This window comes from Silene latifolia, chromosome 2 (genome assembly GCF_048544455.1).
Source record: "Silene latifolia isolate original U9 population chromosome 2, ASM4854445v1, whole genome shotgun sequence".
NCBI lineage: Eukaryota > Viridiplantae > Streptophyta > Magnoliopsida > Caryophyllales > Caryophyllaceae > Silene > Silene latifolia.
This window is the reverse complement of record NC_133527.1, coordinates 132,894,436-132,966,524: the sequence shown is the minus strand read 5'-3', so window position 1 is coordinate 132,966,524 and position 72,089 is coordinate 132,894,436. Positions and strand designations below refer to the sequence as shown.

The 72,089-nt window shown below is 36.0% G+C and overlaps 2 protein-coding genes, 2 long non-coding RNA genes and 1 pseudogene across 4 annotated transcripts; 3 read left to right on the top strand and 2 right to left on the bottom strand.

Moving 5' to 3' along the window:
* Positions 1 to 25,979: 25,979 nt before the first annotated feature.
* Positions 25,980 to 32,444, top strand: LOC141641332 (beta-galactosidase 3-like; annotated as a pseudogene).
* Positions 32,445 to 33,494: 1,050 nt separating this feature from the next.
* Positions 33,495 to 34,916, top strand: LOC141630317 (peroxidase 72-like). Its single transcript, XM_074443157.1, has 4 exons — positions 33,495 to 33,722; positions 33,893 to 34,084; positions 34,186 to 34,351; positions 34,443 to 34,916. The coding sequence occupies exons 1-4, from the start codon at positions 33,495 to 33,497 to the stop codon at positions 34,847 to 34,849; spliced, it is 993 nt and encodes a 330-aa protein (XP_074299258.1). The 3' UTR covers positions 34,850 to 34,916.
* Positions 34,917 to 35,124: 208 nt separating this feature from the next.
* On the bottom strand, positions 35,125 to 36,389 carry LOC141643006 (uncharacterized). The gene is made up of 2 exons (XR_012543578.1): positions 36,044 to 36,389; positions 35,125 to 35,632 (listed from the first exon to the last, which is right to left on the bottom strand). It is a non-coding gene; the product is annotated as an uncharacterized LOC141643006 (long non-coding RNA).
* Positions 36,390 to 41,324: 4,935 nt separating this feature from the next.
* LOC141643004 (uncharacterized) lies at positions 41,325 to 45,970 on the bottom strand. Its single transcript, XM_074452025.1, has 2 exons — positions 45,761 to 45,970; positions 41,325 to 42,536 (listed from the first exon to the last, which is right to left on the bottom strand). The coding sequence occupies exons 1-2, from the start codon at positions 45,896 to 45,898 to the stop codon at positions 41,358 to 41,360; spliced, it is 1,317 nt and encodes a 438-aa protein (XP_074308126.1). The 5' UTR covers positions 45,899 to 45,970; the 3' UTR covers positions 41,325 to 41,357.
* On the top strand, positions 43,927 to 44,802 carry LOC141630313 (uncharacterized). The gene is made up of 3 exons (XR_012537472.1): positions 43,927 to 44,146; positions 44,247 to 44,322; positions 44,433 to 44,802. It is a non-coding gene; the product is annotated as an uncharacterized LOC141630313 (long non-coding RNA).
* Positions 45,971 to 72,089: the final 26,119 nt, after the last annotated feature.

Here is a 72,089-nt window from a genome sequence, read left to right as displayed (position 1 = left end):
TGATACCTACTAGAGTTGTGACTGGTTGGCGGATGTGCATAGACTATAGACAACTGAATGTCGCCACAAAGAAGGATCACTTCCCCCTTCCTTTTATTGATCAGATGGTAGAAAGGTAGCCTCCCATAAGTTTTTCTGTTATTTAGATGGGTACTCAGGGATCTTTCAGATCCCTATTCATCCGGATGATCAGGAAAAGACTACTTTTACTTGCCCTCAAGGTGTTTTTGCTTATCGTAGAATGCCTTTTGGTTTGTGAAATGCCCCAGCTACCTTTCAAAGGTGCATGATGGGATATTTTCTGAGTATATAGAGTCTATTATGGAGGTCTTTATGGACGATTTCAGCGTCTATGGGAGTGATTTTGATAACTGTTTGTCTAACCTTGATAAAGTGTTAGTTTGCATTAAGGTTAATCTTGTGCTTAACTGGGAAAAGTGTCACTTTATGGTCAACGAGGGAGTTGTCTTAGGGCACTTAGTTTCTGATAGGGACATCGAGGTCGATAAAGCAAAAGTGCAAGTGATTAAGCAATTACCTCCTCTTGTTAATGTCAAAGGAGTGAGGAGTTTTCTTGGACAGGCTGGCTTTTATCGCTGGTTCATCATTAGACTTTTTAAAAATTGCTAAACTACTTGCAAAGTTGTTACTAAAGGATGCCCCATTTGTATTTACTGATGAGTGTCTTTCTTCTTTTAACAAGTTGAAACAGGCCTTGATTTCAGCACCGATTATCCAGCCTCCCGACTGGGAGCTTCCATTTGAGATTATGTGTGATGTTAGTGATTATGCACTAGGAGCGGTGTTGGGCAAGCGTAAATACAAAGCTTTAAGTGCAATTTACTATGCAAGCCGAACTCTGGATGAGGCTCAAGTGAAGTATACTACCACTGAGGAGTTGTTAGCAGTGGTTTATACGCTGGAGAAATTTCGTTCTTAACTGATAGGTTCACAATTTACTGTTTTAACTGACCATGCAGCGCTGAAACACCTTCTTGCTAAGAAGGAAGCTAAGCCACGATTGTTGAGGTGGATACTCCTCCTCCAAGAATTTGATGTGCAAATCAAAGACAATACGGGCGCCGAGAATATAGTAGCCGGCCACCTGCCGCGATTACCGTAGTAGGAGGGAGAGGATCCTTTACCTATTGACGATTCTTTTCCTGATGATAATTTATTTGCGATTGCTACTAACGCAAGTGTTGATCCGTGGTATGCAGATTTTACTAACTACGTTGTAGGTGGTGAGCTACCACCTAACCTGTCTTATCAGCAGAGGAAGCGATTTCTTCATTATGTGAGGCGATATTTCTGGGATGATCCTTATTTATTTAAGGTGTGTGCTGACGGTCTTTACAGAGGGTGTATTCCGCAGTGGGAGACCAGAGCAATCCTAGAGGGATGTCATTCTTCCTCTTTAAGCTTGTGATGCTTGCCAGCGCTCGGAAAATATTTCTAGAAGACATGAGATGCCCCAAAATGGCATTCTATAAGTCAAGGTTTTTGATGTCAGGGGCATTGATTTCCAAGGACCTTTTCCGTCCAGTAAAGTGAACATGTATATTCTAGTAGTTGTAGACTATGTGTCTAAGTGGGTAGAGGCTATTGCTTCACCTAACTATGATGACAAGACCGTGATTAAACTTTTTAAAAAGATTATTTTCCCCCGATTTGGTATCCCTAGAGTCATCATTAGTGATGGGGGTATGCATTTTAAAGAAAAAAAACTTACAGCTTTATTGTCTAAATTCGGTGTCCAACATCGTCGAGGTCTGGGGTATCATCCCAGAACCAGTGAGCAGGTTGAGGTCTCTAATAGGGAACTAAAGGAGATTTTGGCTAAAGTTGTTTCTAAATCACGGAAGGATTGGAGCTTAAAATTAGATGAGTCATTATGGGCATATCGTACTGCCTTTAAAACACTGATTGGTGCATCACCATATCGCTTGGTTTATGGGAAGTCTTGTCATTTACCTGTTGAACTAGAATATACGGCTTGGTGGGCCATACGTGAATTGAATTATGATTCTAAGTTATGTGGTGAGAACCGTTTATTGCAGCTAGATGAGCTAGAAGAGTTTCGGCTAAATGCCTATGACAGCTCGCGCATCTACAAGGAGAAAACGAAGAGACGGCACGACAAAAGAATCATATCGCGAGAATTCCATGTCGGACAGAAGGTGCTGCTGTATAATGCCCGACTGCGCCTATTTCCTTGTAACACCCCCATTTATTCGGGAGCCTTTAGCTAGACATTCCCAAGTAAATGAGAGCGTTACCATCTCGGTTTCCCGAGGTAGTGAATAACAAAGTACAACAAACCAAAGTACTTTAAATTAAAACTTTAGTGAATACATAATTATTACAAATTAACCAATTAAAACTTAATATAAAATATTACAACTCGCAGCGGAAATAAATAAAGTGATATAATTATCTATGTGATCTAGACTTCAACTATGGTCCAAGTTGAGCTCTCACCCAATGCTCCCGAGTCAGCTAATCTTTAGTACCTGTCAAATATGCTCCCCATAAAATGGTTCACCGCAGGTGTTCACGAATACACTGTTAACCACGTGGTTGAGTAGGAAACTAAACAATGAATGAGAATAAGAAACCTGCAATATCACTGATACACAAATAAACTCTAACACCACATTTCCGTTCACTCCACACCACCGCACACATTCACATCTAGACACACAGTCATACTCCACTTCCCACCACCGCACACACCCACTTCTAGACACACAGTCATACTCCTCTTCTAGACACACAGTCATACTCCAGGACACACAGTCCAATGGACACACAGTCCCGCCTCAGACACACAGCCTGGATAAACTGGACACACAGTCCCGCCTCAGACACACAGTCTGGATACACACAAAACTCATCTCCAAACTCCAACAACAATCAATAATAATGATAGTCCCAGTAATATAACCAAACAAACGTTATATAGAATAATGGCATAAGACAGAAAATCCAGCTCGGCAATAAAAAAATCGTTGTAACCAGTTAAACTCCTCCTTCACCAATCCTCCACAATATACAATTAATTCATCTTTTAGTGGCATAAACAAAACAAGATTGAGTAGTTTCCTACCTAATAGCAAATCTTCAAGTCACACAAGCAATCAAATCGATCCTTTACAAATCCATAACAAAATAAAAGATTCAATCCAATGGAAGCAGATGCTAAAATCTCCAAATTGATTACTACAAAATTCCTTTTTCCCTTTTTATCTTCCTTCTTATTCTCCTTATCCCTCCCTAACTTTTATGTGATGTTGTAAAAGTGAATAAGTGATTTATGAATATGCTACCATGATATATATAGTAATAAGGTAGTATTATTTTAGGAAAGTTTATTTCTTTATTATTATTATTATATTATTATTATTATTACAACTACTACGACTATTATTACTATTACATATTATATTTTAGTCTTTTCATAACTAGGATAACCATATACTCCCTTTACTAATTTATTACTAATATTACTAGGATTATTAATATTATAATTAATATTACCTTTACTTATTTTATTATTCTCCTTATTAATATTATTATTAAATCCCGAAATAATTCCCGACTACTACTCGTACTAAGCCATTAAAATCTATCCCTACAATTATAGCACACGGGCCAAGGCCCTATTATTAGCTAAGCCCAATTACCGACTTGCTTACTCATTTTATGATTAATTAACGTCTTATCCGCAACTATTATTAGAAATGCCATTAATTAACTATTTGAATTACATAAATTATTCATACAAAATATTATCAAAATACGGGGTATTACAGTCTTCTCCCCTTAAAATGAACTTCGTCCCGAAGTTCGCCCACAACTACTACCACAACACTCACCACAACACTCATAGACATTATCATAACTAAGCATCATCCAACACAGTTATCATATTACGATTATCAATCATGTCAATCTTATCACAAGGTGTCACAACAATAACCCAAAACATTCGTAGTATTACATTCATTCCCCCTAAAAATAAACTTCGTCCCGGATGTTTGAAATAACAAACAATAGGAACAACCAAATCCTTGTTGAAATTCCACAAAATCAAGAACGCACACCGTAACACAAGTCAACTATTATTTCAAACACAACTCCAAGTAATGATTCAATGAATAACAAAATCTTTGATTTTCTTCCAAATAGCAAACCACATCATATAGGATATTCGAACTAAACTTTACTAAAACTTAAACTTAAACTTCTTACTTTAGCTATTTACGAATACATTGCAAGAGTAAATAATAATCTCTAATAAAATACGTATAATTGTTTAGTTAATCTTTTCTTAATAATGACATCTAACTACAACATGGATGTAATTAATGTGAACATGTATATATACTTTAGAGAACACATTCCGCATATCACTAGACATGTTATTCTACTTTACAAAATTACAACATCAAAATGCCAAGGTGAAAGAAATAAGAAAAATTCTTTAGAAATTTTAGCACAATATATATTTTCAAAGATAAGGAAAACATGTTACAACTTCCAAAAATCATAGATAGATAATAACGTAATTACTTCTTGAGAACTTATACTTTTTAGAAAATACAGAGAGTTAGTAAACCATGAGAAAACGAATCAAGTCAAAAACTCATAAGATCAATTTATAATGCATTTTACAATTTATTTGGTCGAAACAGAAATTTCACAACAACTTGTCAGAAACTTAGGTGAAATTGTAAAAATCACCATAAATTGTCAAAAATTTAAATTGCAGCATGGCTTATTAATTTGAAAACCTAAATGAGTCTATTAAACATTAGAGTTGGAATTCTAACAAATCATTATAAAGTTTTTAAACGGCAAACTTTACAAAAACATGGCGCGAAAACACAACTGTACAGGATCATTCCGACCACTGTCCACTAAAATATTTATTTCTCCTAAACCGCATATTATTTGAATATGAGACCAGTGGCATATGAAATATAATTCACAAAGGTATTACACATAAAATTTCCATACAAGTATTTTAAAAAGGTAGTAAATGGCAGCCAAAACAATCAAGAGTAAAATTTCGAGAAATCAACCAAAATCGCATTCTTCACAATTTCACGCAATTCCTTTAACACTTCACATATTAATCATGCCCACACCTCCCACATACATGCCAACGTACTTTTCCCATATCAACATGCTCATAACAATATATAAAATAAATCATATCACATCCCTTTACCGTAAAGACAAAGTTACGTCCTCGTAACCGCAATCATTAATCAAACAACATACAAACAAGGCAACAAAACTTTCAAAACAAAATAAGCAATATTCCTTTTAAATTACCCCAACTCTCAAGTATTCTCTCAGGGTTCCCGGTTCAAAACTGGAAGGGCCAAGGTACGAATTAGGCGCGCGCTTTCCTAACGGTACTAAGAGGGGCTCCTAACAGTTTCTACGCGGGGTTCATTTTATTTAGACACGTCCTAAGTTCATTATTATTCATTAGTTAGGCTTGAGGATCGTTTTGCTCTAATACCACTTTGTAACACCCCCATTTATTCGGGAGCCTTTAGCTAGACATTCCCAAGTAAATGAGAGCGTTACCATCTCGGTTTCCCGAGGTAGTGAATAACAAAGTACAACAAACCAAAGTACTTTAAATTAAAACTTTAGTGAATACATAATTATTACAAATTAACCAACTAAAACTTAATATAAAATATTACAACTCGCAGCGGAAATAAATAAAGTGATATAATTATCTATGTGATCTAGACTTCAACTATGGTCCAAGTTGAGCTCTCACCCAATGCTCCCGAGTCAGCTAATCTTTAGTACCTGTCAAATATGCTCCCCATAAAACAGTTCACCGCAGGTGTTCACGAATACACTGTTAACCACGAGGTTGAGTAGGAAACTAAACAATGAATGAGAATAAAGCAACCTGCAATATCACTGATACACAAATAAACTCTAACACCACATTTCCGTTCACTTCACACCACCGCACACATTCACTTCTAGACACACAGTCATACTCCACTTCCCACCACCGCACACACCCACTTCTAGACACACAGTCATACTCCTCTTCTAGACACACAGTCATACTCCAGGACACACAGTCCAATGGACACACAGTCCCGCCTCAGACACACAGCCTGGATAAACTGGACACACAGTCCCGCCTCAGACACACAGTCTGGATACACACAAAACTCATTTCCAAACTCCAACAACAATCAATAATAATGATAGTCCCGGTAATATAACCAAACAAACGTTATATAGAATAATGGCATAAGACAGAAAATCCAGCTCGGCAATAAAAAAAATCGTTGTAACCAGTTAAACTCCTCCTTTACCAATCCTCCACAATATACAATTAATCCATCTTTTAGTGGCATAAACAAAACAAGATTGAGTAGTTTCCTACCTGATAGCAAATCTTCAAGTCACACAAGCAATCAAATCGATCCTTTACAACTCCATAACAAAATAAAAGATTCAATCCAATGGAAGCAGATGCTAAAATCTCCAAATTGATTACTACCAAATTCCCTTTTCCCTTTTTATCTTCCTTCTTATTCTCCTTATCCCTCCCTAACTTTTATGTGATGTTGTAAAAGTGAATAAGTGATTTATGAATATGCTACCATGATATATATAGTAATAAGGTAGTATTTTAGGAAAGTTTCTCTCTTTATTATTATTATTATATTATTATTATTATTATTACAACTACTACAACTATTATTACTATTACAAATTATATTTTAGTCTTTTCATAACTAGGATAACCATATACTCCCTTTACTAATTTATTACTAATATTACTAGGATTATTAATATTATAATTAATATTACCTTTACTTATTTTATTATTCTCCTTATTAATATTATTATTAAATCTCGAAATAATTCCCGACTACTACTCGTACTAAGCCATTAAAATCTATTCCTACAATTATAGCACACGGGCCAAGGCCCTATTATTAGCTAAGCCCAATTACCAACTTGCTTACTCATTTTATGATTAATTAACGTCTTATCCGCAACTATTATTAGAAATGCCATTAATTAACTAGTTGAATTACATAAATTATTCATACAAAATATTATCAAAATACGGGGTATTACATTCCTGGTAAGCTGAAGTCCAAGTGGAGTGGCCCTTATACAGTAACTGGTGTCACCAAGTTTGGGTCCGTTGAGTTAGAGCATCCCGAGGGCAGAAGATTTAAAGTGAATGGCCATCATGTGAAGCATTTCTATGAAGCAGATGATTTTGTTGGCAATGTTGAAGTGTTCTACTTCAACCATCTAGATGAGCAAGATAATTTAATCCAAAAGGTCGTGCGGGACCTCTTAAACCTGCGCTATCCGGGAGGCAACCCGGCTTGTAATTTATTGTGATTTGCTTAAAACATTTAGTTAGTTTCGTGTGCTTTAGTTGCTACTTTTTCAGGCGATAGACTGGAATGTTTAGACTTGTTTGTTAGTTCTGTAGGTCGTTTATTGCGTGTTCTCAGGTGCCTCGATGACGCCTAGGAGCTCGTGCATAGGGGGCTCTCGATCGAGCATTTTGCTCTCTCGATCGAGTATTTTCCTTTCTTGATCGAGCACTTTCCTTTCTCGATCGAGCACCCCTAGAAGATGACCTCTCGATTGAGTACTTCCTGTTAGAAATCTATATCTCATTACTTAACATATTCATATATGTGATGATTTAATGTAGTCATAAAATTAAATATTGATCTTATGCATGCAAACAATAATAAGAATAAGGAAGAAATCATCATCTTACATTGAAGTTTTCGGATTATTTGGGCACAAGTGAGTTCTCCTACTCACTTGTTCTTGAGCTTCCTAAAATGGATGAACAAGGATTCAAGTATAGAATCCCTCCCAAGGAATAATACCCAAGGTAACTACTTAATAAAATTAATATTATTAATATTAGAACAATATTAATTTAAATAAAATTGACCCAAAAATCTTTATTTTGTTCTCTTTATTTCGGTTAAGAGAAGGAGAACGAAGAAGAATTTTTATCTCTCTAAAAACTCTATTTTTGATGGATGAATGAATGAATAATACACTAGTATTCAAGTAGTGTATATGGTAAAAATTATAGAGAAAAACCCATGGTTTTCTCTTCATAAAACCGGGTAGGGGGAGGGGTTAAGAGGGCCAATGCATGAGCAAGGTGCTCTTCACAAGAGGCACTAGGTTTGCATGGCTAGGTTTAGGAAGAATGATTATGTTTTCCACTTAATAAATCAACATAATATTAATCCTAAATCACCCCATTATTTTGGTCCATATTAAGATAAAATGGATTCCATTTTATCTTTGTCAATTTGTCACATGTCATGTAAAATTGTTATGTATTTTTAACATATTAAAAATAAACGCATTAATAAAATACGTCATATACAAAATCGACTTAGTAATTCATAATTACTTGTACCAAAATAATTTACCAATTATAAATCACAACATCTTGTATTTATAATAAATTATTCATTCAAATGCTATTGTTTCCTTAAACAATAATTTCATCTAAGTAATAAAACAATTCGATCACTTAGACCGTATCTTATTTAATCAAATTATAATGAGACACGTAAATATTACTTCCAAAATCGTCCGTCAATTTTAAGTAATTTAATCAACCCGTATCGTCATACAATCAATTAAATAATCAATTAAGAGTGTTACCCTTTAGGTATGACCTAAGGGGATCAACTGATCACCACCGTCGCACGACAGTAATGTCAAACTCTAGTCAGCCAATCATTACCGATATGTGTGGACCAGTTGACAGTAAAATATTACTTCCCAATTGTATTCTTAGAATGAGACTTAAACATGTGATCATCATGATCGACATTTGTGATCGCATTATTGTCGGAGGACACATATTCCAACAATCTCCCACTTGTCCTCGACAAGTGTGCGTCACCAATTCTCTTGTCCTATTACTATCTCCCACTCAATGTAAGGTGTCTTTCAGGTCGTACTTGCAAGTGATCATATCGAGAGTGGTTTCCTCGATCTGGAGAATAACTGATTGACCGGATTTATCTACCATAGATATCTTCCGAGCGTGGCCACGCATTTCCAGTTCATTACTCCTCGAGTGGCCTTGAGATATTGTTATAACCCTGACTAGGGGTGGACAATTCCTATCGCACTCATTCCCTTCGACTAGCCACAGCCATCATAACACAAAATATGCCCATTTGACCCCATTTACGAAGGTCGTAGTAACACAAATCAAAGTTAATCTGAAACTGTGCCATCTTAGGTGAATAGTCTTTAGTCAAAAGAACCGACTCATTAGAATACTATAGTAGCTCTCGCCACGACCAGGCTATATAAATTTGCCAGAACACTATAAGCGATCATAAGGCCCGACAAAGTGTTCCTAACAGTCTGCCTATGTGATCGACTAGTCATTCTCATATGACTCCATGGCACTTGAACTTGCCATCAATCGCATCACATTCTAGTCACTTCGAGACGTCACCTCATGTAAGTAACTATGGGCGAATACAATGCTAATCCATGTTCACTTTAACGGGGTCCAATTGTCTCTACAACCCGTTTGGACGTAACAAAGTATAAGGTGAGTTAATAATAACTCAAACGACAAATGTCGATATCACATTCGGGTAGTCAATACCATATTACAACCTTGTGATGCATATCGTAAGTGAGTAAATACTAGTTGATTGCAATAGAAGTTTAACATACCATGTGTCCATGTGTTCAAACTTCTTTTATCGCATTTTCCTTTACATTCATGTTATCTCTTATATCATGAACCTTACCAAGTACACATATAGGTTCCCAACCTCGGTTTGGGTTCTTTATCTTGAAAGAACTTTCTGGTTGTTTATCACACAACCAACGAATTTGTGGTGGATGATATAACTTGCTCTGGTCAAGTGTTCTACCAACTCACAATGCACTAGGTATATGTTTTGTAGAGTCTTGCAACAATTGTCAAGATGATTAGCCTAGCACTTCTCACAAGTCCTATCATATTAGAAAATATTAGTTTTGAGTAACTTCTTACTTCAACTAAGTATCTTTCCTAACTTCTTATTTCTCCTTTTAGCTTGAAAAGCTTAGGATTTTCATAAATCCTTACGCGTGGTCGAACTTTAATATGTGCAACCTCTTGACACATAACAGAGTGTTCTGTCCAACACTGAAATTGCTCATCGGATTCTCCTCGAGAATTCATGACGATTCTTCTATGGCTTGCCAATGATTCATCATGCTCTTATGCATATGATTCATTATTGGACATGTGCATGATTATTCTAATGACGAAAACATTAGTAACTAATAATCATGTGATCAACCATTCTTAGGTTCAATTAACGACCATGACTGCTAATGGCAATTCCATTTTCATTGACATGAATAACCTACGTTTCTCGTTGATTCGATGTGTATATCTCAATACCTATCCAACATCTCATGATGTGATTGGATTCATCATAGTCCATTTTCATCCAGAATTGAAAACTCAAATACTTCTTTGTGAAAGAAAGTATTAGCTCATCATTCTCAATGAATAATGAGTTATAAACTTTTACAAGATTATTGCTCCCACTAAATTCCATGTCTTCACATGATAATTTCCAACTCCCACTTAATTCTACATGTTTCGCAATTGACTACTCAATCGAAACATTTCAAGAATTGAAATATATTTTTCTTTGCTAAGTTATTAAGATAAAACCATATATGTTCCCATCATATCCTTTCAAAATACCTATTTTGAAAAAGGTTTCAATCTTAACCTTATGGAAAGAGATTTTAATCTCTAACTCATTCATTTTGTAATGATGCGTAGCAATGTCATTATTTAAATGTGGATTATATTAAATACACGTCCTTCTCAAAATACCCTTTTCGGAAGGAGGTTTAACCATTTCATTTTCATAATGAGGTTAAGTAATGACATTAGCGTGGTTAATACTTAACTTAGCTCTTGTGGATATCGGTATATCAATCTTTGCAATTTTTAGTCATAAATCTCATTTATTTTCTAGGATGCAACTTTGATTTATTTAGGCTCTTAAGTAAATACCAATATTGAAACTATTGGTCAAATGTTGTTCATAAACTAGTCAAAACTCTTGTTAAGACTTTACTTTAGTCATTCTTATTCCAAAACTTTCTTTTGGTCTCCTCGTGTAGTTATCTTGAGAACATATTCTTTTGATTGCTTCACTTGGTCTCTTTTCTCATGTAGATATCATCTATTCGAGACCATAGATCTCATCTATTCGAGTATACTATCTGTATAGGTATATAAATCATTCTTTCTTGCGTAGATCTCATTTACACAAGTACACAAATTTTGCTTGGTGTTCTTTGTGTCTTCATTTTCTCCCACTCTATCTTTAGAATGAATACACTAGAGATTCAAAGATAGCATATGAGACACAAATAATGATTTTTGAAGTATAAGGAGGACTATCTCATAGGTTGACTAATTGTTTTAGATTTGATAAGTGTACTTGGTGATTGACATTCCTTTAAGAGAGTTCATCAACTCAATATCACTTTATAATTGATCATACACAAGCCTTAAACTTGTGGACATATAATGAATCCCATCATTATAGTTGTCTATTAAATCACTTTAAGTGGGTGATCATATGTTTCTATGTGCAAGCATATATAGACGAATTTTTAGAACAAGGATAAAATACGATAAAACGGGTGACTTGGGTTGCAAACCAAGCCACCATAATCCAAAATACAACAATTGTTTTTAGAAAGGATTAAACATTTCCATGTCGAACACGGAAATGAAAAGGTTCTAAAAATCCGAAACATAAATTAAAATAAGACAATAAAAAGCCAAGCTTCATGGAAGCTACTCCTAGCTTCTTGATGTTTTCTCAAGCTTGCTTTTCTTTTCCCTTGTCCTTGCTTGGTGGAGGCCCTATTTACAATTAAAAGGGGATACATTATCACAACTTTGTATCACAATACCATAGTTGAATTAGAAATATAAAAGAAAGGATAGTCATTTACCTACTGGAGTGATCTTTCCAGCTTTAATGTCACCAAGATATTTGGAACAATTTCTTTTCCAATGTCCAACACCATTACAATAATGGCATTTATCTAGAGGACCCTTCTTGATCTTGGAAGTGCTAGCTTCATAAGTCTTAGCTTTGGTGAAAGTGGGAGCTTGCTTCTTACCCTTCTTCCCATTCTTCTTGAACTTCCTCTTGCTTTTGGTGCTTATGTTAAGCACATCCTTAGGTGGGTTAACATTTAACCCCATGTCTCTTTCGGCTTGCACAAGTAACTTGTGCAACTCTTCAAGAGACGCGTCCTTGTCTTGTATGTTAAAATTCACCCGGAATTGAACATACGCTTTGACTTTGGATAAAGAGTGTAGAATCCTATCTACAATGAGTTCTTTGGGGATTTCAACCTTTTGAATCTTTAAGGTCTCGACGAGCTCCATTAACTTGAGCACGTGAGGGCTAACCTTTTGGCCCTCTTTGAAGTCGAGATCAAAGAATGCCGCGGCCGCCTCATATTGGACGATCCGCGGAGTTTGTGTAAACATTGTCACAAGCTTGGAATAGATTTCATTAGCGGTGCCCATCTTAAAGGCTCTCCTTTGGAGATCCGCCTCCATCGCAAAGATCAACACATTTTTCATTGCGGCGGACTTCTTGTGGTAATCCTTATATGCTTCCCTAGTAGCGGCACTCGACCTAGCATTAGGTTCGGGTGGATAGGCCTCGGTGAGGTAACGAAGCTTGTCATCACCTTGGGCGGCTAGTTTGAGTTGGGCATCCCAATCGGAGAAATTTGACCCATTCTTTTCAAGTTTACATTGATCCATGAAGGATCGGAGCCATGAAGTATTAGTGAGAGGTGTGGCGTTGGTGTTTGGAGTGGCCATTTGTTATGAGAAATAAAAGCAGTCTACAAAACAAAATATAGAAGGAATAAAACATGTCGTTTTCAAAATAATAATACTCGTAAAAATTTTAATTTAAACAAGTTTTATTGCATTTATTTAGTGACCTCTACCCAACTTAGATAAATGATTCCAAGACCCAAATTCATATTAACTTGGGTACGGTGTGGCCGATGAAACCCTTATCAATATAACTCGGTGGATTAACTCTTTAATCGATTCTACTTTTAGAACTCTTGCTCGGATAAAATTACATTAACATTTATCTTTAGCCCAAAACACATCCGATAAGGGCACTGTGTGGCCGATAAAACCCTTATCAAAAACTTTTGTTGAGTTCAATCCAAATTTCGAATAAATGTGTCCATGATCCAAACCCACATTAACTTGGGAACGGTGTGGCCGATGAAACCCTCATCAACATGAATTCGGTGGATAGACATTTATCACCCACTTCCCCTACGTAACAAGATTTGTACCCCGGTGTGGCCGAGTGCACTCCCTCACGAAATAGGTTTTCATGGTTTCTACTTTTTGGTAAGGCTATATCTCAATTGATTATTTTTAGCGAGAGGTCATGTCAATTTATTATCTATCACGTTTTAAGTGGACTAAAGCGGTGAACTACGATAATTCTAATTGACACGGTCGATAAACTCGATTAAAATGACAATGCATGTTTTAGTTATGGCGATTTAGCGATGCATGCAACATATAAATAAAATGCAAAGCATAAATTAAATCCTAGTATGGCCTTCCTAAAATAGAAAATCTAATTAACTATTACATATTCGGAAACCAACTCCATTGGTCTCTAGAACTTCGGTTTTGGCACGCATCTCGAGGTAACACCGTCTTTATGTATCGCCTTCTTGAGTGACATCGTCTTCAAGGAACTCCGAAATAAATAAATTACATAACAAATTACATAATTTCCTATTATACATTTGTAATTAAAATAAAATAAATCTATTAAATTACAAAACGGTGATACGAGATCACAATAAATTACAACCGAATCAATATTCCCATACATTTCGGGTAATACCAATTAAAAACTAAGGTCATACTAAGTAAAAATTACATAAAATAAAATTATGACAATTATAAATAAAATGCAGCATTATAATATGTAATAACATGCCCAATTTTATGCTAAATCGCCTTTAAGGAGCCAATATCGTATATTAATCGGTTTTTACGGATTTGCGTGATTCAACCTTTTAAAATCACAATAAATTACATAAAATCATATTTATGCACAAGTTAATTACCCTAACCAACTTAGGACTCAAAATTAGTCTCCACTAACTATTTGACGATAGTTAACTTATATTTCTTAAAATTGTTCATTAATGGACTCAAAATTACAATAAAATGCCATAAACTTCAAATAAATCATAAAAATTTCAAATAAATTTGAAATTTGAAATTTAAACTCATGAACATTCTGGAAAAATACCATGACACTCATAATGTTCAAAAACTTAGGTTAAAAATTTCGAAATTTATCGGGAAAAACAATGTTGCGGTTTATCGGATTTATCAAATATTATCATAAAAATATGAGAAAAATTATATTTATCAACTTTTAAATTTTAGATCTGAAATGGGTAATAAAATGCAACATGTGACGTTTTTCCTTAGTCATGAAGTATGTTTTAGCAATTATTCACTAATTAAAGTCACTATTTATGCTATTTTTCATCAAAAATTCATAAATCATGCATAAAGACTTCATTATAGTCTATTATTTTACACACATCTTGTAACATTGCATATGACAACATAATAAATTTATATGACCAGATTCGAAATATTTCTCATATTAACCTATTATTCATTTAAATTCGATTTTTATCATGAAAAATCCATATTTCGAGCATAAAAACTCCAAAAATTCTGAAAATTTACAGGTCATCTAAAACTAATATATGTGAAAACATATCCAAAAACCACTGGAAAATTCAAACTTTAGATAATTTTAGTCCGAAAATGACATTTTTATCATAAAATCAAATTTTAATGCCATTATTATATAAAATGAACAATAAAAAATCCATAAATTAACCAAAAATCCTAAATACATTTTAGGACCATAAACTTTAACATGCATAATTTATTTCGTGATATATCATAATAACACAAATTTATAAGTTTTATATGTTAATCGTATAACTCGGAAAAACTATAACCGATTTGCATGCAAACAACCTAAGGCTCTTGATACTTCTTGTTAGAAATCTATATCTCATTATTTAACATATTCATATATGTGATGATTTAATTTAGTCATAAAATTAAATATTGATCTTATGCATGCAAACAATAATAAGAATAAGGAAGAAATCATCATCTTACATTGAAGATTTCAGATTATTTGGGCACAAGTGAGTTCTCCTACTCACTTGTTCTTGAGCTTCCTAAAATGGATGAACAAGGATTCAAGTATAGAATCCCTCCCAAGGAATAATACCCAAGGTAACTACTTAATAAAATTAATATTATTAATACTAGAACAATATTAATTTAAATAAAATTGACCCAAAAATCTTTATTTTCTTCTCTTTATTTCGGTTAAGAGAAGGAGAAGGAAGAAGAATTTTATCTCTCTAAAAACTCTATTTTTGATGGATGAATGAATGAATAATACACTAGTATTCAAGTAGTGTATATGGTAAAAATTATAGAGAAAAACTCATGATTTTCTCTTCATAAAACCGGGTAGGGGGAGGGGTTAAGAGGGCCAATGCATGAGCAAGGTGCTCTTCACAAGAGGCACTAGGTTTGCATGGCTAGGTTTAGGAAGAATGATTATGTTTTCCACTTAATAAATCAACATAATATTAATCCTAAATCACCCCATTATTTCGGTCCATATTAAGATAAAATGGATTCCATTTTATCTTTGTCAATTTGTCACATGTCACATGTCATGTAAAATTATTATGTATTTTTAACATATTAAAAATCAACGCATTAATAAAATACGTCATATACAAAATCGACTTAGTAATTCATAATTACTTGTACCAAAATAATTTACCAATTATAAATCACAACATCTTGTATTTATAATAAATTATTCATTCAAATGTTATTGTTTCCTTAAACAATAATTTCATCTAAGTAATAAAACAATTCGATCACTTAGACCGTATCTTATTTAATCAAATTATAATGAGACACGTAAATATTACTTCCAAAATCGTCCGTCAATTTTAAGTAACTTAATCAACCCATATCGTCATACAATCAATTAAATAATCAATTAAGAGTGTTACCCTTTAGGTATGACCTAAGGGGATCAACTGATCACCACCATCGCACGACAGTAATGTCAAACTCTAGTTAGCCAATCATTACCGATATGTGTGGACCAGTTGACAGTAAAATATTACTTCCCAATTGTATTCTTAGAATGAGACTTAAACATGTGATCATCATGATCGACAGTTGTGATCGCATTATTGTCGGAGGACACATATTCCAACACTTCCCTCACTCGATCGAACACTTCCGCAGTCCCATTCTACTCGATCGAGTACTTTGTTCCTTCGATCGAGTTCGCTTGTCTTTCCTCGCATCATGCGATGTTGTTATGGGGCTATTTACGACCTCCCTTGTTGCTGGCTGGTTTGGGGAGGTCCTTACTTTGCATTATCTTTTGAGTTTTCCGAGGCTAAACTCTTCTTTTCAGTTTGCATTTCCTTTCCTTATTTTTGGGTACAATGAGGGCATTGTACGGTTTGGTTTGGGGAGGGTATATGAATTCATATCTGTGTCTGCATATTGTTTTTATTGCATTTCAGTTTGCACGTTTTATTGTTGCATGCATTGTTTATTTTAATTTCAAATTTCAAAAATCTCATAAAAATTAAAATTTTTAAAAATTATCAAAAAAAATTCACGTTTATTTTTGCATATAGGTTGAGTCGGAACAGTGAGACTTTTATGCTACATTTAGTCTGTTTACCTTTGCCTTGCGATTTTTAACATTTCTATTGGCATAGTTATTTGCATAATCTACGAGTTTTTGTTTAAACTCAGCTGAACGAATAGACTTGACTCTAATATTGGCAAACTACATATACATTCTAAGATTTAGAGCTTGATAAACTGGTGTCATTCATGACCGGTTTCATTTAGGATGTGAGTAGTACTCCTTATAACACATGTAACATCAAATTGCACAAACATGACACTCTTTTCTTAGTACCTGTATACATTCGGGTTCGTGGCGGCGACACATGTGGAGAGGTAACTTACGACCCCTTCTTTCATTTCTACCCATGAGCCTCACATAGCCAAATTGACATGTTTTGACCCATTATTTAACTACGATCCTAAATTTAGCCTACCCTAGTCAAGCTAGTTTAGCAGTTATTTTGGGTATGTTGTGATTATCAATTTGGTATTCTGTCTTGAATTAAGAAGATGAGGAGAATAAAAGGAAAAAGTGAAATGGAAAAGATTAAAAAAAATGAAAAAAAAATGATGAAAGAAAGTTGAAAGAAGAAGAGAAGAAAAAATGAATCATATGAAAAGGATTGCTGAATATGACTCTCATGCTTATCATTATGTTTCATGGGGACTCTTTTGATGGTGTGAGTGATGTTTTGCCACAATGGCACGATTTTATGTCTAGTATATTGAGCAGTGAAGGGGAATGAGTTCATTATTTGGTTACGGTTGTACTAGCTTGACTTTACCTCCACTTATCCAAATCGTTTTACCCCTTTCTGACCCAATTACCTTACCTCACATTATATGTAAGTCCTCGATGTGTGTCTTGGTCCTGATTGGTTGGAATGCATATGTACGGTCGGTAGAAATCGGTTTCATGTTAAGTTGCATGCATGTTCTTATAGGTCGAAGTTAGGTGAGTGGCTTTATTTTTTTCTCTCTTACAAAATTATACTGACATTGTGCTTGATCTGTGTGTTGAGCGACTCATGAGAGTCCGATACATATGAGTCTTGAAAGGTCGACGGTTCAGTAGTTTTAAACATTGATTTAACACGTTTGCATTTGACCCATTGCTACTTTGTTAATTTGTTATATTAAATTGGTCTAGGTAGACAATTTGTATCTGGTAAGCTGGTCCCGTTCCACTAGTTGTTTTTAGTTGCATTTATAATTTGCTTGGGGACAAGCAAAAGTTTGGTTTGGGGAAGTTTGATGCGTGCATTTTATATAGGGTTTTTATCCTATATTTACACGCATTTCTATGTTATTTATGTAGCAGCTAGCTACAAATTCCCCCGAATAGTCTACTTTGTTTTGTTTGGCGTTACTTGCAAGTTTGGACCTGAAGTGAGCTAAATCAAGCTTGAACCTGTCACATTTGCATGCGTTTTGGAGATAGAAGAATTGGAGCCTAGAATTTATCACCTAGGGATGCGTGAAGTGGCTTCGGAAGGTGTTTTGAGTTCATTCGTGCTGACATAGTGGTAGTTAGCTCGATCGACTAAGTTGACTGCTGAAACTGGTCGATCGAGTACCTTGCTGTGCTGAGAACTCTTGATCGAGATGATCTATATGCTCGATCGAGAGGGCCGTATGAAGAGTTCTTCGATCGAGTACCTGCTTTGCTCGATCGAGGGATCTGACCTCTATTATGCTCGATCGAGTAGTTTGCTTTTACTCGATCGAGAGGTTTTGACGGTAGAATATTTCTACGTAATCTTTTACATTTACCTTTTGGATATTTTAGTTTTACCTTAGAATAAATAAGAGGACGACGGCGGGCAAAACGATCTCTCTTCCCTCTCTCTTTGGCTCTTGACTCCTTAGACCTAAAACTCTAGCTTTTGGAATTCATTGTATTGGGTATTTTCCTTCCTTAATTTCAATTATTAATTATTGCAATTGTTCTTGTTTTTGTCAACTCTTTTCTCTATTACTTTAGTTAAAGTTTTCTTTAATAGTTAATTTCTAGTATTAGGGTCCATAATTTACCACTTTATTATCATGTTCAAGTTAATTGTTTTAGTCGTTATTGTTATTTTCTCAATTTTCATTATGCGTAGCTAATTCCCTAATGCTAGGACATAGGGGAGCCATGGTAATTAGGGAGGTTATGATTAGGTGATTAGGCTTGGCTAAAATTAGGTTTGTGTTGTTAATCACCGCAATTAATAGCAATTAGCTGCTTGAGTCGACCCATTTAGCTAGTTTATTTGATACACCTTGACCTAGATCGGAATATTGGGAGGGGTAAGATCCGTAGTGAACATTGGGACATTCTAATGAGGGCGGAAGCAAAGTTAGTAATGTTTTAGGGCAAAAAGCAGACCGGAATGACCTTTTCACTACCCTGCAGACCGAGTTTATGCCGACCTTTGACCCTAGATTGGATCCCTAGAAAACCATGGTGACTCGACTGTCCTAGCCGTTTCTTTCTTCCTGGTAATTTTATTAGAACTTATTGCTTGTTTCTTTACTGTTCCATTTCTTTATATCTCCGTAGTTTAGAATCAAACAATCAACCCCCAAGAAACGGTTACCTAGGAAGACCTAGTTTAGCATACAGAATTCCCATCTCCCCGTGGATACGATACCCGACTGCCTCTACTACATTTTATAGAGACCGGGTGGTTTTTTTTCTGATAGGGTTGCGACAGCCGTGTCACGTAATTGGGAATGCGTGTGTGTATGATAAAAAAACATAAAGAATGGCGGATTTGTGGGAAGTTTGCATAAGAATATCTGATAATTTGACAGTAATAATGAAATACAAGTGAATTGTATGTGGTGATGTGGAAATTAACAGGTAAATGATTTTGTATACCCATGTGAATAAGTGTAACAATGTGAATTGTATCTGGTGATCGTCGGATTGTTGTGATATGTCAAACAATAGAGCAAGTATGAGTAGTAAGTGATACTTGATTTTATCGAATGGAATGTTTAATAAATTGTAATCACATGTTGGATGATAGAATTTGGATATGCGTAAGTAAAAGTGGAATAATGTTGTTGTTATATATATACATGTGAGTTGAAATATGTCATGGTTGGAATACATTGTAAATTGTTTGATACATGGTAGAATAGTATATGTAGTGTTCGGTTGAGATAATCGTGTTACATACGAGTTAGTGTTAATGGATAGTAATCGGATAGAAATAATCAATGACGAGTTCCAAGTATATCCTGGACTCGGAACGAGTTGTTTTGCAAGAACCGTTAACCGAATTCGTAATCTCCGACTTGTTTTAATCTTATTCGACCGAGTACGAGTGCCTACACGATCGAGTAAACCTTATTCGATCTAGTAGTTGGGTCACTTGATTGAAATCGTTGGATCTGCCAACGAAAACCCGATCGAGCAACCCCAACTCGATCGAGTAGAGGCTACTCGATCGAGTAACCAAGTCACTTGATCGAGTAAGTAGCTACAGTACCCGGGTTATAACGGGATTCATACTCCCTATTTCATTCATTATTTCCTTATTTCTTCTTATCACTCAAACCCTAAATCTCTCTTAAACCTTTTTCTCAAAGTTTCTGGGTAATTTGTGATTGAATCCTCTTGAAATCTTTCTTGCTATTTCATTCAATCCATTTGCAACTCATTCAAGGTAATATTGTTACTCTGTTTTTTGCTACTCTATTTCTTCAATATGACAACAACAACATTATCACAGTCATATATTCATAAGACGGTAACTAATATAAATTGTGAGCAGTATAATAATCATAAGATGAAATTAACAATATAACTAATATAAACAGATTATTTCTAATCTCTTATTTCAAGGTAAACAATTACTTATATCGATGAAGGGTCCTGAAATCATACCTTATTTATGAAGCACCTCTCTCATAATTCTATTCATATTAATAAGCACTCAAACCCCTTTCTATTTTTATCTTGGTCTCGTCTGTTTGAGTTCCATAAAAAAATAATGGTGAACTGGGGTGTATTTATAACCTTCATGAGGCGGTTTACAAATACTAATTGATATCCTCCATGTCTATCCTATCTCCTAGCTACGTGATGATTAATGAAATGGATAAATGCATTTGCTATGCACTTATGTAGTACGTACTCAAGTTTACTTTGTCATCTTATGAAAACTTAGGTGCTAAGTAATGTAATACATATCTAAGAAGGTAACAAGTTTATCTATTCAAAATATCTCATATATAAGACTAGTATATGATATGTCTTAGGCAATATGATACGTCCGTATAACAAGTTTGTGTATATAATTTTCGCTATTTTTTTCCGAAATATTACAAAATAAGACTCCAGAAAGGAAAATCCTTGGGTTTAATTTAATATCACCAGTATACTCTACTAGTTTTGTAGTACCATCAGGTAATCCTATCAAGATTGGTTTAGGTAGAAATCTCAAGTTAATAAATAGTTATCTTTGAGCATTCATTTGATCTGTAGCACCTGTGTCTAAGATCTATTCTACTTGATTTGAACTAGGTGAATTTGAAATCACATTAGTTGTTATAATTATACCTGCAAAATTGACAGATGCAGATGAATAGTTCAGATGTCTATCTTGATTGTTGGAAACAGCCTGCATAACTTGATGATAAATTGCAGTAACAAGGGCTGGATCAACTCTGGGTTGCTCCTGGCCTCTTCCAAAACTGCCAGCCATTAATGCACCTTTGACTGAACTCTCAGAAGGAAAGTCAATGGGTGTATCAAATTTCTGCCTCTTGTTGCCATCCTTTTTCTGTGAATTGGCTCTCCTTGCTTGATAGCTGACTTTCATCTCAGGATGTAGAATGAAGCCGGTCTTCACAGTATGGCCACCTTTATTACAGGAGGTACACCATCTTTCACTATATTTCTGCCTCTTGTTGCCATCCTTCTTCCAGACATTCCAAGGATTCTGATTAGCTTGACTTCCAACATTCCAAGGGTTTTGGTTATTCCAGTTCCGCTGAGCACCTTGACTCCCACCAGGCCTTGCATTGTGTGACTTCATAGCAGCCAAAACACTGGCATCTTGACTAGTTTGCAAAATGTTTGAGATGTTCTTATGACTCTCCACTTGTTTAAAAATGGAGTAAGCTTTGTTGATATTAGGTATGAGATCGATACTCAGAATATTAGACCTTAAATTCTCATATGAGCCATTTTACCCCATTTAGAAGGTGATCACTTTCTCCCTAGAAGCTAAATCCATTATCTTTTTAAGTATATTACACGTGCACTTATCTAAGGCACCACGATCACAATCAGGAAATTCCTCAATCTCATCGACATCATCCCATCGTCACTTGAGTTTAGTAAAATATTCAGCAACAGAGTCATTATCATGTGATATATTCCTAATCTTCTTCTTTAACTGGAAAAAGAAAAGGTCCATTAGATTGACCAAACCTTTCACAAATCTCAGTCCACAACAAAGCAGCTGACTTTGCAGATATGTAAGCCTTCTTGATTCCAGGCGCGATCGTGTTCACAATCCAGCATCTCACCATTGTATCACATCGACTTCACTGCTTGAGCCTTGATGAATAAGCATCTGGTTTCGGTATTGTGCCGTCAATGAAACCTTGATTGTTCTTTGATCCAAGCACAAGAAGCATACCTCTGCTTCGATGTTGATAATTCTGACCATTGAATGTAGTCTCAAGAAATTTCATGCCTGAGTAATCTGACTGAGAAAGGAATAAAGGCTCATCATAAGCATTACTGTATTCTAGTTCAACGTTTTCCGACATCGTGACAGAATGTGAAGAAAAACAATTAATATTGAGGTTTTCTTGAAACGAATTGAAATTGAAGATGAGAAACGTTAATTATAGTGAGAGAATTAATATTCCATAAGACGATTGGCCGAATTGAAAGAAATCAAGAAGAAAACAAAATCAAAGAGATCGATCCTAATTTTTAGGGTTTTGCGATTTTGATTTAGGAAAAATGTAGGAATTGCTCGAAATCAAAGCAATTCGTCAAGAATTGACAAGAGTATGAGAAGAGATTGATGAATGATTTCGATATAAGTAAGAAATCGATGAAATTCAGAGCAAAAATCGAACAAATCTACAAAAAACTAATTTTTAGGATTTTTGTGAAAATGAACGAAAACGGAATTGCGGAAGCACAAAGATCAAGAGACATAAACTAGTCCTGCTCTGATACCATGTGAAGACATGGAATCATGATCAAGCTAGCAATAATGGAGGTGATGATCGACATTGTTGATAGTAAAAGCTCGAATTAAAGAGAGAATTTGTAGAAAGATATTTGTAGAGGGAGAAGTAAATAAAGGAATCTATGAAATATTATTAAAAGGCTAGCCTAAAAATGTCACGTAAATAATGCCACATAGGATGAAAAAAAGTCGCGTATACAATAACAATGTGACTTGGCAAACTAATATAACATGGATTATCAATTTATTATTATATTGCATTAATTTAATTCACTTATTTCCTTTAAAAATCCATCCATATTCCATTAGCTTTAAACTTAATTAACTCAAAACAAAACTACAATAAAAAAAATACGCATTAACTATAAGTTAATAATTTCAAGATATTTCATATGGAGTAGTATTATATGTATTCGAAATAAGAAAAACTGAATACATAAGAAATTAAGAACAAAGAAGAATAAATGAAGTTGAAAACAAAAAAAATGTATTGTCACTAATTCACTACTCTTTTTTTAAAAGACACTAATTCACTATTGTTATTACTATAACTTTGTTATATATAGAAGATGTTTTACAGAACTAATTAATCGACAAATGAGTATTAAAGATCATATAAAATATTTTCCTAGGAAAATATAAATAAATGGAAATGAAAATATTTATTTAATTTAAGTAATTTACAAACAAATTCTGTAAATACTTAAGTGAAATTAAACACTAATAATAGAACTTTAAAAGGGTAGTAATACCGTGTATTTAGTTCATGAAATTATTTCACGTAAACGATAAGGTTTTGAAAATTATAAAATATATGTAAAAGAAAATATTTAATTTAATTTAAGTAATTTACAAATAAATTCTGCAAATACTTCAATAAATTAAACACTAATAATAGAATTTTAAAAGGGTAGTAATACCATGTATTTAGTTCATGAAATTATTTCATGTAAAGGATAAGGTTTTGTAAAAAAAAAAATGCATTGTTTAGCAATATATTTAGTAAGTAAAACGAAAATAATTATATTTATAATTTTGTGTTCATGGTGAATTTAAACGAGATCTTTCCCATTTCACTTTTATTGTTTAATTATCCTATAAATTTATTCCAAATTAATTGTTTTTTTGAAATGTAGTATGATAAATGATTTAACTATTAGTATCTATACAATATATTAAGGCAAGATGAGTAGTTTATTATTTGACGTGTGTCATGTTAAGCAATTTTAAGTGCCACATTTTATGTTATTTTTCTTTACATTTTATTAGGAATAGTAAGAGACTATGAGTTGGTATGTATAATTTATGACACAATCAATTATCATAATTAAGTTTATTAGTGAAATTATGATACAATGAATTTGCATAATGAAGTGTATTAGTGGTGACTTTTCAGTTGCTCACTGAGTTTATATAAATACCTCCTCATAGAGAAATAAGAGAACCGAGCAAATACAAAATCAATATTGTAACTCTCTAAAGTCAAACACATTTTATATCACTCGTCCTTAATTCTCCATGGTCATCTGAAATGTACATTGAAGACAAACATTCCATCCGCCTCCGTTTTATTGTGCTTTGAAAATCAATGGTTCAATTTCATATAAATTTTGGATCTCAAAGGCGCTACATTGCTACTAAAGTTTAAACTTTTTAGTTTGTTTGCATGTTGATTTCACCTGATTGTTCATAGTTTTCATAGTATAAAGCTACGATATTAAAAAATTAATATTTAAGTTTTGCGTAAAATAAAAAAGTTCAACTTCATAGTTGTGAAGTCAAATAACCAACTCTGGTTCCTTCCTTGCTAATCTCTAAATCACGTGATTAATATTTGTAATCTGCTTATAAGGTGATTAATTTGCTTACATGTATTTTTTTGTTGACATGCAGGTAGTACGTATAGATTATGTAATTGAACAAGCCAATAACATAATTCATGGAGGGGGGTCGGGGGAAAGATCGTTACAAACCATCGAGGTTAAGGTACAATAAGAAGAGTCTAAGTTACAAAGATATTCAACAAAAGAGGGAACATCATTCCAAATAAACTCTCCATAATTAGAGCCATCATCTTTAGCAGAGAACTTCGCAAGAGCATCGGCAACGGCTACTGTTTTGTAATCCTCTTTGTTTAATCTAAGTTCCCTTTTAACAAAAAAAAAATATGGAAGATGTTGTGCATTCATTAAGTAGTTTGATTTACATTGCTAAGACAAATTCATCTTATTTCAAGTTTCTGACAGATTTGCAGTATGCAGTCACAACAATTGTTTGGTTTGAAACGTGATGTAGAATATTCGATTGTTACCCTACAAAGTAATTAAATACAATGACAAATGATTATGCATATGACTTGAGGCAACAAGTTACATGATCATGTTTAGAATGTTATGTAGATTATAATTGTAATACAACTCAAATTCACAAGATAGTCCACCAAAATGAATTTAAGTTTGCATACTTTGTCATTAACATAAGAATTTTCACGTAAATAAAACTATGTGTTTCTTCTTTGTTTATAATGTCATCACATTATCTACACGTCGACTTGGATTATTTCACATGTGTCAACCATTTTACATTTTATCTTAAAATCTTTTATTTATAGTTGAAAAAAAATTGGTCTCCATTTTCCTTCCTCTTCATTAAATTTTCGTATCAGAACAACGTTTTAAGGAAGCGTCTTGATAAAACTCGTGCATTGCACGGGTCATAAAACTAGTTGTCTTATTAATTTAGTGAATGTAGAGTTTGTCATTATATACGAACTACAACTAACTACTAACTATGGTTATTAATTTAGTGAATGTAGAGTTTGTCATTAAAATTTGTTTTGGTATGGAAGTGGGAGAACAGGGTTCTTCATGGCGTTGCAACCAAAGATAATAGCATGTGGAAAACGAGTAGCGAGTTTTGCCATGGCAGTCAGGTTCTTGATCGGTCCTGCTGTGATTGCTGCTACTTCTATTGTTGTTGGCCTTCGTGGTAATCTTTTGCATGCTGCCATTGTTGTTGGCCTTCGTGGTAATATTTTGTGTTGTGATTTTATAGTGGGTTTCCTGTATGGCTAAAGTATGTTCCAGGCATCAGCTTCAGAACTGACAATGAACCTTTCAAGGTCTGCTACTCTGATTTTGAACACTTCACTCCCAAATACGTATCATGTTTACTAATTTACTAGTCGTGTAAGGATTCACATTTTATATAATTGTTTAAAATGTGTATTGTTACTATACAGATAGCAATGTAAGGATTCACTAAGAAGATAGTGAGCTTTCTCAAGAGTCATAACTTATATCACTCTCAGAGTGGACCGATTATTCTGTCTCAGGTAAAAATCTAGAACCGTTCCCATTAATTCTTCAGAGAGCGGAGAGCAGAGGGCTTCTACTTGTAGCCAATTGCACCTAATAGATAGAGTTAGGTGGCAGACAATGGGGAATCCAGAAAGTAATATTTTTTTGGAGTCCTTTTAAAAAGTTTTATTATTATACAAAATTTGAATTGTTTTTATTTTTTAGAATGAAAATGGCCGAACTGAACAAAAATGATTAGCGTGCGTTATGCTATTTTGATATCCCAGATGCTAGCAAAATGCATCAATCCCTCAAATGTCATTATATGTGTAAAAGATTGTAGTTGTTATGTACTTTTTTTAAGAGAATGAGTCTTCCTAAACTATGGTTTTGGATCCCTTATGCAAGATTGAGAATGAGTATGGGAATCTAAGAACACATCTTGGTCAAGAGGGATATAATTATATGAGCTGGGTTGGGAAGATGACGGTCAGTATGCAGACAGGTGTTCCTTGGACTATGTGCAAGGACGTATCAACTCCTGATCCACTGGTAAGGGCCTTCTTACATCATGGATACAAGATTTCTGGTTTAATTAAGCATATGTATTCTTGTTGCATTCATCATTATCATGACCCAAGGGACTTCAACTCGAAGCTCGGGTACCCAAGTCCGACACTTGGTATTCGGACATGAGTATTCGTACTGGAGGTCTTCATTTTAACCAAAAACATGTGGATTTTCATATAGAATAGTTGAGCTCGACCCATTTAGACACACACCCTTATCGGAGACTTGTAGAATGACTCTAAGTAACATAGCCCATTAGAGGAAATGGGAGTGTATGAGACGACTATTTGCCATTTTAATTTACAGTCATTTGCATTCTAGTTTATATTATTGCTGCAAAACATACTGAGATAACTGTGCATGGTGGAATTACTTGTAGTGTGAAAATTTATTTTCCAAATTCTTATGGTAGGGTTTTGTGCATTGTTCTTGAGGACAGATTAATACCTGCAATGGCTTCTACTGCCATCAATTTATGCCAAATAGACCATATAAGCCAAAACTTTGGACAGAGGCTTGAAGTGGCTGGTATTGTTCTTTCTGTAAGACTGATAAATTGTATTCAATTGTGATATTAACAATAGGTATGATACATTGTTTATATAGGAAATACATGAGCATAAGATCCTAATTAAGGGGAGTTAGTTTCCTAAAGTTAGCCTAAGAATAAGGTAAGTAGATGAAATCTTTGACTAAATATTAACAGAATAATTGTGAACAATTATTCTCCAATATCCCCCCGCAAGACGGACGGCCGGGACGAGAGACCGATCTTGGACATAAGCATATCAAAGCGTGGTCGTGGTAAAGCTTTGGTCAGCGCGTCAGCTAGTTGATCATCATTGGCGACGGGAACTACACGCATAACGCCTGACTGGACGCGTTCTCGAATAAAATGGTAGTCTAGTGCAACATGTTTCATTTTGGAGTGAAAAACCGGATTGGCACTGAGGTTGGTTGCACCCAGATTATCGCAGTAAACCACAGGAGTCGAGGGGAGTGTAATGTGAAGCTCCATAAGAAGATGACCTAGCCAAGTGAGTTCAGCTATGGCATTGGCAACGGAACGATATTCGGCTTCGGTGGAGGATCGAGACACAGTACGATGCTTCTTGGAGCTCCAAGAGAAAGGCGTGTGACCCAGGTAGACAATGTAAGCACCAGTAGAGGTAGCATCATTGGGATTATCACCCCAGGCAGAATCAGAGAAGGCATGAAGGTTCAAAGGAGTGTCTCGTCGAATGAGAATGTCGTGGGCAGAGGTACCAGTGAGGTAGCGAAGTAGTCTTTTCAAGGCAGCCCAGTGATGAATAGTCGGTTGATGCATGAATTGGGATAGCTTACTTACAGCAAAACTGATGTCAGGGCGAGTGAGGGACAAGTACTGTAGGCTACCCACAAGAGTGCGAAATTCAGTAGGATCATCAAATAAGGGACCGTCTCCAAGACTCAATTTAACCGAGGAGTCCATGGGAGTAGAGCACGGCTTCGCATCAGCCATTTTGGCACGGGTAAGAAGGTCAGTTGTGTACTTGTATTGAGTAAGAAATAATCCATTAGAGCACGGCTGAACTTCAACCCCGAGAAAATAGGCAAGAGGGCCGAGATCTTTGAGCGAGAACCGGCGAGCAAGAGCTTGAATGAAGGAGGTGACACGAGATGAGCAAGCACCTGTGACAATAATATCATCGACATAAACAAGTACAAATAAATCATGAGTGTCATTAAGAATAAAAAGAGATGTGTCCGATATCGAGTTGTGAAACCCCGATGTTAACAGATAAGACCGGAGTTCATTGTACCAAGCCCGTGGGGCTTGTTTGAGGCCATAGATAGCTTTCTTGAGACGACAAACATGAGACGGGTTGTTAGGGTCGATGAACCCAGGTGGTTGAGCCATGTAAACAGTGTCAGTGAGGGTGCCTTGGAGGAAGGCATCATTGATATCTAATTGGCGAAGCGGCCAGTTCTTGGTAACGGCAAGACTAAGCAACAATCGGACCGTGGCAGGTTTAATGACAGGACTGAAGGTTTCGTTATAGTCTAAACCGGGTCGTTGGTGGAAGCCTTTCGCAACAAGACAGGCCTTGTGCTTGTGGATGGTGCCGTCAGGGTTGTATTTGGTGCGAAACACCCATTTACAGCCGACAACATTTTGATCAGGTGAAGGGGGCACAAGTTCCCAGGTGTTATTGTTTTGAAGGGCATTAAATTGTTCTTCCATGGCAGTGCGCCAGGTTGGGAGAGAAAGAGCTTGTTTCGTTGTTTTGGGTTCAGTGGAAGTCAATTGGGCAGATAAGTTGAGTTTGTCTATGGGTTTAAAAATATTGTGAGACGCCCGAGTAGCATGGGAGTGTGGCAGTGGAGGTGGCGGGTTCGGTGCAAGGGTGGCAGTAGGGTTGTTGGTGTGGGTCGAAGTTGTAGTGGGTTGACGACGGGTATAGACTTTGGAAATGGTGGTATGGGTATGAGGCGTTGCTGGGTCAGGGATGGTGGGGTTTGTAGTGGCGACAGGGGAGAAGTGGAATTGTTATCTCACACCAGAAGGAGGAAGTAGGGAGTGGTGAGGTCGTGGGTTGAGAGGCAAAGGGATAGGTTGTTTCAACAAAACGAACGTGACGGGATACATAGATGCGATTGGTTGTGGGGTCTAGGCAGTGGTAAGCATGTTGTGTAGGAGAGTAACCGACAAAGACACAGGCTATGGAACGTGGGTCGAGTTTGTGATGAGTGTATGGCCGAAGCCATGGGTAACATAAGCTTCCAAAGTTGTGGAGGTTATGGTACTTGGGTGGTGCGTGAAAGAGACGGGAATAGGGAGAGTGATGCCCAAGAGTTGAGGTGGGCATGCGATTGATAAGATACACAGTTGTTTGGAAGGCAACGGTCCAGTATTGAATGGGCATGGACGCATGAGACAGGAGAGCAAGACCGGTATCTACTATATGGCGATGACGTCGTTCCGCAAAACCATTATGTTCAGGGGTATGAGGGGGTGAAGTGAGGTGTTGAACTCCGGCGGAGGCGAGGTCAGGTTTTAATTTTTCGAACTCACCGCCATTGTCGGAGTAAAGGGTTAAAAGGGGACGGGAAAAATGTTTTTCCACAAAAGCTTTGAAGTTGAGAAAGGTTTTATGGGTGTCCGATTTTTTCTTTAGTGAGAATAACCACGTAAATTTTGTGAAATGGTCGACAAAAATTACGTAATGCTTGTAATCATCAAAGGAATGAAAGGGTGAGGTCCATAAATCGCTAAACACAACTTCAAGTGGAAAACTAGTGGTAAGCGACGAAGCAGTAAAAGGAAGCTTATGACTTTTATAAATTGAACAGGCATTGCAATGTGTATTATAATTGGATAAATTGTGCTTAAAATTCAAACAAGAAACAATCTGACTAAAAACAGCCGAGTGAGGGTGGCCAAATCGATGGTGGAGGTCGGCTTGTTGGACTGTTGTGGGGTGTGCTTGCGGAGACGACGGAGGAGGCCAATAGTAGACACCGTCCTTGACGGGACCAGTGAACAGCGGGACACCGGAGTCACATGCCTTCACAATAAAAGAGGAGGAGTTAAAATCAATAATAACATTGTTATCTTTGCAAAATTGTGAGACGGAAATAATATTTTTATGCATAGTCGGAACATGTAAGACATTAGTTAATTGAAAGGAAGAATTAGAAGAGTAGGGAAGAGTTGTGGAACCTGAATTGGAGATAGGAAGACCCGAGCCATCACCGATGACGATCTCATCAGTACCGTCATAGGGTGAATGAAGGGAGAGATTGGCTAAGTCAGCAGTGACATGGTGCGAGGCACCGCTGTCAAGGAGCCATGGAGAAGGGACGGGTTGAGAGGTAAGGGTGGTGGCATGGGCTTGCGGTGTGGCTGGGGAAGGGGTCTGGGCAGCGGAGGTTTGGGCAGTGGAGTTGCGTGAATAAGGGGGCACACGGATGTCGGGGTCGAGGGATTTGAAGATGGGGCAGTAAGACAAGGTGTGGACTTGGACATGACACCATTGACACTTACCACGGAACGGGTTTTTGGGATTCTGGTTAGGTGTAGATGGGATTTGGTTGGAGGCAGGGGTACGATAGGTAGAGGCAGCGGAGTTGCGGGTGTAGGTTGGGTGGGCCATGGGAGTGAAGGTGGAGGATTGGGCAGTCTCGGTTTGTTGTAGCACAAGTTCATGACGGATTAGTTTTTCGTGGAAGTCAGGGAAGGTAATGGGTGTGTCTCGGGCATTGACGGCGTCAATGACCGATTGGTAGGTTGAAGGTAAGCCATCGAGTATGTGGTCAGTGATGTCCTCTTGGGAGAGAACTTCACCGAGTAGGGCAAGGTCGTCAACAATGGTTTTACTTTTATTCATGTAGTCAGTGATGGAGAGGGTTCCTTTTGTGGTATGTTTGAGTTTGTGACGGAGTTGTTTTATGTGGCCTCGAGAGGGACGCGCATAGGATGATGCGAGAGCATCCCAGGCTTGTTGGGTGGTGTGGTCACGGTTGAGGAGAGGGCTGACGGAGGCTGTGAGTGTGCTTGCCACGGCACCAAAAAGGAGCCTGTCTTGCCGGAACCATGTACTGTAAGCCGGGTTGGGAACCGAGGGTTTATCTTTTTCCGTAAGGAGTTTAGGAGGGGGTGCACTTCCATCGATAAAGGAGGATAGTCCATATCCTTGAAGAAGAGTCTCAATTTGAAGACTCCATTGACGATAATTGGAACCATCGAATTTGGCGACGGAGTGCACGTTGAGAAGCACGAGTGGTTTGGTTGGCTCGGCTTCGTTGGGGATGGTAGAGCCTGACATTGAGGCGTGAAGAGGGGAAAAAAAAAAGAATTTAGGGTTGGATCGGAGACCTTTCTCCTGATACCATGTAAGATTGATAAATTGTATTCAATTGTGATATTAACAATAGGTATGATACATTGTTTATATAGGAAATACATGAGCATAAGATCCTAATTAAGAGGAGTTAGTTTCCTAAAGTTAGCCTAAGAATAAGGTAAGTAGATGAAATCTTTGACTAAATATTAACAGAATAATTGTGAACAATTATTCTCCAATACTTTCCATGTAATTTTGATTGTTTCATCAGGCCATTTCCACACTTATAAAGTTGAAAGAGTCACTCACACTAGACCTGATAAATCTGAGCAGGTTCAGTGAGTTTGGTAAGTCGAGCTCACAAAGACCAGTACAAGATTTGGCTTTTGCAGTTGCACGGTTCATACAGACAGGAGGATCCTTGGTAAACTACTACATGATCGATATGAATTGCAACTTAGCGATTGTCTTGGCAGCAAAAAGTAATGGAATCAAATCTAATGTTGTCGGAATTGTGCGTGTGATCAAGTGTTATTTAATTTTTTGGAAAGAGTATCAAGTTACGGGGTTCTTGGAGAAGTCTTGTTCTTGTGGGGCAAAATTTGATTTTTTGTTGGATGATCGATATGAATTGTAGCTTATTGAGGTCTATATATTAGTGAACGGTTGATCTAGATACTCGAATAGTTAAGGGTTTATATGTATGTGATTTTGTTGCCGGATACAATTCCTTGAATGGCTGTATTTTATTTGGATTTGTTAGTATTGAACTTATGAAATTTGGATTGCTCAATTTATAAATTGTCGAATTTTCTATAGCATTTAGAAAATAAAATAATGCAGGTATGATTGTCGAATTTCTATAGCCAATAACTTATTTATTGGCTAGGCACAATTTTTTTTTATTTTTGTAATTGTTGATTGACATCGGTTCCTAAGTTACAACCGATGCCAATAATGCAAAAATTGACATCGGTTTTTAGGGTACAGCCGATGCCAATATGTGTAAATTGACATCGGTTAGAACCGATGCCAGTTGAATAACAACCGATGCCAATATGTGTAAATTGGCATCGGTTCATGAACCGATGCCAATTCAAAAAAATGTCATTGGCATCGCCCTCATTGGCATCGGTTAGAAACCGATGCCAATCACTGTTTATAACCGATGCCAATTGCATTAATTGTACTAGTGTAACTATAGTTAATATATTTCACACTATATAATTCTAAAAGTGTGAGCTGAAGTGGTGTGGATATTCGATCAATCAAGTTAGCCTCAAATGGCTCAAATACTACCACAGTAAAGCATATTACACATCCAATTTTGTATATTTGTATGCCTTGTTATTAACCTTAAGGGAATACAAATGTAGAATGGTCTAATTTCATGCTATTGTTAATGTTACATATTGTACATTTGTATGCATGCTTACCCAAAATTAAAAATGCTGATAACTTGATAATATTAGTAGTACTCGTAGTATACTTTGCATGAACCTGCATAATTGAACAGCTAATAATGATAGTAGTTAGCAGCTTTAGGATGAGGACTTTGGTTGACCAACTCCACCTTCTCTTTTCAAAATGTATATAATATGTAATTCCCTCATTTGTAACTAACCCTCCATCTTTTGACTCCTATAAATACTTATGATTCAATTTCAACAAAACACAAAACACTATCATGGCTCAGTTAAAAAACTACTTGTTTATTGTTTTTGCACTCCTGGCTGTTGCTCCTCTATGCTTCTCATTTAAAACACAAGGTGGTTATCTTTACCCTCAGTTTTACGACCACTCATGCCCTGACGCGCAAGAGATAGTCAAGTCAGTTGTCGCAAAGGCGGTTGCTAGGGAACCTAGAATGGCGGCTTCCTTAGTTAGGCTCCTCTTCCATGATTGCTTTGTCCAGGTATTTTAGTTATTCTCACAATTTTCATTATGAGCTACCCGACGACTCTGCTTCTGGCCAGACACGGACACAGTGTTGTCTGATATCTTTTTCCTTACTAGTTCCAAGAAATGCTAATAATGCTTAAAAAACAAAGATTATGATACAGTTGAATGGAAATTAATCTGCAGGGATGTGACGCGTCATTGCTGTTAGATAACAGTGGAGTGTTTCTATCAGAGAAGAGGTCGAACCCAAACAGGAACTCGGTTCGTGGGTTTGAGGTGATTGACGAGATCAAAGTTGCACTGGAAGAAGCTTGCCCTCTCACAGTCTCATGTGCAGATATACTAGCTCTTGCTGCTAGAGATTCAACTGTCCTTGTAACCATTTTTTTTATGAGTATATATATTAATATTACATGAATTTACGAGTATTAGTAGATATCTGTTAATGCTAAATTAAAAGTTGGTAATGTTTGCAGGCGGGCGGTCCATATTGGGACGTACCTCTAGGAAGAAGGGATTCTCTTACAGCAAGCTTGAGTGGCTCTAACAATAACATTCCTGCACCTAATTTTACATTCCCACAAATTCTTGCCAAATTTAACGCTGTTGGACTAGATCTAGTCGACCTTGTTGCCCTTTCAGGTATGGCTCCCTTGCATTGTTTACTTTTTGAATGTTGTATCAGTAAGATCGAATTAAACAAGCTAATTTTTCATTTTGGTTGTTCGTTCAGGAGCCCACACAATAGGTGACGCACGGTGCACCAGCTTCAAGCAAAGGCTGTACAATGGAAAACCTGACGTGACGCTGAACCAAGCCTACGCATCGGAGTTGCGAACAAGGTGCCCACCATCCGGAGGAGACCACAACTTATTCGTTTTGGATATATCCTCACCTTTCAAATTCGACAATGGTTACTACAAGAACATCTTAGCTTACAATGGATTATTGAATTCAGACGAGGTTTTGCTAACTCAGAGCCATTCATCAATGCAGTTAGTGAAGCAATATGCTGACAACAATGACCTTTTCTTTCACCATTTTGCCAACTCCATGATTAACATGGGTAATATATCCCCATTAACTGCTAATCAAGGTGAAATTCGAAAGGTTTGCAGAAGGGTCAATCACTATTATTAAGAATAATCTTGCTTGTAAACCAAAAATTGAAACAACTTTCCTCTCTTTTCTGTCTAATTTCTCTTTGTTGTCGTGTTTGTACATTAGTTTACGTTCCTTGTCTATACCAAGTTGTACTATGTTTTATGCTACTTATGATTTTTCTATATAAAATGAAACAATTTTATCTAGTATTCAATGTTGTGAACTGATGCAACTCAACTATTCGTGTTTCATCATACTGATTTTCTGTTACTGATTTTTTCGGAGAAAATACGAGTGAAATAAGTCAAATGTGAAGAGACTAACTAGCTGAATACCACAGACACAAACACACTTGCCGGTGTTGAATAGATTACTACAAGTCAACAACACCGCAATTAGTTACTAGTCTACTACAGGAACGGCGGACGAAAACATAGAATGTCAGGCAGTGCACAGCTGCATACAAAAGCTACTCGAGTTTACAGTTCCGACTTTGAGTCACAATATATAATGTTTCCCTAGCAGTGAAGTCAAGCGTAAAAGAGTCAAAACAAACCATGAGCCAAGGACTTTAGGTTGTAACACTTGTAAGACCATCCCCAAGCAAGGTCAATTGCTTGGTCATGACCTTGCTTGGTCATGGTTAATCATGATTAAGGAGCAAATTAAGGTGACCCTGGGGTGGCCAACGACCTGAAGAGGTCAATTTGTGACCCTCACTTGATATGCTTGACCTTGTTGGTGACCTCTTAGTTGTCACTTTATCATTGGTTGAAAATGAAACAAAAAGGGCAATAGCATGCTACTCCTCATCCTTCTCTGCCAAAAAGAAATAGGGGGTAGAAACAAATTAATAAAGGGTTTATATACTAAATAAAAACAAAATAAATTATGAGCATAGGAAAAATGATTATAATTTTTAATTGTCTGTAAAATGAACTTAATTTCGACATTTTTTGAGCTATTTTTTTTTTCAAATTCAAACATGTATATTAATATCAAGGGGATAATATGGTATACTGGGGAAAGATGGGTTGATTTGTGATTAAAAAAATAACAGATCGAAGATGATGGGAAAAAATATGCAGGAAAAAATCATTGGAAAAGTCGAAGATGATTGGGGAAGATGAAGATTCAAACAAATAAATTATAACCAGATTCAAACATACTTAAAAGAATCCCAAATAAATTATAACCAGATTCAAACTTGCATATATACGGTTTAGTTACCTGAGTTCATAGTATAAGATAGACATAAGTGGTGAAGGTGACGGTTTGGGTAGTCGGGTAGGTGGAGGAGGGTAGTGATGGGAACGAAAAAAATGAAGGTTCGCTAGATGGACGGAGACGATTGTTTATCATTTAACTATGGTGAATAGGATGAAAGGCAAAGATCTGGGTAAATAGAGGGAGGGGATGCATTAATTAGGGAAATTAGTGATTTGGGGGAGATTGATCTGGGTAAATAATGGAATGAGAAAAGATTGAAAGGTAAATTGGGGAAATTAGAAAGAGAGGGGGAGACACGGTTCCTCTTGGTATTTTTTTTGTTCATTTTTTTTCCTCCTTTTTGGGATTTTATTACGTAGAATTAGTTTGGAAATTTTTAAATTATTTATTTTTATGTTTTTTTATCTTATGTATGCCATATTATTATATTGGAGTAGATATTAATTAATTTGTTAGTAAATAATAATAAAAAAAAGTAAGAGAAATGTTTTGGTGGGGTAGAGAATGTGGGAAGAAATGATTGGAAATGTTGTAAAGTGGAAAATGATTGAGTTGGTGACCTAGGTCGTGACCTTCTGCTTGGGAGGGTAAAATTGGGTCAAGGTTAATAAGATGAGATTAAGGGTAAAACCGGGTCGCGACCTAGTTAGCGCGACCTTTGCTTGGGGATGGTCTAAGCATGTTTCATCTGTTAGAGAATAATTGTAGTCAATTATTCTTCCATATCTTTGTTAATATTATGTCAATATTTAGTCAAATATTGTTAGTTAGTTTTCTTATTCTTAGCATTGTATTAGGTAACTAATCTTCTCTAATTAGGTTAACCTAGATAGTGTAGCTGCTATATAAACGTTGTACCATCCTCTTTGTAATTCATTCAACTAAATATATTGATTTACAATCTTTACATGGTATCAGGAGAAAGGTCTCTCCGATTCTCAAAACTTTCTTAACTTTTCTTTCCCACGCCTAATGTCAGGCTCCACCATTCCCAATGAAGCCGAGCCAACCAAACCGCTCGTGCTTCTCAATGTTCATTCCGTCGCTAAATTCGATGGAACCAACTATCGTCAATGGAGTTTCCAACTTGAAACTCTCCTCCAAGGCTACGGTCTATCATCCTTCATTGATGGATCTGCCCCACCTCCCAAACTTCTCACAGAAAAAGACAAACCCTCGGTTCCTAACCCTGCATACAGTACTTGGTATCGGCAAGATAGGCTCCTACTCGGTGCCGTGGCTAGCACCCTCACTGCCTCCGTCAGTCCATTACTCAACCGTGAACACTCTACCCAACAAGCCTGGGATGCTCTTGCCTCTACCTATGCACGAGCATCTCGCGGCCACATCAAACAACTCCGTCACAAACTCAAACACACCACCAAAGGTACCCTTTCCATTACCGATTACATGAACTCCGTCAAAACCATTGTCAATGACCTTGCCCAACTTGGTGAAATTCTCTCTCAAGAAGACATCACTGACCATATTATTGATGGACTTCCCTCTACCTATCAATCGGTCATTGATGCAGTCAATGCCCGAGACACCCCAATCTCCTTCACTGAGTTTCACGAAAAACTCATTCGTCAGGAACTCGTGCTTCAACAAACCGAGGCCACACAACCGCCTCCTTCACACCCATGGCTCATCCAACCTACACCCGACATTCCATTTGCTCGAACTCAAACCCCATACACCCCACGCACCCCTGCCTCCACACAACCATCCACCACACCCAACCAAAATCCAACCAATCCCTTTCGTGGCAAGTGTCAATGGTGCCATGTTCAAGGTCACACCTTGTCCTATTGCCCAATTTTTAAGGCCCTATACCCTGATATTCGAGTCCCACCATACGTCCGCACTTCCACTACATCCACTCCACCACCAGCTCAACCCCAAGCCCACCCCACGGCCCTCAACCCGCAACCTGTCCCCTCCCCATGGCTCCTCGACAGTGGTGCATCCCACCATGTCACGGCTGATCTGGCTAATCTCGCCCTTCACTATCCTTATGATGGTACCGATGAGATAGTCATTGGTGACGGTTCCGGTTTGCCCATCTCCAATTCTGGTTCTACTTCTCTACCCTATTCCTCTACTTCTTCTTTTAAATTAAGCAATGTACTTCATGTCCCGACTATGCACAAAAACATAATCTCCGTTTCCCAATTTTGCGCCGATAACAATGTTTGTATTAATTTCAATTCCTCGTCTTTTGTTGTGAAGGACTCTAAATCAGGTGCTACCCTCTTCACTGGACCAGCCAAGGATGGTGTCTACTACTGGCCGTCTCCGTCATCTCCGCAAGCCCACTCCACATCCGTCCAACAAGCCGACCTTCATCATCGTTTTGGTCATCCACACTTGGCTGTATTTAATCAAATTATTTCTAGCTTAAACATAAAATCTTCTACTTTGAATAATACCAATGATTGTCCTGCTTGCTCAATTTATAAAAGCCACAAGCTTTCATTTACTGCTTCCTCGCTCAAAACGCATTTCCCACTTGAAGTTGTATTTAGTGATTTGTGGACTTCACCTCTATACTCGTTTGATAACTATAAATACTACGTAATTTTCGTTGATCATTACACGAAATTTACGTGGTTATTTCCACTAAAGAAAAAATCCGACACACATAAAATATTTCTCAATTTCAAAGCATTTGTCGAAAAACAATTTTCCCGTCCTCTCCTAACTCTTTACTCCGACAATGGCGGTGAATTCGAAAAATTAAAACCCGACCTTGCCACTGCCGGAGTCCAACACCTTACATCACCTCCACATACCCTAGAACATAACGGCTTCGCGGAACGACGGCATCGCCATGTAGTTGACACCGGACTTGCGCTGCTCTCCCACTCCTCCATGCCCATCAAGTTTTGGACCCTTGCCTTTCAAACAGCTGTCTACCTCATCAATCGCATGCCTACATCCACTCTTGGCCATCAATCCCCATACTTTCGCCTCTTTCAAACTCCACCCAAATATCACAACCTACATAATTTCGGCAGCCTCTGCTATCCCTGGCTCCGACCCTACACTCATCATAAACTCGACCCTCGTTCCATTGCTTGTGTCTTCATAGGCTACTCACCCACTCAGCATGCTTACATGTGCCTTGACCCCACAACCAATCGCATCTATGTGTCTCGCCATGTTCGCTTTGTTGAGAATTCCTACCCCTTTGCCTCACAACCGTCCTCTACTCCTCTTCCTTCCTCATCATCCTGGTGTGAGGTCACAATACCCCTCATCCAGACACCCACACCACAACCAGACCCTACCCCAACACACCTAAACCCCACCACACCTCCTGATTCCCCACGCACGGACAACCCCATTGATCCCACTACACCTCGCACTCACAATAACATCACCCATGTCTACACCCGTCGACCCCCATTCACCTCTCAGCCTACCATCGAACCCACTCCCTCTACTGCTACACCCACACAACAGCCTCCCACCCACACGCACGCTACTCGTGCTTCCCACAACATCTTCAAACCCATCGACAAACTCAACCTCAATGCTCAACTGCAATCCACCGAGCCCCGCACCACCAAACAGGCCCTCTCTGATCCGAAATGGCGATCCGCCATGGACGAACAATTCCACGCCCTTCAAGCTAATCAAACCTGGGAACTAGTGCCCTCCTCTCCTAGTCAAAACGTCGTGGGTTGTAAGTGGGTATTCCGTACCAAATACAATCCCGATGGGTCCATTCACAAACACAAAGCTCGCCTCGTCGCCAAAGGCTTCCATCAACGACCCGGTTTAGACTACAATGAAACCTTCAGTCCTGTCATCAAACCTACCACGGTCCGACTATTGCTTAGCCTTGCCGTTACCAAGAACTGGCCACTGCGCCAACTAGACATCAATGATGCATTTCTCCAAGGTACCCTTACCGATACAGTCTACATGGCACAACCTCCGGGGTTTATTGACTCTAAGAACCCAACGCACGTTTGTCGACTTAAGAAAGCCATTTATGGTCTCAAACAAGCCCCTCGGGCTTGGTACACCGAGCTACGGTACTACCTTCTGGATACGGGGTTTCACAACTCCATTGCTGACACTTCGCTCTTTATTCTTAATAACTCTCATGATTTATTTGTTCTTGTCTATGTAGACGATATCATTGTTACAGGTGCCTGTCCAAATCGCGTGAACTCGTTCATTCAAGCTCTTGCTAAAAGATTCATGCTCAAGGATCTTGGTACTTTAGCATATTTCCTTGGAGTTGAGGTTCAACCGTGTGCCAAAGGCTTATTTCTAACTCAACACAAGTACACGCTGGATCTACTTGCTCGTGCAAATATGGCTGATGCGAAATCAAGCAACACACCCATGGATCACTCGGCCAAATTACATCTTCAGGACAGTCCGCTCATTGATAATCCCACTGAATTCCGTGTTCTTGTGGGCAGTCTCCAATACCTGTCCCTTACTCGCCCTGATATTAGCTTTGCGGTTGGTAAACTCTCGCAGTTTATGCATCAACCCACCACCTGTCACTGGGCTGCTTTGAAGAGGCTACTTCGCTATCTTGCTGGGACACCTGCTCACGGCATTCTCATCCGTCGTGACACTCCCCTGACCCTACATGCGTACTCTGACTCTGCCTGGGGAGACCATCCCAATGATCTCACTTCCACGGGTGCTTATATTGTCTATCTTGGTCATACTCCTATCTCGTGGAGCTCCAAGAAGCATCGAACCGTGTCTCGCTCTTCCACAGAGGCTGAATATCGCTCCGTCGCTAATGCTATGGCCGAACTTATATGGCTGGGTAATCTTCTCACGGAGCTTCATATAACTCTCCCTTCTACTCCTGTCATTTACTGCGATAATTTGGGTGCAATCAATCTTAGTGCTAATCCGGTGTTCCACTCACGAATGAAACATGTTGCCCTGGATTATCATTTTATTCGGGAGAGAGTTCAATCAGGCGTTATGCGTGTTGTGCCCGTTGCCAATGACGATCAACTAGCTGATGCACTCACCAAGCCTTTGCCCAGACCACGGTTTACTATGCTCATGTCCAAGATCGGCCTTTCGTCCCGACCGTCCGTCTTGCGGGGGGATGTTAGAGAATAATTGTAGTCAATTATTCTTCCATATCTTTGTTAATATTATGTCAATATTTAGTCAAATATTGTTAGTTAGTTTCCTTATTCTTAGCATTGTATTAGGTAACTAATCTTCTCTAATTAGGTTAACCTAGATAGTGTAGCTGCTATATAAACGTTGTACCATCCTCTTTGTAATTCATTCAACTAAATATATTGATTTACAATCTTTACATCATCTTCGCCTTAAAATCTGAGATCGAGTTTTCAGTTTCTGACACTTGAGTTTCGGCTACAGAAAGGTCTGACTCAGCAAGGTTGACTTTCTTCTGAAGATCATCGATAGCTCTCTTGTATTCTTCAAGTTTCTCCTTAATCGTCTCAACTTTGGTTAATTGTTCACCATGAAGCTTTTTCAGGTTCGAAGATTCCTCGAGCTCAACTATTGCTTTCTCAACCTCAAATATCTCATCAAGCCTCTTTCTCAACCAACCAACATCGACCCTTTCTTTTTCTAAATCACTAATAGAAGCCATCATACTTTGAAGCTGCTTCTTAGTCATGACTTTGAGGGTGGTATTCTTCAAGGTTTGAACAATGTCGCATACATGCTCCATGCAAATTGAACGGAAAGTGACCGATTCCATGGAGCAGTTTGCGCCAATATCTCCATAGTTGGACAGAATAGAGGTTAGTAGACCAACATAATGGGGCTTCACTTTATAATTATAACCCTCCAAGGAGATAGGCGCATTAACAGGCCCCATAGATTCCGCTTCAGAAACTTTACAAAACCCCATTTCCTCAACTATCTGTGTGGTATTTAAACTAGAAGCTTTTGACCCATTGTTAGTACTACTTGACCCGACATTTTCATGTAGGTTGGCTGGAGATGGAAAACCCTGATGGCTATCTTCTTTGTCATATTCATGTGACTGTGATGCATTCTTATGAGTGGCAGACCAAGGAAGGGCATCCATTGTTGGTAAGTTCACGGCTGATACGACCATAAGAGAATTAGCGTTCTCCAACTGAAGACTTGTAATATGCTGAGTTCCGGCAGCAACTAATGCACCGTCAAACACATCATACATGGCATTTTCCTTTTCAGTACTGTTTGATTTGTGTGAGCCTGACTTGAGGTAAAGGGGGGCTTCCATATATTTTTGTTCTTGTGTTCCCTGCGAGGTTGAATCGCTAGAACCAATTTCAAGACGTAAATGAGAATAATCTTGGTGGTCAGAGTCGAGAGTTGTCAAGATTGGGGTCAAATGTCCTCGAGAAGTTTGAGTGAGGAGTTCTCTTGGAGCGTAGACATTTTCATTGTCTATAACCCTCCTTATGAGTGTTGATCCTCCATGGGTACAAGGGCTTGTAAAGGTCTCCAAATCATCAGGAGTGCGAATTATCTGTCAAATGCAGAAATTTGCAGAGAATAGTCAATTCCAAGACTTCCTGCTGCTAATACTAAGCAATCCAAGATAAGAAATGCTGAAAAGCGTCAAATATTTACTACCACAATCCAGACAACAGGGAACAGTACTAAACCCAAATGTACTATATATAATAAGGAGCCCGCATAAATCTCAAGAGCGAAATGGATACATTTCTTAAAACAAAATTCGCAATTGCAATACAAGTTGAGCAATTTGCATTTTCTTTTGGTTAGCCCCTAAAATAGACCGAAATACATCTAAGGTTTTCTACATGGTACCCTTCAAATTTCTGAAATTCTAACTTGTAAAATATGTGTTGTACCAAGAGGTGGCAATCGGGTCACTCGGGTCGGTTATGGGTCGGGTCAAAGCGGGTCGGATCATATCGGGTTCGGGTTGAGTCGGGTCAATTTGTTCTTCAGTTCGGTTCGGTTTGGGTCGGGTCGCTATCGGGTCGGGTCAACAGTAAGCTTAGTTCGGGTCGGGTCGGGTCAAGTTATGTCGGGTCATTATATGGGTCGGGTCATGTTGGGTCAAAGTTTTTAATCGGGTCGAGATCAGTTCGGTTCGGGTTTTTGTGGGTCGGGTCAAAGTATTGAATCGAGTTGAGTTCGGTTCATTTCGGGTTTTTTTGGGTTAGGTAAAAAAAATTAATCGGGTCGAGTTCGGCTTAATTTGGTTTGGTCGTGTGTTGCCGTGTCAGGTAAATTATTAAGTCGGGTCAAAACACCTGATCAATTGTGAGTCTGATCGGTATAACTTTTGACTTTGAGAGTTAGGCCGGTGTGTTAGTCTTCGTAAGACTTAAATTTATACAAATAGCTTATTTGACTTAAGGTGAGCGATTTTGGCAAATCTTGTATAGTGATCATATAATGTCACCAACCTAGTAGCCTTTAAGAAAGGTTTAACTAAAATGAAACAATGAGCGATTTATAGGATCGAGATTTTCGAGACTAGTCATGATTTAGCCAATCCTCGAGTATTAATATGATGAAATAAGAACTACAATAATCATAGATGTTCAAGTTATAATATTAGATAAATCTAATGACTTTTCTATACTTTACATTTGATATTAACGTTTAACAGTATTAATGTACTGAGTCACTGACGAGTAAACAATGGATAACACAATCAAGCAAACGTAATGAGCCACTGACGAGTAAACATTACTATGGATATGTCAACTCCATTAACGTGACCGTGTTTAATTATTTCAGATATACACACATTTATAAAAGTAAATTAATAACTTCATTACTGATTCTTTAGTTGGTTTCGTATTGGGTAGAACTTCATTATTAGTGTAAAACAGATCCAAATATAAACTGATTCTTTAGTTGGTTTCGTGCCGCGAAAAGAGAAGTTGGATGTATTAGGTTATTGGAGTAGAAAAGTGAACATGTTTCCTGTACTCTCTTCTATGGCAAGGGACATATTAGCTATACCCATAACTAGTGTAGCATCCGAGTCTAGTTTTAGTATGGGTGGGAGGATCTTAAATAAGTGGAGGAGTTCCCTCTTATCCAAAAATGTGGAAGCTCTGGTGACCACTCGCAACTGGTTGTTTGGCTATGAAGGTAAATTTTTTACCTTTGTAAATGTTAATTTATTTATCTAGTTTATGTAATGTTTAGTTGCTTAACTTTATTACACTTAATTTTTTAATTGGTTATGTAGAATTGGATGAAATTGGAGTGGTTGTTGATGACGCTAACTCAGATGATGAGGAGATAGCATAAATTAAAGTTGCACAGTAAGTAAATCTATTCATACTACTATTCATATAGCCATAAAACTAAATGCCTAATTGTTTTGTAATGTGCATATTATGTATGGTTTTTACTCTTGTTTGCCCTTTCTCAGTGACAGTAGCATGGGTATGGGCACATGGCAAGCATGAAGTATGGTAGATTACACCTCCAGGCTCTTTTGATTGATTGTTATGGGCTGCTCTTTTTCTATAAAACTTACCGGAGATTGTTAAACTTTTCTTGGCTACCGTTTTTAGTGTTGGAAAATGTATAGGTTGGCCATTTTTGTGATGGTAAATGTATTGACACTTTGACAGTATTACCAGGATAGCTAATTGCTATTGTTCTGCATTTGCTTCTCAGATGCTTTGTGATTAATTTTGTGACTATCGTAGCAATGTAGGCATGTAGCCCTGGAGCAAGTAGTTCTGTAACCAACAATATTAATATTAGTTTGTGTTTAATGAATGATGATTTGAGGATGACAAGTTTTTGATCTTTACAATGAGTCAAATGGACGTGGATTTTTAGTCTTATGGACACGCATTTCTAGTTTATAGGACATGAATTTTTAGTCTTCAATAAACGGAAGATGATAATTTTTCTTCAATTAGATAATAATATATTTGTGTTAAACAATAATTCTTACAAACGATATGTTGATATACACTTTCAAATGTTAAGTATGTTAAGTGAGTTTTGAGGTTTTATGGCTAAGCAATATTGTCGAGTAATAACTTGCAATTCTTATTTTTTTTTTTTAAATACAATCAGAATATTGGTTACACCAATTTGGGTCGGGTTGAAGTCGAGTTGATTCGGGTCGAGTCGGTTCGGGTCATATCGGGTTGTAAATCAAATCACGGGTCGGGTCGGGTTGGGTCGGTTTGTACACAAACTCGGGTTACAAGTCGGGTCGGGTTGGGTCACAAGTCGGTTCGGTTCATTCCATTTCGGGTTATATCGGTTAACAGTTGACCTACGGGTCGGGTTGGGTCGGTTTCGGTTCATTGTTTTTTCGGGTGTTATCGGGTCGGTTTTCGGGCAGTTCGAGTCGGGTTACTCGGGTCGGGTCAGCTTTTGCCAGCTCTAGTTGTACCCCCTAAAGTCTACTAGCACGACAAAAAAAATAAGACGGTACCGTGTAGAAAAACCCTAGATGTTGCCTACATGGTATCCTCTCCATTTCTTTTCTCTCCATTTCCTTTCACAATCTATTTAAATAATAATTATCCCTTCATTTTCATTTCTCCTTTATTTTTATGCGTAAATTTATAACCGTTAGATGTTGTCAAAATACGATCTGAACCATTCATAGGAACTTGCCTCTCCATTTCTTTTTAGAAAATGGAGAGAAATTGGACTCCACTTACACTACCAACTACAACAGCACAAAAAACCAAGATTCCATTAAAATTAGAAAGAGGGTTAAAAAAGCACCTTAGGAGTGAATTGACGTGCAGGACGAGGAGGATGAGGTTGAGGCGTCATGTCTTCAAATTGTTCTTCCTCTGTACTTCTTCCTCTTTTCCCTCTGCCTCTTCGGCTTCCTAAGCTACCTCTTCGTGGACCCGCCATTTTTGCCTTTCTTAAACTTACAATTCTCGGTATCCCAAGCCTTTTTTTTTTGTTTCACAAGTACTGAAATAGTGAAATGAAGTATGTCTAGTGCCAACTACTCTTTAGTTGTTTGCTTGTCGCGTAATATTACGGTACATAAATGTATTCAATTACTTCTTACTACTACTTTTTACTCAAATTTCAAACTACACTTACTTTTCCTCCACCTAATTTTAATTGTCCCTTTTTAATTTGGAAAGATTAAAAAATAAAATTATGGTAGATTATCAACATTACCTTTTAAATTAAAGAAGAGTTGAGATATTAGTTTTAATGGTGGTTATAGTGTTAATTAATTACTTAGGGATAATATTAGATAACTAAAGTTTTTCATTACTAGATTTAGAAAGGGAATAATAATTTTGGAATCAAATTTAAATGAAAACGACCATAAATATAATACTATGAACGGAGTAGTTTTTCTTTTTTGTTTTTTTTAATTACTATAATGCTCTAAATTTAATGCTAAATTTAAATTATGTCGACATTTTAAAAACAAAATATTATTATAATACTCTAAATTCAACCGTAGTGATCATTTTTAGTTTATTCTTAGTTCAACGGTAGCTTATACAATCATGTGTTGTATAAGCTGCACAACAAAGTATTTAAAAACTTGCATCACCTCCTCTTACGTGACTTAATTTTTTAACAAAATACAACTGATAGGTGATTAAATGATTATCTACCTACCTTACTAAAATATGGGTAAGGCACATAACCGTTCATTATGAACATTGCTCATTTGCTCCCCTTTTATGGGCTATGTGCTTGTGCCTCTACTACCTTGGGCTTCTGTTGCCAATAGTCCAATACCATACTCTCTTTTCCCGCAATCTCTGTTCCATTTTTTCACCCTACGCTATTTCTTACGGACTGCTATACTTTCTTTACTCTCTCTCCCAATACCATACTCTCCTTTTCCCCCTTTTCCTCCCCGCCTTTTGTTCACTTTCTTCTCTTTTCCTCTTTTCCCCTCACATTTCTCTCCTTTCCATTTCCTCTTAATCCTGATGATGGAGGTATCAGTTGTGTATGGAGGTATCAGTTACAGTTACAGTTACATTTACAGATGACAGATGACAGATTACCCAAATCGAGCCGCTCAAAATATATGCCAATCGTAACTGAACCACCTTGAGCCATTATGTGAGCTGTAGTAGAACAACTAAAGGCCATGAACCGACATGCAATGACAGCCACCCACAATAACATTTAGTTTGAACCATATCAAATCAAGCCTAAGATCCAGCGAGACAAAAACTCACTCTCGAGAAACCTCATTATCAACCATTCGGTGCAATAAATGAAACGCCCAGAATAACCAATTCCGCAGTTGTTTTCATATCTTGAAGTAGGGTGGTAGCTATTACTTATCTCCACGAACAACAGGGACAATACCTGTTTGCCACTTCTCCACTTGAGGAACAGCCGCAACGGAATTACAATAACCATCTGCTGAAGAGCTAATGCTAAAGAGCTACAACATTTTTCAGCAAATATTGAGCAAGTTCCATCTCATTACACGCACCCTGAAATCCATCAAATTTGACCAAGCAAGGACTATGGTCAAATTCTTTTGCCAATGCCCACAAATTGAAATACTTAAAAGTTCTTCCCTTCCCCTGTATCTCTTCATCAAATTTGACCAGGCAAGGACTATGGTCAAACATGCCTTCTGGTAGGAAATGGACACGGCTGGTAGGAAAGATATCCACCCAATCATCATTACACAGCACCCTATCAATTTTACTGTAATCATTAGTACCTATCTCATGTTTGTTATTCCAAGTGAAGAAATTGCCCTTTGCTTTCAAATCCACCAAGTTACAATCCTGTACTAACTGAAGAAGAAGCCTAATATCAGCATGAGTGACAGGATTGCCTCCAATTCTCTCATTACTACCCATCACAACATTAAAATCTCCACAGATAATCCATGGACCATTGATGCTCCCATGATATCTCCTAATGTTATTCCACAAAGTTTCCCTTTCTGCTACTTTGTTAAACCCATACACTACAGTGTACCAAAACTTCTTCATTCTAGCTTTATCATAAACTTTTGCATGGATACGTTGATTTGTGACATCACAAATATCTACTTCCACAACCAAAGGATCCCACATTACCCAAATTCTGCCTCTTTTATGTAGGCTAAAATTGGTGCATATGGACCACTGGTCACAGATTGTACTTCTAGCTTTATTCCAACTATTACTCCTTATTTTTGTCTATACCAAGCCAAACAATCCCACTTTATTCTGGAGTAAGATTCTCCTTATTTCTTTTTGTTTTGCAGGATTATTCAGTCCCCTAATATTCCATGCTCCACAACTATCCATTCTCTAGGCTGGTCTTGCTAGATTCTCCCCTCTCAACAAATTTATTCAACACCATTCCCTGTCTAGTTTTCTGGATTGACTGAGATAAAGCTTCCATAAATGGCAGTCCACTTGGAGTGAAAGATCTCTTCTCCACATTCTCTGAACGAAGCAGCCTCGTTATGAATCCGCGAGGAATAGAGTGCTCAACAAAAGGTTTGTTCATCACCACAGGAGTCACAACATTTGGTGTCTGTGGAACTACCTACTGGACTATAACCCTACCACTCTTAGGTGATACCCTCTAAACAGGCACCTTAGGAGTAGGTACCTGCACAGTAGGCAATGTCACCCTGGGTTTCCACACCTTTCTCACCACAGGTTTGGGGACCCCCTTCCTGCAATCTGCAACTACATGACCCATACCCTTACACGCAGTGCACAATAACGGAAGCCAATCATACACTACACGTACTGATTGAGTCACTCCATGCTCATCAATAAAAGAAATTGCAGTTGGGAAGTGCTGACCTATATCAACTTCTATCATAATCCTCGCAAACCCCAAAAAATCCTTATGAGTTGTGGCACCATCACATTTGATGAAAGTACCCACAGACCCACATAGTTTTTTGAGGCTCTCCAAACCCCAGTATTTCACATCTAATCCAAAAATCTTCATCCAAATTGGTACTTTCTTAACATCATGGTTAATCAAAACAGTCTCAGGTGTCCATTCTTTGACAATTATAGGTTTATTGTCAAACAAAAGGTGACCATTAGATAATACCTCATGTTGCCGCGCCTTAGTTTTGAACCCGGGGAAGTGGTAATTAGGCCCCTTTACTTTAGTAAATTGTGAAATCTAACCCCTTAACTTTTAATTGGAGTAATTGACCCCTTATCTTTTCCAAAATGTGAAATTAAACCCTTCTTTAATTTTCTGGCCAATACCTCACCGGAATTTCATTAAAATTCTATCATCCTCCATTGTGGAATCGTAAAATCGTGAAATTTTAGAATTGAATCGGGATTCTGATAACAATGGATGTAGTCTTTCATAATATGTATTTTTTCCGTGGATTTATAGATTCATCTATACACAAAATACCCTTTTATTTGTTAAATCTCTTGGAGGCAGCAATTTATTCGGAGCACGTTAATGAAAATGTATGGATATGAACTTGTGTTTCATTCTATGTTATATATTATTAGGCATAACTGAATAAGATGGTAATGCATTATTCCCCTCGTATAGTATACTTGCAATTATTCTTCTAGGATAACAAATCTGCAAATATTTGATTGAGAATGATGATAGAATATGTATGTATTTAATAGTAGATAATACTCCTTTTGTTTAATTCGCAAAAATGGAATTGATTGAACCGTACAATTTATGAATCATGATGAATTGACGATTCTTATAAAATTTGTTTCTCCATAAAACCAAGGATGATAAAATGAAATTCCGGTGAGATATTGGCCGGAAAATTAAAGAAGGATTTAATTTCACATTTTGCAAAAGTTAAGGGGGTTAATTACCCCAATTAAAAGTTAAGGGGTTAGATTTCACAATTGACTAAAGTAAAGGGGTCTAATTACTACTTTCCCCGTTTTGAACCTGACTAAGAAGATCCCATTTGGCATAAATGAGACTTTGTCAAGCCCTTGAGCCTGCCACACCCTCTTGACAAACCCAGATATAACATTACTAGGGGGTTAGCTCTTAAGACATAACAAAAAACCGAAGTAGACCAATGAGCAACCTCACCAGCCACATCATTATGAGTGATCTTGACCAGAGGTGGAGATGGTGGCTCCGTTTCATCTTCTGATTGCTCCATCTGTTCTTCATTCTCTAAAATAGAACGGATTTCTAATTAACCGAAATGTTCAATTTTTTAGTGATTCGAGCATAATAATGTAGCATGGAGCTTTGTTTAAATTCAGAGGATGACGAGCAATACCAATGCATTAATTACTTTATGCATATGATTAATTTACCCAGACACCATAAGATAAAACCAGTTGCGATATTTGATGGCGGCAACATTTTATGTAAGGCAGCAATCGAAAACGATCGTTACAGGCATATCACAACTCAACTTTATGTGATTGGGTTGCTTATTTTTGTATCGGACTTACAATATCATTTAGGTTGATTGAAATTTAAGTGACGCGAAAGTTGTAATTTTTGTTAGGAAGAGAAAAGCGAATAGGGAAATGGCGATGGAGAAACTTAGAGAAGGCAATGTTAATGCTGCCAGTGACCTCTTCCATGTATATATTACTCCCTCCGTCCTAATCATTTCTTTACGAAGTGTACATTGATGCTAATATGCAATTTCATTGCTAATTTCTATTTTGTTAGAGATCCATCAGCATCCCGCCTGTCATGTCACACCAACTGATTCAGGTATGACATCTACTATAGATAGATACCTTGAGCATCGCTTTATCAGTTATATTTCAGCTAACCTGAAAAATGGTTTAGGTCTTACGGCAAGAAAATGTAGAGCTTACGGTTGCTCCATATGAATTCGATGCACAATAATTGGCATACTTATCTTAGCCTTGCAGAAAGTGAAGGTGGCATTCAGGCTGTGATTAGTGAAGATAGTTATCTGTTGGCATATGTTCATCTGTAAAAACTTTTGTGCTTTACACATGGCCTTTAAATGTTCTGACCACTTGGCATGATGGCATTATTTTTATGTTTGTACATAGATTATATTTAAAATGGATCATTTTGACAATGGTGAAGAGATAATTGCTCTAGACAAAGGTATTCAGCTCCACCGATCTCAAACCATCATTCAGAAACTTCAATAGAGTTTATTTATAGGTAAGTTCAAGTCAATTAAGTTGATTTTGGGGTTCTTGTTTTATTTGTTGCCTAATTTGTAGTTCATGTTGGATACTTGAATATCAGTGATTTAGTGCATAGCATTTAACATTGAAAGAGAACAACTTTAATTTTTTATTCTACTAAAAAGCTGATAAAAGTATTATGTGAAAAGCTCATTCTTAAATTTCTTTTTGTACACAGAAATGTGTGTCTTGGCTGGCTATGATTTTCTTCCATCTGTTCCTGCTATTGGAATTGCTAAAGCTCATTCGTTGGTTTCAAGGTATTGAAATATAGATCGTTTAAGTGTGTAACACCTATCCTTAGAGATATCAGACTATTACTGTTTTCAGTAGGGTTTTTTTTCTATCCATAGTCTCTGGGACAGGAGACAACAAAGTGATGCAAAATACTTCTAACAGGCTGTAGTTTGTGTTCCAGCTAACATAAGAACAGACTGTTCCTCATTTGTCAGTTTTTGTCGCCTTTAAAGAGTTTTAACAACTTTGACATATTCCTTGAACAAGAGCTTCTCCAAAGAGTTGAAGTATTTCAATCATTTAATCACTTTCATTAGAAACGCATTACCCTAACTCCAAAAGTTTCCGTTCTTATATAGGTTTAACTATTCCTAAATGTGACAAGAGTAAGCAAGTACCTGAAAATTATGATAGATCATCGTGAAGTAGTTGCAGTATTCCAACATGCTAAAGTGTAAGGATATGTAACTCTCCAATATACAACTTAAAAGAAAACATACTGTAGTAAATATACCTTTACTTCAGTTATGTTTGTTGACATACTGATGTTTGTCTTACACTTTCCTCAAAAAAGCATATTTGTCTCATGTTAACTTCACCAAGGCAAAGCATGTACCAATTGCTTTCTAACACAAAAACATCAAATAAATTTGATGATCCTACTTTTGGTTAACCATTTGAAGAGCTGCCATTAGCTATTATATACCATTTGCTGCATCTACATTCTGTAAATAACTGACGGTAGTTCTAACTAAATCTAGGTCTACCTGTAAATAATTTGGTAACAAACCTGCTTTTGCTAACTTTGACTTGTGCATATAGGGCAACTTGTAGTCATAGTAACTACCTCAAATCCAACCCTCTTGAAGGAACCTTGAATCTTTAAGGAAAATTTAAGGAATTCCACCCAACTCAAAGATTTAAGGAGCTCTTTAACCTTGAATCTTTAAGTTGGGGTCAGATCCCTTCATTTTCTTCCAGCCAAAAATGCTAACCAAACAATGAGAATTGTCCTCCTTTTCTCCCCTCCCCTTGCCTCTAAATCCCTCTATCTTAATAAGAGATCTTTGTTCTTCGATTTCAAGGTAACAGCAACAAGAGTAGCAGAGATAACTTCCATGCAGCTCCAAACACTGATCATTGGCAGGATTTTGTTAGAAAAGATATAACAAAATGGTTGCGCTGGCTGAGGTTAGTTAGGGTCGTCTTGATTTATTAAACAACTCTTTTAGTGAAGTTGGCCGATGGTTGGAGACTTGATTCTGTTTAAAGTTATGAAAATTACTTTTCTCTTAATATTTGCAGGGAAGATAATGGATATGATGGTTGGAGACTTAATTTCGTCCATGGGTTTTGGGAAGGTTACGTCAAGAGCTCCATTGATGTGAGCATGCCATAATTTGCCATGAAGGAGTACTGGGACTCCCTTAGCTATTCGTATGGAGAGATGGATTATGACCAGTATAGCCATACACAGAGAATTGATAAATGCTACTGGTGGAACTACAAGAGCTTTTGATGTCACTACCAAAGAGATTTTACATCTGGTGAGTCGTTTACGTGCTTTAGTTGTGATAGTGCCATGATAAAGTGTAATTCCTTATGTTGTCTCTTGGATTTTAATTCGTTTACAAGCTTTTGGTGAAAATTTAAGAATTACAGCCTCTTCAACCACATCCTATACATTGCTTCGCAATTTCACTGCGACTTTTGAATTATTACTACAATAGTGACCTATACCAGATTTCATGATCTTCAACTTATTTTCCTTTCAAGAACAAACAAGCACCCGAGCAAACTCACCCCCTTCACCCTTCCCGTGCGACAAGAGACCATCACTTTTCCTTTTGAATTTGGAATAAAAAAAGTACTGATCTTTGCTGGCCTGCCACTTTCATTTTGAGTTGAGGTCTAGACTCGATATTAGTATGAGTAGCGCTTATGTTTATGACTGTAAATTTTCTCTCCCAATATAAGTTTGCGGTTAATGATTGATGTGGTACGATTTGAAGAGGTGCACCAGCTTGGTTAATAGTTTTATCAATTTTTGAGCTTTGTTCTTGTTTACTTCATTTGACACACAACTATAGTAAATCATCTCTCCAAGTCTTCATTAAAAGATTAAGGAAGACAATTAACTGCCCACTTGCTTGAATGAGGACGTTTCTGTTCCAAACTGGAATTCCATAGAGATCTCCAGTAGATATTAGATAATGCCTCTTTTCTTTTAGGTAGATCGGTAGAGGGAAGGGTAATCTTTTGAGTGATGTCAGTGAGGCTGTTTATAAATATTATATTGTGTATTTGTGTCTGTGTCAGGCAAAAAAATTGAGAATTGAGGGAAGGCACAAAGCTGACAATGGATGGCTATTTGAGGTTAGACTAAGTTGAAGCACTAAGGTACATAGACACATGTTATCAACTTAACATTTTGTATATATGGAAGATGATCAGCTCTAATTTATTTTTCTTCAGTAACTTTGCGGCTTAGTAAACAGGTCTTACTATGAGTTGATGTTTTCCTTGTTGCCTGAACTTTTGTACTTTTACTGCTGCACTTTCGACTTCTACCCTCAGATAGTTCTCTTTTTCGATCTTTGATGTTGAAGCATGTTTACTTAAATAGATTATACCATATACTGTGGGTGTTCTTAAATTTTTCATGTTGTGTTTGTCTTTAAGTTTAGGTTTTGTTGCTGATAGCACTGGCACTGGCCAACAGATATGTTGGTTTTAAGTTTTAAAATGTTATGAATTTGTATGAACATTGAGGAGCTACTGATTATTACTCCCTCCGTGTAACACCCCCTCATACCAAGGTACCTTACCAAGGACTACCCTAGTATGAAAGGCTGTTACCATCTCGGTTGCCCGAGGTTAGTATATCAAAAGCAACAATCCAAAACACATTTACTAAAGTACGAAAGAGAATGTTTACATCGTCTCAAAGAAATCCCAAACCAAAGTACTATTATAAAATCAACAACTATGAAAGACAGCTAAAACTCTTGACAGCGGAAGCTAAGCTTGTGTGGTGACTCCTCATGACTGCCCCAAAGCTAAACGATCAGTATCACTGTCACAATCTGCTCACCATCCCGAATGGATCACCACATATTTTATAAAACAACAACGGGGTCAGTTACTGAATAATTAAAGTAAGACAGGTACAGTAAGCAACCAGCTGATCATCCTCCTCCTCCGGTCTCCCGATCTCACATAGTAACCGACTACACACCAAAGTGTGTAGCCCTGCCAGATTACCCATCGCAACAGGTAATCCACGCCGTCAGTGGGGGACCGCAGCCAATCCCCACCTAAGTTCCGCTCATCAACGAGCGATATCCCTGTCCCTTAATGTGCACATCCCCTCCCGTGATAGGTTCCACGGAGGGCGAACTAGGGTGTGAAACCACTCCCACAAGTGACTCCACCACAATCATCACAATACCAATACCATCACCACACCAACACTCCAACGATGATCAGCAGACAAACAAACATACGTAAAACAACAAAATCTCAAATCAATTAAACAGGAACTAAGTAGGGAAACCCTACCTTTTCGCAATCCAAGCACACACAAGCAATCAATTATGATCCTTCAAATATCCATCACCTACATAATATAATTATGTATAATTACCACCTACTCAATCAATTAATCATGCACATAACCTAGACTCATCATAACTTAATAGGAATATCAATTTAAAGAACAAACACGACTTTTCCTGATTTTCCAGCACATGACAGACTCGGTATAAAATACATAACTAATTCCAGAAAAATCGAATCAATACAAAGCCAATTGGATTGGAACCCCATTAGTCTTAGCTACAAATTATATCTAACGAAGTTTTCTCAAATTATAAACTTATCAAGGGTTTTAAGACTGATTTCCAAAAGCTAACAGAATCCGTCGCATAAAAAGTATTGATTCATAAAACGAGTTTAAAACATTATTTTTTCAGAAATTCCAAATTTTATTATCATTTAGACTCTATAAAGCTGATGTATGAAAAGGCCCCAAAACTGAATCGACATATAAATTAGGGTTTCAAATCATTTTCCACAACCAAATCAGATTCTCGGACTTTTCAACGACATGTTCATAAATAAATCACCTAGGACAAACCATAAAGAATTTGACTACGAAATTTGATATACATAAACTAGATTTCAAATAAACAGGACTCTCTTTTCGAATTTTTCGAAGACGACGATTTTAAAACAGTATAAACAATTGAATGAGATCGACTTACAAATAGGGAAATCGAATTAGGTTGAAATCGGTGAGAAATCTTCAATCAAATGAAGGACTCGACAAATCCTCTTCCTCTCCTTCTCTCTAGGTTTAGAAATAGTTTTAAAGATGTTAAAATGATTTTAGAAATGACTTAAAGAGTTATAAACAAAACCCTTGGTCAAAACATAATAAAAACCGTCACACTCGCTGAACCGGTTTACTCGGCCGAGTAACACACACTCGACCGAGTACCAACCAAGTACTCGACCGAGTACTCCAACTAAAATACGGAGTATTACAGTCTTCCCTCCTTAAAAAGAACTTCGTCCCCGAAGTTCGCACCAACTACAACCAACGACACCTAACATCACAAATAATTAACACAATATAACTCATACTCATAATATAACTCCTATGCTTAACTAGTAAAATCTATGCTAACTCATGTAGACTTGAGTAAACTCGGATTGTCACATTTTATCCCCCATAAAAGAAGGTTACGTCCCCGTAACCTGACTCATATTAAACCACGCAAGCCACGTGATATCACGGTCCTTCCATACAAATACAATTCATAATAAAACATATAAACAATATATGCAATTGTACAATTCTAAATAAAACATATAAACAGCATATACAACTATAGTTCGACCACACACGGAAGTTATCATTCAATATAATAAACATGTTACCGCATTGATTGAAGTAGTAATTACTAATGGAAATCCAAATAACCACATAGAAAGACATAGTATCACATTACATCTCCCTAAAAAAACTTCGTCCTGAAGTTTCTTATTCATCTCATATACCTATAGACCCCGGGGTTTCGTGATGCACCACCAACATCTTTAACGATATAACAAACCACAAACCACCACATAAGGTCAATATTTGTGCTCATCTGTCATATGTTACTCGTTGCTAGAAGATTGTAAATCATCAAATCATGTCACATTTTGGTAACAACTCGTAAAGCCCTAATGCAAGCCAAAGCTCACTTAGCCAACTAATACCAAAAGGACGAGACCAAATCACTGTTTATGCACATATACTCGAACAATAAACACATGCAATAACACAACCTTTAATTACATATCAATGTTATACTAGTTCAAATAACCGAACATGCTTGACTTGTTATGCTACTAATCAAGCTTCCTAACAGAGTTACCAATTTCAGCGCAATTATCAGGAATGCACAAGGGATGTAAACAACAAAAGCCATCTTATCGCTACTCATGCTTATTACTTTCATTAAGCTGTACATACATAGTATAGGTTGCTAATTCTCGCTATTACGCACAAATTTGTATCCACATTAGTACTACTTGGCAAATAAATTAAAAATATGCACATGAATCAATTATACATGTATAACCCGTAATTCCACATCATGCTCAAACTCGGTACCCTCACATGTTCGAATTATTACTACACACTTGTTTACAAGCACAGTACATACTAGGACAATCATCATTTGCATCGTGATTAATAACATGTTCTATGTCAACTCATGTGGATCACAAAATAAATAAATAAATAAAATGCACACTTCAACACCAATATATTACCACCAATTAACTATCATTTAGCTGCTCACGTCATCACATAAGCCATCTATTTGCACCGTCAACCATATATTGTCATATCACTAGACATACTAGACTAATCTTATACAAATAAATCACTTAATACTTCCGTTTCAACATATTAGCTTCTTATTTGTATGCCTACCCCAATTTACATGATAATTACTAACACCATTAACTCATCGTACATTACTCATGGACTATTATATGAATTACCTTACTCTACAACGATTCATTTAACACCTATTGTGTTCTATCCCATATTCATGTCGATAATATAATAATCAACCATGTAACATAGTTGACCCGACCAGACTCGTTAGCTTAGGTAACCACAATTTATTTGCACGTAATCACACTTGTTACTATCTATAATATTCCACTTAATCAATCCTAGCTATCATTTATGTTCATGCTATTTGCAGACATCATTATGTAATAAGTGACATATAAGACACGACACCCCCAATCTTTCAATGTCATCACTTATTCCACATAGGCTTATAGGTTAAGCTACTTCTAATGTCACATAAACATGTTGCCAAAACATAGAAACTAAGACTTCGAAATTCATAGTATAACCTTTATTAGAATCTTGTCATCAGACACACATTCACAGGCACTATAAAGCATGCTATAACTTCCAGAATCACCAATAAATAATAACTAAACAAATACATGAGTTTTTAAACTTTATAGAAAATACAGAGAGTCACGGAATGGGGAGAGTTGAAATTAGGTCCAAAGCACAAATAATCAATTTATAAGGATTTTCCCAAACCGACGGGTCAAAACAGATTGTTATCAGCAAATTGTCACATTTCAAGGTCAACTTGCAAAGATCATAATTCATTAATAACACATCCATATCAGGTGAGGTTTATCAATCTGGAAACTTCTACGAGTCTACTAATTTGGAGAGTTGGAATCACTAAAAAATCATGTATACATATAAAATGGCAAATTTTACAAATTGGTTGGTCGAAATTAGCACTGTGCAGTAACATTCTGACCACTATTTACTAAAATATTTATTTCTCTTAATCCATAACTCGTATAGGCATGAGACCAGGGGCAATTGAAAGCTAACACATGAGACTAACACATATAAAAAAATTAGTTAACATATCTTAACTATGTATAAAATAACAGCCAAAACAATTGAGAGGCAGAATCTGAGAAATAAACCATCTTTCAGTCTTTATTCCTTGCAATTCTTTATGCTACTGTACTTGTCTTCCCCAGGTACTTAACCAAGCATTTATCAAACACAAAAAACAAAAAAAAAAACTTAACATCACGTAGTACAATTGGTCATAAGATTCGGTCACATAAAACAAACTCGGTCGAGTACATAACGTACTCTACCGAGTACAGGACACTCGGTCGAGTAGTGAGACTACTCGGCCGAGTTCACGACTCCAGAAGCTGAACAAGATTATCACAGAAATATTTTTCGGCTAAGTATGGGTTACTAGGTCGAGTATGAAAGATACTCGGCCGAGTAGGGCCTACTCGGTCGAGTATCGGCCCAGTTCTCAGCACCGTCCAGTTTTCGTAAAACAGTCATATCTCACTCTTTACTTGGTCATTTTGGGCGTGTGACATATCGTTAGAATCGTAAGAGGACAAGATATCACCTCCAATTCGAATTACAGCAATATCATTTCTATAACTCGACTTATGACAGTTTTAAGACAGCCCTACCATAATCGGTCTTCAAACAAATCAAGTTTTCTAAACCAAAACAACTTGAACATGCATAAGGCAACAATAACAACTCAATACTTCTAAAACCAGTACGTTGTTGAACTTTTATCATACTCACATGAAAGTTAAACATGACATTCATATATATAGACGCATGACCTTAATCACATGCTACTACCAACAAACCAAACATTAACATCATCATGATCATATAGACATACCCCACATCGCATTACATATACTCCAATCACTTCTATTCAACCCAAAAATATACTTCATCCAATATATACTTAAAGGTACAAGTATAACACAAATTACTTTCTCACTTCATCCAATAACTTCACAAAAATCACAACTACAATTACAGCACACATGACTTTAAGCACACAACGGTTACCAAGACTCCCCCATGTGACCGGCTCGAGATCGTAAGGACCTCAATGCGACTTCAGGACGTCTCCCAAGTCTTTGCGGTAGCTCCAAACAACTCTCCCCGGGTTCCTTTTATTTAGACTCCCTAGGTTCATTAGTTTTAGGTGCCGAAATCGTCGGCTCTGATACCACTTTGTAACACACCCTCATACTAAGGTACCTTACCAAGGACTACCCTAGCATGAAAGGCTGTTACCATCTCGGTTGCCCGAGGTTAGTATATCAAAAGCAATAATCTAAAAACACATTTATTAAAGTACGAAAGAGAATGTTTAAATCGTCTCAAAGAAATCCCAAACCAAAGTACTATTATAAAATCAACAACTATGAAAGACAACTAAAACTCTTGACAGCGGAAGCTAAGCTTGTGTGGTGACTCCCCATGACTGCCCCAAAGCTAAACGACTGTATCACCTATCACAATCTACTCACCATCCCCGAATGAATCACCACATATTTTATAAAACAATAACGGAGTCAGTTACTGAATAATTAAAGTAAGACAGGTACAGTAAGCAACCAGCTGATCATCCTCCTCCTCTGGTCTCCCGATCTCACACAGTAACCGACTACACACCGAAATGTGTAGCCCTGCCAGATTACCCATCACAACAGGTAATTCACGCCGCCAGTGGGGAACCGTAGCCAATCCCCACCTAAGTCCCGCTCATCAACGAGCGATATCCCTGTCCCTTAATGTGCACATCCCCTCCCGTGACGTGTTCCACGGAGGGCGAACTAGGGTGTGAAGCCACTCCCGCAAGTGACTAACCACAATCATCACAACACCAACACCATCACCACACCAAAACCACACCAACACTCCAACGATGATCAGCAAACAAACAAACGTACGCAAAACAACAAAATCTCAAATCAATTAAACAGGAACTGAGTATGGAAACCCTACCTTTTCGCAATCCAAGCACACACAAGCAATCAATTATGATCCTTCAAATATCCATCACCTACATAATATAATTATGTATAATTACCACCTACTCAATCAATTAATCATGCACATAACCTAGACTCATCATAACTTAATAGGAATATCAACTTAAAGAACAAACACGACTTTTCCTGATTTTCCAGCACATGATAGACTCGGTACAAAATACATAACTAATTCCAGAAAAATCGAATCAATACAAAGCCAATTGGATTGGAACCCCATGAGTCTTAGCTACAAATTATATCTAACAAAGTTTTCTCAAATTCCAAACTTATCAAGGGTTTTCAGACTGATTTCAAAAAGCTGACAGAATCCGTCGCATAAAAGATATTCATTCATAAAACGCGTTTAAAACATTATTTTTCAGAAATTCCAAATTCTATTGTTATCTAGACTCTATAAAGATGAGGTATAAAAAAGTCCCAAAACTAAATCGACATATAAATTAGGGTTTCAAATCATTTTCCACAACCAAATCAGATTCTCGGACTTTTCAGCGACATGTTCATAAATAAATCACCTAGGATAAACCATAAAGAATTTGACTACGAAATTTGATATGCATAAACTAGACTTCAAATAAACAGGACTCTCTTTTCAAATGTTTCGAAGACTACGACTTTAAAACAGTATAAACAATTGAATGAGATCGATTTACAAATAGGGAAATCGAATTAGGCTGAAATCGGTGAGAAATCTTCAATCAAATGAATGACTTGACAAATCCTCTTCCTCTCCCTCTCTCTATGTTTAGAAATAGTTTTAGAGATGTTAAAATGATTTTAGAAATGACTTAAGAGTTACGGAAAATTCACGTGGTACCCTTGAACTTTGTCATTTTTCACGTGGTACCCAACTTTTTAAGTTTGTGCACATGATATCCTTGAAATTTGATTTTCAAGCACAACATGTCCTTTTTATCGTTTTTAAAATTTTCAATTGGTCATAAATTATAGACCAGAAATCGGAATTGACTATTTTTTTTTCCAAATTGATTAACTCTTCGAAATCTATAAATTGATAAAACGAAATTGGTCATTCGGAAATTTATGATCGAAGATATGTTTGATTTGAGAATTTCGTTAAAAAAAACCATATAAAATGTTAGTTGGGATTTTTTTTTTCTGAAATCGTACATTATAACGAGATAATCATATAACGAAAAAAAATTGGCCGATTCAGAATTCCGGTCTTGGAGTTATGCGCAATTGAGTTTTTTTAGAGCGGCAAAAATGATATGTTCTGCATGAAAAACAAACATGGAGGGTATAATGTACACAAACTTAAAAAGTTGGGTACCATGTACAAATCGGCAAAGTTCGAGGGTACCACGTGAATTTTCCGTAAGAGTTATAAACAAAACCCTTGGTCAAAACACAATAAAAACCGTCACACTCGCTGAACCGGTTTACTCGGCCGAGTAACACACACTCGACCGAGTACCAACCAAGTACTCGACCGAGTACTCCAACTAAAATATGGAGTATTACACTCCGTCCCAATCATTTGTTTACTTTTCATTAAAATACCCCTCACAAAAAATATAAAAGGTAAACAATTGATCGGGACAGAGGTAGTAGCTATTAAGATCTTGCGTTATGCATTGTGTTGTTGAGATGTTGCTGAATGTTTTGGTGGGTGTGGCGGGTAATGGGACTGGTATAATTTTCCTATTTTCACCCAACAGGCGAGGCGGGTACAAGTCGATTATTGGTATCCATGATGGGTGGTGGGGCGGGTATGCTTATGGTTTACCTGTTTGACTATCCCCATTCCTCCGGTCTGCCACCCGGCCTCAATGACATGCCGTTAGATAACCCACATGCAGACTTTTGAAAGGGTAATTTTGTCCTTAATAGTCAATTTGACTCAAAAGTAAATGTGATATCAGTGATAAATTGGTGACACTTTGAAGTTTCGAGCTTCTTCTCGGAAAGAAAATATAGTTAATCTAAATGAAGAGAGAAAGGAAGCACAAGCTCTGGCTCTGTTCTTTTTAATACTGTTCCATTCTATCACTTGATTTCGGGGTATCTGAATTGTTTAGTCTTATATAGCCAATAGTTATTTTGTGGAAACAAAAAAATTACAATCTCTATATGCTAGCTTGTGTGCACTTTTGTATACCGTACTATGAAATCGTAGAATGGATAGGCAAGTTATATTGTTGACATTGGTTGTTTGAACGTCTTCTTGAAAGGAATATGTACTGAATCTAAATGAAGAGAGAGTTTTATCTTTTGGCTCTGCTGATCTTTTTAATACCATCCTGTGCTATCAGATGTTTGGGGGTATTTCGGTTGTTTAATCTTATAGTCAATAGGTAGTTATATTGTGGAAACAACAAATTGCGACTCTTTATGCTTGTGAGATCCTTTGCATAGTACTTCTTGAATGCCGATTGTATAATGTTTTATGAAACTGTAGAGTGGATTCCGCAACCAAGTATGTTGTCATTAAAATCATGGGCTGCACAGGCTCAAGGCGTCAGGTGACTCAAGTTAGGGTTAAGTTCTTGGATGACCAAAACTGTTTCATCATGAGGAACGTCAAGGGACCCGTAAGGGAAGGAGACATTCTTACTCTTCTCGTATCTGAGAGATGGTGGGTGTATGAATGCCTCAGTGATTAAATGTGTAAATGTGGCTGTGGGTTAATTGTTGAGGTGTTTCCGCGCTCATTTCTCCTTGTTTATAAGCACGTATTGAGCAGATCACATCCTTAGGAATTCAATTCCAATGTGTTTTGCCTACTTTGTCGATTGTTGTAGCAAATAACCGACTTACTTCCGCTTAGAATTCCACCAAATTGGATAAACGTTTTGTTTTTCCCTATGAATCATCGTGACTACTTATGTGTTAAATTCCTGACTCTATAATGCAAAACATGCGACACGGTCCACTTTTATTATGCATTTTTAGCAATGTCATTTCGCCTTGTACATCTACTCGCTCAATCTCGATTCAATTTCGCCTAGCATTTCGTAACATTTTCTTCTCATAGTCCAGGCCAGAGAAGATAGCGCTTGTTTATAATAGAGCCATTGCCTTTGTTTTTGACGAATATAAGTTCTTTAAAGGTGCATTTTCGTACCACATTTTTTTTCTTTGTAATGAGTTTTCTAGATTGTTGTGTAGTCGTTCCGTATTGTAATTGGTCTTTAAGTTTGCAAAAAAATATAGAGGACACATGCCTTTGTGGCGCTATCATTCCACGTTCTATTTTATGATTGTTGTGATATAATTATTTTGCATTAGTCGTGGCGTTTCGAACATTTACGCCAGTTTTGTAATAAATACTTTGTTTGATCCACCAACTATAAATATATCAATAACCACGTCCCTTTATATTGATTCACCACCGGACTTCCGCTTAGCATTCCACAGGCGCGGTGCTACAACTAATATTATATAGAATTAAGGAATTGGTTTACACAAATTAAATTACGGTTTGTTGTGCGATAACACTGGAAGTGCCTGATGGTGGTGGCATGGTAGGGGGTGTTAAGGGTAGTGGTGGCCGACGTTTTACATGAACACAATACTACACTTACTGCGTCTGCATGTTTTTGTTTCATTTTCATTTTTCCTTTTTTTTTTGTTAAATATTTTTTTTTTGTTTATTTATTTTTGCTATTTTGATAGTTTTCGCACAAGGGGCATTATAGTCATTTACGTGCATAAATAGGTAAAACCCGCACATAAATGAACACCCCCACCAAAAAACGATGGAAAAAAAAATTTCATTGGTGTTACATTTAGTAAGAGGATTATACATCTGATGTATTACCTCCAATTCTATAGTTTTTGAGTATTCTAATCAAGTTTTTGAGTTTTATTTTAAAGTTTTTGAGTTTCACTATAAAGTTTATGAGTTTATTCATTTAAAAATTAAACTCTAAAAAATTACAATAAAACTCAGAAACATTACATACTAGTTTGAATGCCCGTGCGTTGCAACGGGGTAATAAACTTATTTATAAATGCAAAAAAAAAAAACGTTATAAGGGTTTAATGTTTACATTCTATGTCTAATGATTGCTTTACATATTATTAAAATATCATTTTCAAAAAAAAATAAAAGATTAATATATACGTGGGTTAACTCTTATTTATAATCATATAATCACCCTACCTTATACTAATCTTTCGATGTGGGACAATTCTATTATTTATATGTAATATATTCACCAAACTTGGATTATTTTTCTGATGTGGGACAATTCTACTATTTATACATAATATATATTCATCAAACCTGCATTATTTTTCAATGTGGGACCAATAACATACTCAGAATTACACTATCTTTTTTCCACTAAGTTCGACATCCAACCAGATCCTGAATACCGAATACGGACAATTGCTACTCATTATATCTAATAGTTATATTTAAAATTAATAATATGATCAAGTACTCTCCATTAATATTTGTACGTTGTTTTTCTTCAAAAAAAAAAATTCATAATTGAGATACAAAAATTTTCCGTGGTACACCTTAATTTTGTCAGATTTTTCGTGTTACCCCTACTTTTAAGAATCTGCCTACGGTACCCTTGAGGTTCCATTTTTTTGCCCATGGTACCCCCTAATGTAAAGGTTATTAAATGGACGTTAAGTTTGATGGTGTGACAATAAAATAACGATTAAAAAATAATTCCCCCTTTATTGTTTTATTGGTACGAATATCTCTCTCTTTTAAATGAAAATTTAATTAACTATATCATTATAATATTAGAAATTTCTCATGGTAACTTTGAACTTTGATAGATTACACATGGTACCCCTAATTTTAAGTTTCTACAAATGGTACCCTTGTGTTCACCTTTTTCTTTCTCAGAATACCATTTGCCAACTTCCGTCATAAGCTCATTACTCTTATGACTTGAGACGCCTTTTTCTTTTGTTATCTATTACACAAACACTTCATTATCTAATTCATAAATCCATATTTTATTTAATAAACTAACATTTAATACCTAAATAACAAAACACAAATTGCATGGCATGCTCAATTACTCATCTAGTTACTCATATGAGTAATAGCGTTATGAAAATAAAGTAAACACACGGGTATTATATGTAGAAACTTAAAATTAGGGGTATTATGTGTAATCTACCAAAATTCGAGGGTATCATGAAAAATTTTCGTTATAATACTGACCATTTTATCGCTCTTTCTCCCATCTAAAAAAAAATGTTACAACTTTAAAAATTTAACATTTAATTCAATATTATGTTTAAAGTCTCTTATATAATAAGTATACTTTGAGAGATTAATATATTTGGGGTGATACCTAAGTTCCAAGGATAAATCCTATTTATAATCATGGGATCACCTCAACTTATGATAATCTTTTGATGTGGGACAATTTAACTATTTATACGTAGTATATATTTATCACACCTACATTCTTTTTCAATGTGAGACGAATAACATATTTAAAAGTACACCATATTTTTTGAACCTAATTCGACATCCAACCCGATTTAATAATAAGTAAATACTATATTATCTATTAATATTCATACATTTGTTTTCTATTTTTTTTATCATAATAAAAATGTGCAAATGATATGAACCTATACTTTAATGATAGAATTTTTTTTAACACAATTCTAATTATATTATTTAAACGTAGTATATTTACCACACTTACATTATTTTTTAAATGTGGGACATATAAAATCAATAGGTAGAAAATATAATGATATAAACTTTTAAAAGCACTCCAAGACAGTACTTAAGATACTCAAATGATTTTGGGTTGATGCCTAAGTTCCAAGGATGCCTCTTATTTATAATCTTGGAATCACCTACCTTATGTTATATTTCGATGTGGGAAAATTCTTTTTTTTATATGTAGTATATTTGTCACACTTATATTATTTTTCAATGTGGGACATATAACATACTATAAAATACACCATCTTTAATATGCGCAAATTATATGAAATCTATACATACTCTAATGATAGCATTTCTTACCATAAATCAAATAATATTATTTTCATAATTGTTTTACCGACATTATTTCTTTAGTTTTGTATTTTTTAATTTTCTTGCTCATGTTCTTAACTCTTCCCCGGGTAGTTCCCAACGATTTCCACTTTATTTTTTTATATCATATCGTAATGATTGAAAATCTTAAGAGCTCTTTAAAACATTATTTATGTGACTCAATTTTTTTTGGGTGGATCATAAGTTCCAAATATGCCTCATATTTATAATCATAGGATCACATCACCTTGTACTAATCTTTCGATGTGGGACAATTCTACTATTTATATGTAGCATATTCACCGCACCTACGTTATTTTCCAATGTGGGACAAAACATACTAAAAAGTACACAATTTTACATATTACGAAGTACACCATCTTTAATATGTGCAAAGAATATGAAATCTATACTCTAATGATAACATTTTTTACCACAAAGCTAATTATATTATTTTCATAATTTTTTTAACAATATTTTTTTGCCAAATGAAATGTAAAAGGTTGATATAAAAATTGGAAATATCACTTAAGTATAATTTAGAAAATATACATATTATAATAATTAAAAGATTCTCCACTTTATTTTTTACATTAAAAATTATACTTTCCTAAATTGATTTTTGATGATGTGGACGCTCTCAGATCGCTCGAAAAAACTCTCTTTTATATATATACTAGATTTAATGCCCGTGCGATGCACGGGCCTTGGAGTATTGGGCTGCCAAAAATTACAATATTAAAAGTAGTTAAATTTGAGACATCAAAAAATACTGTGTAATTCAAAAATATAAAAGCGCTCATATAAAATACACATAAGTTTAGTTAAATTTCCGATTTTATTATAAATTGAGGTATAATCTTATTGCTTACGATGGCGCATTCAGGGTTTTGGTGGAACTGATTCTTCATTGACATTATATTGATTGATTTTAAGTCTGCTTCTGTAAATACCTAATAAAACACTTCTTATCCTTCAAAACCAAATGTTCATCTTATAAAGTATCAGACGACATTTATACTATAATTGAACAGGTAGTCTTGCTATAGATGGATATATCCGTTTATAGCTAAAGACGGATCAAATAGCTTGAAAGTGGTGACATTATTGGCCCCACCACCCCATTTGATGTTTGTCCTATTAGGAATGTGGTATTATATTTGACCGGTGGACAGTTATAGACGGATATGTGTCGTCTATAATGAGATTTTGTGAACTATTAATATGACGGAGGGAATAATAATCATTACGTTGGGATAGAATAGCTATAATACTCAAGAAGCAAATTAACACTCCATACAAAGAACATAAGAAGCTCTTAATCTATTATCAACTTTGATAACTCGGATGTAGCTTATTTAATTTCTCCAACAATCTCAATGCTAAGGAGTATTTGTTCATTCAATTATAATAACATTTTTCATAATGTCTTTTATTAATACCTCACTATTAAGATATAATAGGAATATTTATAATACTTGAGTTTCAACCATCACCTTAAGGTTTTGGTTGAGTTGGTTCATCTATCATGATATCAGAGCCAGTGTGAGGGGTTCAAATCCTGGCAACCTCAAAACTCCTCAAAAACTCGATGGTTGGTTGAAACTCAACTATTATAAATATTTCTATTCCTATTAAGATAGAAGTTCAATGACAACATACAACTCCAATCTGAACACAAATACTACTTTTTATTCCAAATAGATATTAGAAAGCACATTAGGTGTGTGTAGAAGTTGTGCCTCTGGTTGAAAAGCTATTACGACGTATGTTCTTTCCTTAGTATACTATGTTGCATTGGATAATTTGTGTATATACTCTTTATGCTGCCATCGTTATTGATATTGTTACGCTGTTCTTCGTAACTGCACAAACATCCGAAGCAATATGAAACACTAACACAATTAATTAAGTTCATACATCATTGTTTCTCGGCAGATGTACATACCAGTACAAAATTTAATCCTAGTTTCATTTTGGCTAAACTTCATCAAGTTAGCTGTATATACTTCTTTTTTCTTTCTCTTTTTTTTTGGTTTAAAAAACCTACTCTAGGATAAACACATGTTCAAATTTTTAAATACACGTGTTCAATTTTTTAAATAATTGTTTTAAATTACTCTGTAGTAAACTGTTGTCTATATGGATGGAGAGAAACCTAATTGAACAACAAAACGAAAAACATATGTAATATAATGAATTTAATCGTAAAGTGTCATTGTCTATATAGATTAAAGTTGACAAACATGATTTAGTATGGATTGTTGGAACTTTAATCTAGCTAGTTTTGTATTTAGTATTTTTTGTTAATAATCCAATAACTTATTTAGACATTCCTCAAATGAGGTAAAAGTCAAACTTTTCAATATTTCTTCAAAGTTGTACTATGATAATCCATAGTCTACCTTTTTTTGTATTTTACAATTTATTCATTATCGTTGCATCGCGATTCACGCACAATAATAACTAACCGTAATAAGGAGAAATTGGTTAGTATAATTCTCACTTCAATCAATAAATATATATATTGACATATTGTGAATAGGCATAGATGCACAATCTGATCTTATAGTTGATGAAATCGACACACATGCAGAACAATCCGATAAATAAATATTAGAAAAAATCTATAATAACGAAAACAATCTAGTCTAGATGAACAAATAGAAATGGGAATACAAAAATTGACAGGAGGGAGTAAGTTCAGAGGAATTCATATTGATCAACTTAGACTTAACCCACCTGGTACACCTACAAAATAAAATAAAAATAATTGTTAGAAAATTAGAAATCTCAAAAAAATTGCAGTAGAAGAAAACAAATGACGATATGCAAGGAATAAGATTATAAGAATGCATGGTTTACAGAATTTGAAAACAATAAAGCATATATATATATATATATATATATATATATATATATATATATATATATATATATATATATATATATATATATATATATATATATAATCCGAAATCGCAAATTTGCTTGGCAAAACTATGAAGACAATAAAACATATATAAAAAATGGTCGACATAGATGAAGCATCAATCAAGTATATGTATTAGAGGACTAAATACATGGAATTTACGCATGAAACTTTTTATATACAAAATAAATCACTAATTCTTAAAAAAAAATAGTTTATGTAAGATAATAGAATTTTATTAGCACTACACTTTTTTTACAATTCATGGACTATACAACCAGATGTATATGTTGTACGGTGTAGAACCTGAGCTTTGTGTCAAAGTATTCGAGCTTTATATTAAAGAATATGAGCTTTATTAGAAAGTATTGACTTCATTCATTTACACATTAAAAACATGAAATTTAAATTAGCTCAGAAAGAATACATGTAAGCTCGAATTCTTATACTTGGTTGTACCATGCTTATGGTACAACTGGATGTATAATCCTATTTGTGCTTTTTTTATGGTTGGGTTACATGTGAATTTTTTTATCATCTCCAATATATAATCAATTTTACATCTAATTATTATCTCTAAAAATATTTACATTAAAACCTAATGGTAGAATCTTAGGTAATATTTGTAACAATAATTTATGCGTGAGACACTTTCACACTATGAGACCGTCATATTATATAAAAGGACAACTCACTCGTTAACACTAATTGAATGAACTTTTTATAAAATAGACCGTCTTATTCTAAAATTTGTGTATTTTAAATTATATTAAAAAGGTTATTGATTAAATCAACACTGAGAATAACTTATTAGAGTTGTGACTTCAACAACAAAAATGTATACGGCTTTTAATGTGAATGTGTTTGAGTAACACTTTATGCTATAGGGAGAGAACGGAATGCCCGCATATTTAGAGACTTAGGACCTCTTCTCAAACTCTTAGCTCCAAATTTTCTCACGTGTCTAGATTTAATGCTCGTACGATGCACGAGCCAATTGGTAAAGTCTTTTGAATATTTTTAATTATAATAAAAATGTTATTGATTAGCCCAACTATGTAAATTACTTATTTACAACAACTACAACAAAAACGTATATATAGCTACATTCAAAGTCATTGAAGATATTAAAACTGATTTGTTAAGAATGGTTTGGTCAATACTTCTTCGCGAACAATGTAAGTCTCAAATAAACTCAATCATTACAAAAAAATATAACAAAGTGTGTACATTTCAGATAACAGACTATCAAAAATTCTAGGTAGTTTGAAATTGTCATTGTCATATATTAATTAAACCGCCGTTTTACTTTGTCGAAACTATGATAAAACAATTTATTTTGTATTAAAACGATGTTTAATTTATAAATTGATATATTTAAATCTTACTCAACTTCTTTTTTTTGGTCTAAACCATCCGGTAATCCGAACTACATTGGGCCGACTAATCCGGATTTCGGGACGTGTCCAAGGATTACGGTATTTAAACCCCTCCCAATCGCAGTTGTGGGGGATCGATCCTAATTATTGTCTTGTTGTAATTTTTCATATTTATTTATTGCCCATAAACTCTATCTTTTAGTTGTATTTAAATTTAAATTTGCTTAATCAATCTTATCTTTTTTTGTATGTAAAATTGTGATAACTATTTTTTTCATTATGATATTCTGCATATACGGATATTGGTATAAGAACTTAGTTGTGAATCTTGTGATAATTGTTTTTTTTTTCTTTAGTTTTGACATCCTCTAGTATTTATGGGACATCAGAATATCAGATATTGGTATAAGATGCAATGCGTTCAAGCGTCGTAATACTCAACATCTTGACAGTGAGTTGCTTGTCGATGGGTTCATTCAACTTGTCTACCAACTCTATGACTTTTAGTTTTGTAGTATAATTCATGACGTTAGTTCATACAAACGTATAGTTAAATATATGATTTAAAATTGTGTTATGCTAGACACCCAACGAAGAATATTAGAGAAAATAATTAATGTAAATAATGCATATATAAGTGGTTGATCTTGAAGCTGTTCCGATAATTTCAAGAATCTCTCCAATATAGAAAACAAATAAATAGGACATGAAAAAAATACTCAGTAATTCATACATAAACCTAACAATATATTATAAAGCAACATCTTGCAGGTAAAAGAGGAAATATAGCCATAGGAGGAGAAGTATGTGGGTTTGTACGTGTGGTTGCCGACTTACCATCGATACAATAATAAAAAATAAAAAATACCAATCAGATTATTGTTGTTGTAATTATCCAAATCCTTTCTTCCTATGGTTAGTTTATTTCCTGAAAAATCACCAAAAATACAGTATATAATTAAATTCCATATTATGTAAAAGTATATTAAGGATAACAAAGTTAACGTGATGCATTGCAACAAAAATTAATTCATATTCAAGTAATCAATGGGGAGGGGATATTGAAAGATTAATGGCAGACATTCATCATTGGGTTTATATACTAATATTTTCTAGTCCTAAGTTCTAGCTTACATAAAAGACACTCATAATAGAATTTTATTTGCTTTACAATTCTATACGGTTAGTTGCTTATGATCATTATGTATAGTTAATTTACATCTTGATCATTATCTTTGAATTAAAAAAATAGTTTAGGTAGTTTTGAAAACTTGGGCTTTCTGTAATCGCTCGAAAAAAGCTTCCTTTAATAATATAGATAGATAGATATAGATTAGTTTAGTTAAATTTGAGTTTTGACGGAAAAAATATTAAAATCTAACTTATAAATTTTAATATGGTCAAAGAAATATATATGCTCATATATGCTCAAAAAATAAAAAAAAATTGAATATAGTATCCG

Bases quoted from the DNA above. Each gene is read 5' to 3' on its own strand.
- LOC141630317 (XM_074443157.1), top strand. From the start codon at position 33,495: ATGGCTCAGTTAAAAAACTACTTGTTTATTGTTTTTGCACTCCTGGCT. The intron at 33,723-33,892 runs GTATTTTAGTTA...ATTAATCTGCAG, and splicing joins TCCATGATTGCTTTGTCCAG to GGATGTGACGCGTCATTGCT. The intron at 34,085-34,185 runs GTAACCATTTTT...TAATGTTTGCAG, and splicing joins CTAGAGATTCAACTGTCCTT to GCGGGCGGTCCATATTGGGA.
- LOC141643004 (XM_074452025.1), bottom strand. From the start codon at position 45,898: ATGGCGGGTCCACGAAGAGGTAGCTTAGGAAGCCGAAGAGGCAGAGGG. The intron at 42,537-45,760 runs GTGCTTTTTTAA...TGCATTTGACAG, and splicing joins CACGTCAATTCACTCCTAAG to ATAATTCGCACTCCTGATGA.